This window comes from Enoplosus armatus, chromosome 22 (assembly GCF_043641665.1).
Source record: "Enoplosus armatus isolate fEnoArm2 chromosome 22, fEnoArm2.hap1, whole genome shotgun sequence".
NCBI lineage: Eukaryota > Metazoa > Chordata > Actinopteri > Centrarchiformes > Enoplosidae > Enoplosus > Enoplosus armatus.
The window spans coordinates 8,840,044-8,912,132 of record NC_092201.1 but is presented as its reverse complement, the minus strand read 5'-3'; the positions used below and the strand labels follow the sequence as shown (position 1 = coordinate 8,912,132).

The 72,089-nt window shown below is 41.7% G+C and overlaps 3 protein-coding genes across 4 annotated transcripts in view; 1 reads left to right on the top strand and 2 right to left on the bottom strand.

Annotated features, from left to right (window-relative positions):
* Positions 1-24,206, bottom strand: part of adipor2 (adiponectin receptor 2) — a 24,957-nt gene extending 751 nt beyond the window's left edge. Inside the window, exons 1-8 of the mRNA XM_070928838.1 lie at positions 24,111-24,206; positions 11,109-11,381; positions 2,745-2,918; positions 1,498-1,669; positions 920-1,106; positions 616-803; positions 186-379; positions 1-33 (exon numbers count right to left, since the gene is read on the bottom strand). The exon at positions 1-33 is cut by the window's left edge and continues 751 nt beyond it. Of these exons, the coding sequence (XP_070784939.1) occupies positions 1-33; positions 186-379; positions 616-803; positions 920-1,106; positions 1,498-1,669; positions 2,745-2,918; positions 11,109-11,192 (1,032 nt within the window). The 5' untranslated portion in view covers positions 11,193-11,381; positions 24,111-24,206. The remainder of the gene's footprint in view (positions 34-185; positions 380-615; positions 804-919; positions 1,107-1,497; positions 1,670-2,744; positions 2,919-11,108; positions 11,382-24,110) is intronic.
* Positions 24,207-33,652: 9,446 nt separating this feature from the next.
* On the bottom strand, positions 33,653-49,376 carry wnt5b (wingless-type MMTV integration site family, member 5b). Of its 2 annotated transcripts, XM_070928973.1 has the most exons (7): positions 49,348-49,376; positions 44,638-44,658; positions 43,320-43,407; positions 42,963-43,122; positions 39,030-39,322; positions 34,055-34,213; positions 33,653-33,952 (listed from the first exon to the last, which is right to left on the bottom strand). In XM_070928973.1, the coding sequence occupies exons 3-7, from the start codon at positions 43,371-43,373 to the stop codon at positions 33,653-33,655; spliced, it is 966 nt and encodes a 321-aa protein (XP_070785074.1). In that variant the 5' UTR covers positions 43,374-43,407; positions 44,638-44,658; positions 49,348-49,376. The 2 variants fall into 2 exon arrangements, with proteins under 2 accessions (XP_070785074.1, XP_070785072.1); XM_070928971.1 differs by lacking the exon at positions 49,348-49,376 and having other exon boundaries at positions 44,638-44,813.
* A 9,479-nt stretch (positions 49,377-58,855) lies between these two features.
* On the top strand, positions 58,856-62,212 carry fbxl14b (F-box and leucine-rich repeat protein 14b). The gene is made up of 2 exons (XM_070928962.1): positions 58,856-60,321; positions 60,896-62,212. Exons 1-2 carry the CDS (start codon positions 59,123-59,125, stop codon positions 60,948-60,950), a joined length of 1,254 nt encoding a protein of 417 aa, XP_070785063.1. The 5' UTR covers positions 58,856-59,122; the 3' UTR covers positions 60,951-62,212.
* Positions 62,213-72,089: the final 9,877 nt, after the last annotated feature.

The window sequence follows — 72,089 nt, the reverse complement described above, 5'->3', positions numbered from 1 at the left end:
CACCAAGATGTGGAACAACTGGTGGGAGTGGAACTACAGAAAGAGACCGAGAGAGAGAGAAAGAGTATTAAATTAAATGTGTGTGAGAGAGAAACAGGGTGACATAAAGTGGTTGTTTTAGATTTAACACATGAAACTAATAATGGCTTCTACTGTGCATGTGTGTGTGTTTGTAAGTCACTCACCCAGATGTCACACTTGCCAGGGAAGAACCTCTCTGGGATGCGAGCGGCGTACAGACAGGCTCCGGTGATGTAGAGTGTCGCCATGAGCAGCAGCCAGCCCATCTGACCCATGGTGGTGGCTTTGATCAGACCCTCGCTGATGACAAAGTGCAGGGTGGGAACCACGCCACTCAGACCCAGACCCACAAACACTCCTGAACACAGGCAGGGAGGGGGAGAGATTGTGAATATGTACACCTGCATTAACAGATTTGTTTTTGGCCACTTTGGGGGGAACATATTAGCAAACAATTGCCTATTTACACATCCAGCAGACAAGGAGCAACATTAGCATCTATTTGATCCATTGCCAAAATAAAATATTGATTAGAGCAGCTTCAAAGAACAAAATAAAAGATAGAAGATGTATCACGTCACTATCTCACTCTACCTGCTCTGACTCCTCTGTACTGCGGTGTGGCGAAGAAGTCACACTGGGACACAGTGATGGCAGCCAGTCCCAGTATGCACACCACTATCAGGTAGATGAAGCAGGGCTGAGGGGAGCAGTAGAAGGAGTAGTACAACCAAGGGACGAACGAGCCCATGATCAGGAAGGCGATCCCACTGTAGTCCAACCTGGGCACAGGGAAACAAGGAGGGGATGATTAAAAACACAGTACACGACACCATGAACATGAGGAATGAAACTTCATAACCATGATGTCCACTGGTTTACAGCATGTGCGTCTTACTTGGAGAAGACTCTGGAGACGCCCTCAGAGTGGCAGTACACTGTGTGGAAGAGCCAGGAGAAGGAGAGGCAGAGGATGGCTCCCAGGAAAAACATCCCGATCACCACCTTCTCCTGGACCGGAGCCACGAACGACATGTTGGGCCTGAACATGTACATCAGACCCAGACAGAGGAAAAACAAACAGCCTGCAGAGAGAAGAAGAAGGGGGATGGAAGAGTGAGAATTAGACATTAATCAAGATAAATAACTACAAGCAGGAGAATTAAGTACGTCAGCTGAAGCATCACCTTGGACTAATTAATTTTAAATGCTGAGCTACAGAAGTATAACACAATACTCTTCAAACCAAACAGACCAAACCACGATAAACAGCATCAATAGTATTCATTATATTCAATCACAAAGGCATTTAGGTGCAGCATCTCTATTTAACCACTAGGTGGGAGCAGAAACTCACAGTCAGAGGACACTTAACTGACTGTTAAACAATTACAGAAGAAAAAATGATTAGGTTTACTTGAATGGGTTAAGGTTAGGAGTGCATTGATGGGTGTTAAGAGCATCAGTGTGTACTACCTAGCAGATGTGTCCAGATGTTTCCCGTCTCTGTGTGGATTCTGAAGATGCTCTTGAAGCAGGCGCGAAATGAAGGCATGGGCGGCCTGTGGCCGTGGAGCAGGAAGTCGTTGTCCTTCAGCCAATCGGGGAGCACGTCGTGAGGTATGACACGCCACCGGCCCTCCCACACCTGATTGGTTAATAAAAAGGACACAAATAGAAAAATCCAATTTAAGTTTAGAAAAAGAACCTGGAGGCTGGTGTGAATGGACAATGTTAATTACATTTATGAGAAGCAGCTGGTTGTTTACCGTATGTCCTTGAAATAGGATGAGTGCATGTTTGTGTGTAAGAGGGGAGTACAGTATGTGATCACGCGTGTGTGTGTGTAGTGTAGGTGTCAGTGTCAAATGAACAGTATTGGGGTCAAGTGCTGTAAATAAATAAACTGAAGTTCGATCTTACAAACACCCCTGATAGAGAGAACGGAGAGAAAGAATCCTTTGACAGTTTCTGTCCAGTGATTAATTTCCCTAATTTACAACCTGCTGGTTGCAATTTCAGCAGACTCTTGGTGTGTGTGTGTGTGTGTGTGTGTGTGTGTGTGTGAATATTAGTCCAAGCTGGAGTACTGAGCTCATATGAGTCCACATTCCAGTAGTGTCATCTTACAAGTAGATGCTCTTAACTCTTGATGTCGGCCTACTTGTGCATTTTCATTTCAAAACAATAAAATAATGACGACACATAGTTGATAAGCCTTACAGCACATAACTTCTCAGAATCTGTTCTGAAGTCCATCAAACCATAACCATAATAAATGTTAGAAGAAGAAACCAATAATGTGCTGGGTTTTTTTCCACTCTCAAACTACACTGTAAAACACTTGAATCACTAGGAGATGGGTTGATATCTGCAAGCGACTGGCATGTATTTTGGACATGTTCCAGTTTGGCTTGTGCCCAGACTCAAACATATTCTGTATAAGAGATAAAGCCGAACATAAAAAAATAAAACCCAAGCATATGAAGTTTGAATAACCATGTTTTTATGGGTTTATTGGTTTCTTTTACTGTGTGTTGTTGTTAAACCGCCTCAGTAAAACAAACATGGGGAGATTAACAAATTTAGTGGGTGTTGGACTAAAAAGGTGTGGTGCTCCAAAACGTCTATTTAGATAAGTTAAGCAGCAGAATCATGAATATGTGTGTGTGTGTGTGCGTGTGCGTGTGTGTGTGTGTGTACATTATGTGTATGTTCATTACCTTGTGTACAAACTCCTCCATCCTTTCCATGGCATGGTGAGCCTGCAGCAGCGGTGTCATTCCCATGAAACCTTCATCACTGCTCTTCTCATCCTCTTCCTCCTTCTCCTCTCCTTCTCTTCCTCTGTCATCCTCTTCATTTATTCTTTTCTCCTCGTCGCACTCTGGGACACTCTGAAAAGAAAAGACACAGACACATCGTTAGCACCGAGGGATTTTAGAAGATTGCTTGTTTTATGACACCTTGGACATTTTCTCAAAAAGGTTTATTTCTTGGGGGATTTCAGCTTCATTAGATGAATGAAGTGAGGTGTGACTGAGGGGGGTGATCTTTAAATTGATGCTGCCGCAAGCACATGACACCCCCTTCAGAAACGTGTGTGACTTTATTGATCCCGGCTTTGTGTAGTCCTGCTCCTCACATGCAAATAAAATTAAACATGACAAGAGAACTTCCTTCCAGGTTCATAGCTGATCATTTTGCATCACCTGCTGCTGACCAAACACGGATTCAACTGTGGAATATGATCATAAGTCATGTTGTTGTCATGTCCGGCTGCAACGATGTTCTTCACTCCTCACCTCACCTTAATGCACCGTGTGATTGTAAAGAATGGATGTTTTTATGAGTAGTGAACAGGGGGATCGTTCAGCTCCAGGATTTGTTGTTTCTTTAAATTGCTTGTGGGCAATAAACTGGATCAGTTAATCATCATGTCACTTTTTGTTTTTTAATTACAGCAAAGACACATGACGGCGTGTATGCTGCAAGGACTATTGAACTAAGATGCCTACAAGGTGCTCACGTTTTCATCAACCAATCTTCTCACGCTTTAATTACAGACACCATATAAAAATGCCTTATAGCAGTGGTTCCCAACCTTTTTGACTTGTGACCCCTTAATCAATGTCTACGTCACAAGAAAACACCAAACATTATACAAAAGTGTGAAAAATAAACATATTTTTGTTTATTTCTGATCTCATGTCCAGTCATATTTCTCTTGTAAACCCTTGGGGTGGTTCGGACTGTCTGAGAGTCTATAGAAACATGAAAAGTAAAAAAGTGAAATGTTAAAAGTTTAAGAGGAGCAGAAGGGAGTGTGCATACATGCACAGACTGAGAAGTGAATCAATACTAATTACAACACTGATTAGAGTGAATTTGGGTTTCTTGTCTAACTGTGTTAAAATTATAACAAGCAAAAAATTAAAACACACGAGTATATTTTAAGAAAAAAGAGCAAATGTTTGATTGAACAGATGTCGGCACAGTCACATTTATAAACGGAAGATTAGACAGACAGTATGAATTCAATCTAACACAATAGCTGTCGCAGCTGGGGAGCCAGGGACAGCATTAATATGGCGAGTGCTTTGTGATAAATACACAGTCATTCATCATAACTGACACACAAACAAACAGGCACACACACAGACCCACACGCAGAGTCGACACACTAAAATCAGGACTCAGGTGGACTAAAGTGATAACGTGCTGGCACACAACAAAGAGGTGTTGCACACAGAAAAGATGTGCGTGTGTGTGTGAAGATGTGCTCTCTGTTCTTTTTATTTCTCCCGAGGAGGGGGGTGAGGAACAAAAGAGAGACAAGAGTGAGAAAATTAGAAAAAAGCAGCAAGACAGATATAGACAAGAGAACAAGAGAACTGCAGAATGAGAGAGAAAGAGAAGTCCTGTTGTATATATAATGCATGACTAACCCATTTTAAAGACCCACCAGCAAAATACACTCAAACTGCATGGTCCCTGGCTGCTCTGTGTGAGTGTGTGTGTTGACCGTGATGTCTCTTTGCATGTCTCATACAGTCAAAGTCTGTAGACCGTCAACAGCCTCAGGTTTGTGAAGTCTGACTTTGTTGGTCTTACATCTGCCCCGTGTGTCTGCGTATGATTGTGTAGACTGCGCTTAATCATGCATGAGGACGAATCTCAGTCTGCAGCTGTGTATAGTAAGAGAGGGACACACACACACACACACACACACACACACACACACACACACACACACACACACACACACACACACACACACACACACACACACACACACACACACACACACACACACACACACACCTGAAGGCAAGCAGCTGTAAAACCACATTTTCATAAATCCACAGTTTCAAAGCCTAGATAAAGGTGACACCTGACATCGACTGTGTGTGTGTGTGTGTGTGTGTGTGTGTGTGTGTGTGTGTGTGTGTGTGTGTGTGTGTGTGTGAGGGTAAGTGTCAGTGATTGAGTATATTATGTGAACAGAGGGTATTTGGGTGACTGCCAAGCAGTCACGTGTGCTCTGCGGCCTTTGTGTGGGTCTGTAATAGCCGCTCATGTGTGTCCATGCATGCATTTAATGTAGGTGTAAGCTTAAATCCAGATGCTGTCTCGCTGTGTATTGTGAGGGTGTGAATAACTCTGTGTGTGCGTGCAGGGGGACAACAGGGTGTCCTCTAAGTGTACTCAATATACCATGACTGAATCTGTGCTTTTTGAGAAGCCAGCACACGGGCACGCACACACACACACACACACACACACACACACACACACAAACATGCACAGATGATACTGGGCTGAATGAAGCACAGTGATCCACTCAGATACACACCATATACATAACATACTCACTATTATTTCACACAATACATACAGGACAATAGGACGGCAGAACGAGAGATATTGTGCTTTTTATTCCACACATTCTTCTTCCTTGTCAAAACATGGGGCCTACATTACCAACAATGCAACTCGACTGCTTACAGTTCTGTTGGAGATTCAGGTGTGCTATGCTAGTAGCGCATAATGTAGCCTCAAGCCTCAAGCAGAGATGAGGAGGAGCGGCTACAGAGGCCTGGTCAGCTCACTTCTTTCTTACTCCACACCCCAAGATTTCAAAGTCTTCAGCCCCAACCGTTTGAGGCAATTTATCAGATTTCGCGACACAAAATGTTTTATACAACTATAACAGGGTTCCTTTATAATTATACTACATAAGCAAAACAAAACTTTTAAAATGGGTTTGTTGAAAAAATTGTGTTTTGAAAATGAAAAGCTCAGTTGATGCTTCGGAGAACCATGGTTTTCACACGACAGCAAGAACATGTAGTTCTGCCTGATTTCCTGCCTTGATCTCAAGAATATCTGCACTTAATATAGGTGTTGTGTGTCTGTTACTTAGCATTTGACTGCCTTTGTACCACAAGAAACAGTGTTTCTTGTGGTACAAAGCTGTACAAAGCTGTGGGAGTTTGCAGATATTTGGAGGAAAAAAATATTGAAAATGACTGGCTGCCAGCTTGAGAGAAGAGGAGAAGAAACTGCTTTTCTCCCGTGAAACATCTGCTCGGCTGCACTTAACTCAATCCAGACTGTGAAAGCCGCAGTGTTGAGGTCTAGCAGCAGGTGATGGGGTAGGGTTTGGCTGTCAACTGCTCAGCTGAAGTTGCTATAATCTAATAACAACTCAGAGAGAAGATACAGACAGGACGACTGTGGGAGTGAAGTAGGTTAAGGTTCTTGGAAACGTGGGCTATCCCTAACACACTAATGTGCTTATATGCAGTATGTCTGCCACACGTGACTCAACCTCAGCTGCCCAGGCTCCAACAAGTCATTATGGCTAGGTTAAGGAGTCAAATTTCGCTGTGTGAAAGTGTGTGTGTGTGTGCGTGGTTAAGGATATTATCACACCCCTCTGGGAAGTGTCCATCCTCGGCTCTGAGATCTCACTATATAACAGCTCATCATGTATGACTTAAGCTAAGTCTGGAGGTCAGCGCAGCAGGGCTGGCTGCTCGTCTGACACAGAGCCACAGTCACATGCGTTGGGTAATCATTATCTCAGTTGTATTAAACACAACAGCAATACTACAGCTTGAAAAAAAACATGCTGGATGAAGTACCCAGGAAAATCCTACAGGAAGAGTGTTTGCAGGACAAAGCCAAGAATAACAACGACAACACAGAGACCTCCAACACTTTTCATACAAGCTAAGCAGCTAGTCTTGGATGATAAACAGACAGGAGAACAAGAGAGGAGCGAGGAAATCCCTCGAGACACCGGTCTGCTTGAGATCAACCGAGGCAGTTTTTCTTTAAAGCCCCTAAAGACTGATCTCTCCCTCCGTCTCACACACATACACATTAAAACATAGATCCAGCTCCCCTCAGACTCATTAACCATTCTGTTTGTAGACCTGACTGATGACTTTCACCTGAGTAATGACTGTTTACATGCACACACACCTGAAACGCTGTGTGTATGTGTGTGTGTGTGTGTGTGTGTGTGTGTGTGTGTGTGTGTTATGAGGAATTCTCTGCTCTAATTAGTTCTGATGAGCCCTAGTCAGCTAGTAGAAGATAAGTTTGAGAAGGAAATGAGGAGGGAGGGGAGACATTAGAGGGAAAATCTCCGTCTTCCAGCGAAACATGGAACTTTAGACTCAATGTAAACAAAGTCACATGCTGGCAGTTTGGTGGGATCCAGGAAACAGCTGCCAGCCAACAAGATTACAGCTGAAACTCAGCAGACCAATGGCAGCCAAGTCTGACCTTATAACGGACCAAAGAGGGAAGAGCTCACCCTTGTACACTGTAACCCCTGCACAGCACAGACGGAAAGATTCGACATGTGACTCGCATAACGTTCTCTCGGGGCCATAACAATTTGGAAAAGACGCCAAGACCCTCAAAAACAGACAGTGTGTTCCAAACACACACGCACATGGCACAGACAGTGTGCTCAGGCTGCTACAAGACAAACTGCTCTGTCTGTTCCTGCCCATGACCATGAGGAGGGCACGGAGAATCTGCATTAGCATGGCAACAAAGTAACACAGATGGATATTTTATCAAACAGTTCACAGTTGAAGGGCTTAAATCAAGGATCTTCATTATTTAAAGCCACTTCAAAGTTGTTCTTTGTTTTGTTTCTTGCGTCAGTGGATACGAGAATGGACATCAAACTGGGGCTAGGTATTATCTGCAGTGTTGGGAGATTTTAAAAGCCCAAGGTCATAATTCTGCTGGTTTGTCTATCGGCCTCAAACTGCCTATCGACAACTATCTAGTACTTAAATGTCAACTAAGCTATTCCTTATTGATTTCCTTTATTACATCTATACAAAGAACAAAGGAGGCTGATGCTGATAACAGGAAGCAGATGAGTAAAAGAAAATCTTATTTTTTTCATCTTTAAGATATTGAAAAGGAACAGGACAACATTTTGGGAAACTTGTTTATTTGCTTACTTGCCAAGAGTTAGATGAAAAGATTGACACCACTGTTCTGTCTGGATGGTAAGTATTAAGCTTAGCTTAGTATGTAGAGTGTAAACAGGAGGAAACAGCTAGCCAGGAAGCCCCTCTAAAGCTCAATAATTAACATATTATGTTTTTTTAATCTGAAAACATAATTAACTCAAGTACTCCTTTCCACTGTAGCCTTTAAGGCGCGACAACATGTTAGCATTACAAGCTCAGATTTTTCTCCCTACAATGTCCGAGGGTTTAATGCATTATGATAATAAGAATGCTAGAATAACTAACGCATTGTAATCGTAGATGACAGATACAATAAGAGGAAGCAAAACTGGATGTCAGATCCACCTGAGGCTGGGCGTCAATGCATGAAAGCAACAAAAACAAAGAGAGGATGTGCAGAGGACCCAAAGGTCCAAAATCTCAAAGATTGTTCACTGGTATTTGTTCACCGTTTATTGGTATTTCCCTTGTTTTGTTGTTGGTGGTTAAAAGAATTCCACAGCTTGCGTTGTTGGCTGACAATATCCTTGTCTCGTTTGTGTACAGCGTGACAGTATGTGTTGAGTTTGTTTCAGAGTTTGCTTGTTTACAGGAAGTATCTGTTGTCTATTCATTCTCTGGTTAAACTCCTTTAAAGGACGGGATAACATTATCTGACTTTATTGGCTGCTTCAGCTATCTTTAGTCCTCTGCAGGATCTTTTCTCCAGTCTACTGGAAATCTAATTTTCATTAGTTGCATCAGCACAAACTTTCAATTGAAACTGACTCCCCTTACAGCTAATGACATCTAAAATTCCTGCAAGTCTTAATTACCTAAATTGAATTAAACAATCTGTAAAAGACACTCAATTGAACTTTAATGACACTGAAAATGTATGGATACCAATGCAGATATAAACTGAAAACTACAGTGCTTTAAAGTGTTTTAAGTGTTTAGAGGCATCATCATGACACGTTTTAACTGTAACTGTCTGTTTTCCATATCAAATATTAGACTGAGATCGTTGGCAGGTGAACAGCTATTGTTTCAAAAAATATAATTTCTGCAACTGTGGAGTGTGATCAGGAAGACACAAATACCAGACTCTCATGGGGACAAGTTCAAAAAGGTCTGAAGTAGTTTTTGAAAAAAATAAATCATCCCTGTAACATTCATAAAAATGCATAGATAAAAAATACAGATTAAACTGCCAATATAAGAGACAGAGAGGCAGCCCATGGAATCTAATGGCAAACAGGATGTGTGATACCAACCCCAAAGCTACACCGCACACTCACAAACCCATTTCCAGACACATGCTAACACCTAACCAAAATGCTGCTGAAAAATTCAAAGGGCCTGTGGGGTGTTAGCCTGCCCTCGCTGCTTGGGGCAAGGGGCCCCTAGCATCCTCTCAGGTATCAAGTGTTGTGTTACAGCAGGTAAAAAGGGCACACACAAGCAGACACAATACACACACACGCACGCTATTGTGTTTCAGCTCAACGGCTCTATGCTGATCGCCTTTCACACTGAATAACAGACTGACAGCTTTGTCTGTATACACACACACACACACACACACACACACACACACACACACATACACATGCATACACACACACACAGTCAAAAGGGAACACAAGTGATGCCTCTGACAGAGAGTGTCTCGCACATTTGTTTGATCAGTTCAATAGGTTGCCTTCATGGGACGCTAATCACACAGATTTTTGGTAAATGTGTTTGCTTTCCTTCCAGGAAGGCGTCTGTATATAGACATAACAGGCCTATTTTTAAAAGGGGCTGTGAATCTCGCACACATTCAACATCCACATCACTTCAGACTGAGAGTGGAACTAAAACTGAACATCAGGCGAAGCTGAGTCAACCCGATCATAATGCACTGTTAATTACTATAGCACAGAATGACTCATCGTCAAATTTGAAAAAGCCTTGAAGGTGGTGAGGGTTTCGATAATAAGTGGAGGTGGCAGAGGTTGAGAAGCTTGGGAAACAGGCTCATGATCAAACCATGCAAAATCACTTTCCAAGAACCTGCTGCTAAAACCTGAGAAACCGATTACATCATTTCTCCTTCAGCAACTATTTCTGAGGTGCCCATGAGCAAGGCACTAACACACACACACAACTGCTCTGGTTATGGTGCCCGGTTATAGTACAGGAATGCATGTAAATGTTTCTTTTTAATTTTTATCTACACAGTGTTGGTAGACACGCCTGGCTTGTCCTTTCTTCCGTTAATGACACATTTTGAGCTCTTTTTACTGTATGTACTTGGACACTGATAATGTGTCACTTTATGATTCTTGCATTTTTTTACATACTTGTATGTATTTATGTTTCTATTTTTTATCCTCAATGCTCGAGAGACAATTCACTCATCAAGAAAAGTCTCACATGTTGTCCCAAAATCTTGTTAAACTTTAAATCTAAGTCTGCTCTTAAGTTTAAATAACTCCTTTCAAAGTGAGGTCCAATTATCTTCCAATGTTTAATTAACTCTAGTGTTTAATCTTTTTTTGATCTTTGGAAACATATTAGGGTCTTCAAAGGGAAATTGGTGCTAAAACATGTTACATACACACACAAAGGCAGCAGACTGTGGTCGAGTGATTAAACCACAATACTAATTACTGTTTCTAATGAACATGAGCGTATGCGGATGTGTGTGTGTGTGTGTGTGTGTGTGTGGTGTATAATCACTATATCTATAATGCTTTTAGATACATAAGAGCCCTAGTGTGTGCATACATGTGTATCACAGGCTGCTTTGCAAATATACTGATGTTAAAAAGATAAAAGCAAATCAATCCCCATTCACGTTGATTCAGATTACAATTTGGGACTATAAACTCCAGTATATATGCTTACAAGTTATTATACTTAAATTCTCTGCTGGTCAGCATCAGTTACAGAATCTTATACTTCCCGGCATCACCTCTTTAATTATTAATGTGAGGGTGTGTGTGCTTTGGTGGGATAGTTTCCTTGTGTGACCAGTCGACCCATACCACGCCACATGGCTCTGAACCAACCAGATGACAGCATGAGTGCGTGTGTGTGTTGGATACTAACCCCATTGTGTGAAGGGCACTCTGAGGTGCTGAGGTGACTAGTTGGACCTGAGGTGGGCGTGTCTCCTTTCTCCCGGGGACTCATGGGATCTGTAGGCGTGCTGTCTGTTGTGTGTTCAACGAGGTTTGAAGTTCTGTGTCGCAGCACGAAGGCAGGGCCCTCGGCCCCGCTCGTCTCTCCTCCGTCCAGCTTGAAATGCTGGACCGGCCTCCACAGACAGAAGACTCAATGGATGGAGTTGACTAAATCCGGATGAGAGTGAACCTGATTGGACTGAACAGAGAGATAGGTGGAAGATAAAGAAGACACAAAGGGGAGATAGGTAGAGAGAGAGGAAGAAAAAAAAGCAAGAAAGAGAACAAAAGATGGGGATAGGAAAAACAAATTAGTCTCCGTGATTTTGTTTATCCTCAAATTAAAAATATTAAAGTAATGAAATCCAATCAAAACAGAAGAAAACACCATATTTTTACAACATTAAAATAATAGGATAGTACTGTGTAGCAGTTTCCCAAACAATAAAAATTATAAGCCAATAAAATAACCAATAAATTGAACATTACTTTAAAACTGAGCAATTAAGCACAGTATGTATTGTATATCACAGCCAAAGCATTAGGAAGTCTTCTATGTGGGCCTGACTGCCTACTGTGCTCAGACAAGAAATATGATAGTGGAGGCATTATCTAGCAGTTAAAAAGTTTTCAAGTTCAATCACCTTAAAAGACAAACTATCCTGCAGATTGATCACTGTCCCCAATGCAGTCCATTCATTCAAAGCAGTTCTGTACTAGAGATAAAGATGATGTTGGTTGTTGCTTTATCGCTGTCACTTAAAAAAAAAAGTTACCCATGGCATCAAGGCCTTAAAATACTGGATCTACTAACACTGGCAGCCAATTAGGAGCTGCCAACCTGCTGTCATGGTGAGTTGCTTAGCGACAAGAGGTGTCAAGGACAGGAACAAGAAATTCACAAACAGGAAGTAGATGTGTTCCCTGATGAGAAACTTACAATCCCTTTTTTTTACCCATTTATCTCTCTCTAACCACTTCACTTCAATTCAAACTCAAACGGTGCTGAAGAGCAAAATCAAATCCATTCAAATTTGTCAAAAAAGTGTCACATTAATCTGGTATAACTAAAAATAAGTCTTGAGGACCTTAATCACAACCTAAACTTGGAGCAAACATGACCAGTAAAAAGAGGCCTGCTAAAAGAAAAGTCCTTGTTTTGGAAGATTTACTTTTCTATCCTTGTGCGGACATTTGGCCTTCATAAGGATAAATAGGCTCATGTTTGTATGACCTAGACCTATTCATATCTGCATGTTTTTACAGCAGCTTGTTTCCAAACACTCACACAACCAAAGCGTTAATGTTCTGTAAATGATGAGAACTGTAGCTGCCCATCATATCAGCATGTTGTACATTGCTGAGATCAGTTTTCTCTCCGTGTGTCTCAAACACACACACACAGCACTCTAGAGGGCCAAGCCAATGTGAACATGCCCCCGAGCACTGGACCACTTCATTTAAACCATCCTCCTGTGCTACTCCAACCATACATTAGGGGATTACACACTTGGGGGGGGGGGGTACGGAACAAAAGAGCTGCTATTGATCTTAAGTAAAGAACACACTCATACAATATGCTGAACTACACATAAATTACTAAACTTTCATATAACAAAAGCAAATAAATTCTTATTTTAACAGACATCAGTAGGATCAAAGGTGTTTTTTAAAAAAAAGCACCATTTCTGGATGTGAAAAATGCTATCAAGTGTGAGTGGAGGGCAAAAATGTGTGGATGGGGTAACATATAAAATGAACATACCCACAAATACTGTATAAGAGCCAAACTAAATATAAACTAATATAATCCCAGCAACTATTCTATAATGATAATTTAAACGGCCCTAACTAGATGTTACTAGGAAACACACTCCTCTTTGGAGAATTCGCATCATTAGTACAATAGTTTACTAACTCTTACTACTTACTTACTCACTTACTTAGTCAACTTATTAAAGAAAAATACTCAGAAGTAAAAGTGAAAACAATCATTCCTGTTAGATTTTCATGTGAAGTTGGCTTCTGTTCACCACACACACTACACCAATGGGTGCAGTGTTTTACTGAGAACTGGTGCTGTAAGTGCATTCACGTGGTTTTCCCACTAAATGATCATGATTACAGAGAAGAACCATCAAACCACACGCCGGTGGTGGTGAAAGAACATTGCCATGCTTAAAAAAAAGAGAGGAGAAGCGTAAGGAGACAAGATAGAAAAGGACAGAGAAAAATCATTAAAGGAGCCATTGGAAAAGTACAGTGTTTCATAACCCAATGACATCGACCAACACACAGTACCGCTGTTCTCTGCCGTGAAGATGAGAAAGAGGAGCTGAACTGAGATGACTGGCCTGTGGGCAGGTCCCTTAATCGAAATCAAACACTTCTACACTCAGAGATTGTCCAATCAATCTCCGCTTTTCCTCCCTCCTCTTTCTCCCCAATCGACTACTCTTGAAAATTACATTGATGAGTAACTTTTTTCTTTTTGAGTAACTGCACCCTCATTTTCTGTCATGATGAAAAGTGAGATTTCATGCTGGGTCCGTATTAGCTAGGGAATAAGAGGAATAAACTACTTTTGGTGGGGCTTTTTTTTTTGGAAACTGTAGTCAATCCCAAGATAACAGTATTGTGGCCTGATTGCCACACAAGAACAAACGGCTCTCGTGACGATTGAAATAGCTGAGAGGTTTTGTTCTGAGTGGGTCTGATAAGAGTCTGGAAGCAGCGGAAGATGAAACAAAAAAAAAAGAGACTTGGACTACCACACGTGATTATCTCACTGAACATTTCTGTGCACACGCACACATATAGAGAGTATGGTGTCTGTTTCTTTGCAATTTTTAGAAAACTTATAAACTTTTAGAAAATTTAACACTGTAAATATGGAAACCAGAAACAATCTCAGATGCCACCCTGGTGAAGGCAAGATCGCTATTTGGTGAGGTAATTGTGTACTGAAGATGAGTTGATTGTCAGTGCTCTTCTACAGTCACATTATCTACACACAAGCTCACACAAACACACACTCACACTCATTGGCACTGCCTTCAGGAACCAATTGGACGACCACAGTAGCAGAACAGACAGAACAGAACAGACTGACCCCATATTGAGATAAAAAGACTCACTATGATGGAGCATAAGATACTGAGGAAAAAGAACAGAAAAAAATGATTCACACGCAGAAACCAAATGGGGCTTCCCAGGGTCCATGCCAACTCCAAATGTTGAAGTTTCAGTTCTGAAAGAACAGCTGACACGTTATGTCTGTCAATAACAGGATGTAAAATGACTCATCCAGATGTTTTGTGCAGGGTAAAAGTATGATCACAATTTTCTTGGCTCATAAAGTCCTTGCGAATGTCGTATACACCCTTATTTTTTTCCCTATTAAAGTCCCTGTATGAGGTACAATCATCTCCACGCTCAGACTCCATGAAACAAATCAATCATGGAGACAGGTTTTACCATCTGCTCTGTTTTTCTGCAAGTTCGAACAATTCGGAAAATATCATCAAACTTCCCCGGAGTGACAGGGAACCAGACTCGTGACCTGCTGGGTAAACCTGGGTCAAGAGAGGGATTAACCAACACTCTCTCCTCACTCTGAATCTCCACTGGTGTGCCCTTGAGCAACACTTCCCTTTTTCAGCTAGTGAAACTGCTCAGTAGCCATTGTTTTTCAACCCTTTGCCCAAACAGATGAACAGACCAAGCAATCATGGTTGTGTGCTGTCAGCAATATAGAAATAGTCTTTCAGGAAACTCACCGACTTCTTCTTTTAATTTTTTATATTTTACTCTCATGACATTATGAATCAGCTCTGAGGCTACAATAGCTATGCCATCAATACGCATTATTGTCCTTTAACCATGGATGCTATTGAGCTTTTAATATTGAAGTTATTGATTTGACCTACAGGTCAATACCAGCAATACTGTGAGTGTGTGTATCCACTACAGCTGACAAAACAGTGTGTGTACATGTCTCGCAGGCTGTTGTGAGTTGGCAATTTTAAAACCTTTTGTCACGATGACACAAGGGCTAATATTGTACAATTTCCCCCCGGGGATCAATAAAGTATTTCTGATTCTGATTGATCTTTAAATATTGAAGTCAATAATGTGACCCTTGATGTCAGTGAGATAAAGTATTAAAGGTTGTAGGATGTAAATGGATTTGTAAGAGTTAAGAAGAAATTGGAAATGTCTGACACATGTATGTTTGTGTTAATGCTATGACTTTGAACTTTGCAGTGCGTTTTTTTATTTATTGTGATACCGCACATCTTATCTGCACTGCATGTCTCTGCACATCAGAAGAACTGAAACCAGAAACTGAAACACCATCTAAACTTTAAACAGTAGATGAAGGGTTGTATGGGTTACTACATTACAGTCTCTACTTACAGGCCTTTCGTACAGCAGCACTCTTATACTTGAACGGTAAATATGAAGCTACGGCCAGGATCTTAGCCAGTGCTAGGATTAGCATGCTAACAGTCCAGTCTACACACAAGGTTATTTATTCATGTACACACACAGGCCTGCGCATGTGCCCAGCATTCCCTCACACTCACTGTCATCTCTCTCTCTCTCTCTCTCTCTCTCTCTCTCTCTCTCTCTCTCTCTCTCTCTCTCTCTCTCTCTCTCTCTCTCTCTCTCTCTCTCTCTCTCTCTCTCTCTCTCTCTCTCTCTCTCTCTCTCTCTCTCTCTCTCTCTCTCTCTCTCTCTCTCTCTCTCTCTCTCTCTCTCTCTCTCTCTACAACACACACACACAAGCAGAAGACTTCACTCCAAAGTAATGGCTACTTTGTCACTGTAGAGCTGTGAAAAGGTGGCTCAAAAAATCAATCCTGGCCACCAACAGACAAAGCCAACAGGAACTCAGGTGAAAAAATGAATAAATAAACATGAGGAAATAAAACAACAATGACTGGAAACCGAAATGAAATGTCAATGGGAATTGATTAGTACTCTGTTTTTTCTCCTCAAGGGAAAGAGTGAGTGAACATGGGCAGCATTGGTAAACATTTGGAAATGGAATGAAAAAGAAGCAGAAGTACCCATTCCCGGCTCTTAAACTGGGGACCCACATTAGGTTAAGGGGCCCACCTTTCATGGCTGTAGCCGTTTGTACCATTAAATCCCACATATATCACCTTGTGTAAAAATGTATGTGTAATACAGGACCTAAATGCTGGTGAACACTGCCTGAATAGGAGGCAAATACATTCCGTTTAGGAGCCATGGGAGAGAAAATGTGTTTTATGAGGAAGTTCTCTGCAGACGTGCAGAAGCAGAAGTAGGTGAAAGCATTACTTCTTCTGACCAAAGGAGAAAGAGAAGGTGAGATGCAGGAAAAATATGTTATGGAAGTACAGAAGATATGACTCATGAAACCTGCTTTGCAGCATCGTCTGGTTGTGAGACATGCAACTACGTCTGGGACACATTAAGTTGTAGGTCATGGGTTATTTGAAGGACTGCAGTGTTAAACAGTATAGTACAAGTACTGTGTAACTGGTCCATGTACTGAAAGAGTTAAAAGCCATTTTCACAACATGCTGGACAATGTTTAAAAAAAAAAGAGAGAAATATGGAGAGAGAGATGAAGACAAGAGAGGGAGATTATGTGACTAGCTGAGGAAGGAATGAGAGGCATGTTTTACAAATATCTACTATTCACTGGAGGATTTCAACACCCATATTTCAGCATTTTTTATGTAATTTCAAGCAGACTCTTATTCAGCTGCTTCTTACTGTGTGGAGTAAAGAGCCTTCTCTTATGCAAGCTAGATACACTCATGAATTTGTTTGACAGACCCACAAACAAGATTTGTATTAATTTCTTTGCAAATATCTTTAAACAAGTTGCCTTTTCTCTGTTGTTAGCTGATACAAGTGTCCTGTGATGACTGCTAAGTGTTTCACCTGAATCTCTGTAGTTAAGTACATATTAACTAGCAGCTCTTGGATGCTAAGGGGACTCTTAATTAGAGCTTTATTCGAGACAGGTGTGCTGTAAAGGCCAACAAGTTAAAAAAGTAATTTTAGTCAAATAGACACTGTTGGCTGCAACAGGAATATCATTAGAGAGATTTACCATATAAAGTCAAACCTATTCCTCTTACATTTAGTATTTTAAGGCTATTTGCTGCACATTACAATGAGCATAGGAAGTTTATCCACTTCCACAGAAATGTTGCAGTACATGTTCAACAGCTTTTAGTATTTGCTCCTCGTTCTTGTGTTGTGAATGCTTGTGGCTGTCAAGCAAAATGCCTTTTTCCCTACAATGTGTGCTCAGTGTTTGAGTCACTTTGTCAGATATTGCCTGTGGCCTGTCACCTGCTATGTCGTTACTCTCTCTGACACACACACACACACACACACACACACACACACACACACACACAGGGAAGCAGTGCATACATTTCTCTCTCTCACACACACACACACACACCACATTTGTACTATATACAGTTACATTTCTCATAAGAATGATCGTAGCAATGACACAACCTAGGATGAACCATAACAGCAAGGACAATAATAATCCTCAGTTACCAACAGATATAAACAAAATGTTGTTGAATCTATACATTTCACCAAATATCTGCAATAAGTGATTTTTTGGTCCCTTGGGGACAGTGGAAAGTTGTGTGTTGATATCTCAACATTGAGATATCATCACCTTACACATCCTGCAGTTGTGGAGCAATATTAGCATTTATTTGGAGTCATGTTTCTGGCCCCCTGATGAATGTGAGTACAAAATTCACTCTCCTTTCAGCTCTGTTTTTGATCTCCACCAACTCCTGAGTCTGTAACTGCGTCTGTTGGCCATTTGGAGCCCAGCAAGATGTGCACAGTTTTTAGAGCTTTTTTTGCCAAAAATAAAGCAACAAAAGTGACGCTATGAGAACGGTGACAATGAACCAAAGCAGTGAAGTTGTGGACCGGACAGTTAAACAATGAGCTGAAACTTACTATAAAGCTCTGTAAAGTTGAGGTGAGCTGCAGATTCAGGTGATGATTCTCTGTACAGTAGGTTACAGGTAAGCTATTTGACTGATGGGTTATATATAAGCTCTGTGTGATAGTTTATCAAACTGAATGCATGTTTAATCAGTGTTGCTTTAACAATGAGACAACGCCATCTACAACTATGACTTCCATGACCTCACGCCTGGCTTTTCAGGTTAGACAGACGCTCGCAACAGTCAACAGGAGACAGAAGACAGAGTATGTTAAAACAGGTGACACCGGCCTGTCACTTTAAAATCAGTCAAAATAAGTTTACTGATCCAGTTTTTTGCTAGCACTTTTCACAACCTGATAGTCAGCCAAAAGACAACAGCTAGGCTCATTGAATACCTATCATGTTTATTTAAATGTTAACCAAACTTTAGATATGTTAAAAAAACAAGAATGTAAATTTGTCGCACATCCATCAGTTGGGTTCCTGATGGCTCAGTGGGGACTTCCTGCAGCAGCAGACCATAACTACATTAAACAACGCTTATGAGAGTAATGGCAAAAGCATTCACAAATGTGTCTCCATCATGACTTATTGTATGAGACCATTTTGATAAAATTTGCTGTTGACATTTAGCTCTTCTAATTCAATATATCAGCTTTTCTGAAAATGACACCACACTGCAGAGACACTTCAACCTTCGATCTTCAACAGGGAACAAAATCTTTTTTGTTCTTACCGTCAGTCCAAAAGCCACAAACACATTACATAAGATAACTTGTCAAATGTGACAACACATTTATCAACATTGCCCTTTAAACAACATGTTGAAGTTGACTGGCTCCCGACCTATAGTTATGTCCGTCTCTCATTTGCTAATGTCAGTAGTATTAGTCAAACATAAAGATCTATACCTTAAAAAGTCAGGGGGAGTGTGGGGTGGTAGTAGTGATGAGAGTCGGGTGTGTAGGAGTATTTTAATCAATGTAGGAATTTTTCAGTGTTGGTGAGGATTCTTTTCTTGTTAAATTGTCAATATGTTAAACCACTGATCTCGCTTACTCAGGGAGAAAGACAAGTATTATTGACGTCAAGAACGTACTTGTATTTTCTTTTCTTTGTGGTTTTGTCCCTACAAAGCCATTAAACCTGTACAGTATCATCCTCTGAACTGAACACCCTCAAACCTTTTTATCTTGTGGAAAGAGAAGAATTAAAAGTTTAGCTTACTACTGAATGCTCACTATCAAATCAAACCCTTATGTACATCAATCAATGACAATAACCTTCTAAGAGGTCAATTACTATTTTGTAAACTAAGGAGGCCTGCTACCCATTAACTATTTTGCAGAGTGGGACGTCACATTTTCTTTCCAAAAAACTGGATTACTCACTCTGGTGTCAAACTCTTCATTGGGTGGTGCAGTTCACTTTTGCCGTGCTTTATGCTGTGTGTGTTCCTCTGGCAGGGGGCTGATGTATAGGCCTCCCTTTGTATTTGGGACAGCTTTACAATGATCTAAACCTGCTGTTGGAGACCACATGACTGCTTTTACTGTTCAATGGGACTATGTGGTTGTTCTGAGACCTGCACTTAAACATAACCACACACGTACACACCCACCCTACCGTGATATTACTGAAAACACACCTTTGATTCTCTGTCTCCATGCCGCTACACCTAGCTTGTCAGTGCAAATAATTGTGTAATAAAAGCGTTTGCTGCCTAACACGGGTGGGGTTTGCTTCAAGCCAAAATGAATGACAGAGACTTCAGACTATTTGCAAGCCAGTTTGGCATGTTGTCCTACATCAAAACACTATCCAAGTTGTCTATATGACCCACATCAACAAACTGATAGCAATACTAAATAAAAGAATCTTATCATCTCAAATTTTAATGTAAGGATTTTATTACTTTATTACACTTACACATCATATTTAGGTTGTCTGTGTAAGTGTGTGTGTCTCCTGGTGACCGCTCAGTCCTGGTACAACAGTGAGTTACTGACGCGGCTGCCAGCAGTCTTATGATGGAGAGATAAACAAAGAGAACCAGTGTGAAGTGAACCCCCCCCCCCCCACACACACACACACACACACACGTTCTCTCATTCACAGTATACACAAACAGCCAGCCACGTAGCACAGTTACAATTACACACACACACTTGACAAGACACAGTGGACGGTGGAAATATTTTATGCAACAGGCTAAAACTACATGTTCCCACAACACCCTCTTCCTAAAACATTCCTACTTCCATCAGAAGACAAGATACCATGACAGATTTTATACACACACACACACACACACACACACACACACACAAACACAGGCATAGGTCATATGTTAGGTGACATTCAGGCGTCCTTCGCCAGAGGAGATGGGCTAATTCGTCATAGTCAACGGTTTGGTTTGATGTGAAACAAACTCAGGCCAACACACAAACTGTGTAACACTCTGTCACACATATTTTAAACAGCACTGGTCCCTCTGTCAAACACTCTCCCTAACTCTAACTAAACATCCACACAAACAACAGGCCATCTGTACCTCACAACTTGTTTTTTGTTGTTTACAGCAGTGGCTCACCCAAAATAGCAGGCATTATCTAAAAAAGTATTCTTGAACAAGTAAATGGCATTCATTGAGAATAGCAGGAGCCGAAACCTGTCCGCCAACAACTTTAAAAAATGACCTGGTTTTGTTTCCAGAAGAGAGAAGTGCTCCCATAATCACAGCTTTCCATACAGACACAATGCCACAAATCCATGTGCAATCCACATAAAACATAGTTTTACCAAGTTATCAACTCTCAAATGTGTAAATATTCCTGGATCCCCACTATACAAGGCCTCGGCTAAGACTAAAACTGGTTAAATCCTGTCCAAATTACAACCCAAAGATATTCAAAGACACTGCTCTTTGTCTCTAAATTGTACTGAACCACCAACTATCCGAACATAGAGCAGACACAGACCACAACAAGGTCAGTGCGCTGTTGGCTCTGCTGGTGAACAGTGCAACAAAATGCAGTGGTTTTCAAGCACTGGGTGGTAGTGCAAAGGTGGGTTGCATGAGATTGCATAAAAATAGGTCCCCTGTCCCCTAAATGTTTTGATGAAAAGGGAACCTAAAGCCGCCAACCATAGTCCCTTCTGTCTCTGCAACATGAGACGGGCTGAATAAAACACAGAAGGGTCAAAACCACAAAATATTTGGTGAGCTAACTCTGTGATTCAGCTTTAGGGTGAGGTCACCGAACTAATTTTATTCAAATTATTATCAAATTGCCTAAATGTTTTCTATGTGCTTTTTACCAATGTGGGAAATTGGGTTGGTGCCTTTAGTAAAGACAGATTGACTCAGGTTGTCTCTTGTATTTATAAAATTTTTGAGTGCCATCAAATTGTTATAGCTGTGGGTAAAGGCAGGACATCCCATATGAACCTATGCCTTGGACGAACTTCATAATAGAAATGATTCCACATATACACACCCATGTCTGCCTATCAACTCACAAATGTACAAACACTTCTATATGACAACCACCATATATACAAACCAGCATGCATGTAGAAAAGGTGCTGGAGCAATGTTTGTCAGTGTTTGGGGCGTAAGAAGCTTCCTGTGTCTATGGACAAAGTAATTAACTAATGACAGGCTAATTTAGCTGGGTGTATTGCAAATGTTGGTATGTGTGTACATGTTCACTTAGGCAACAACATAACAAGATAAACAATTAAAGAGAAAGGCGTGTTTAGTTCTTTGTTTTGTACAACACACACACAGCCCTGCTTTGAGAGTTGTGAGGGAAGGCGAGAAAGCACAGAGAGAGACAAGAAAACGAATAGAAAAGAAAGAGAGAAAGGCAGCTACTCTGTCTTATGATCAATCAATTTTTCACTGACAGTTCTCTACTATTCTTAGAAGCTATGTTTAGCTGCTCTCCTGCCTGGCACACTGTCAAAGACTGACTTCATTATACATTAAATTCTCTAGAGAGTTGTACTTCCAGTAAAAAATATGACGTATTGCTCAATAGCCACGTCTAGCAGGGTGAGACGTGGTGCACACATCAGCTCCTGCAATGGAAGTTCTGAATTCATTCTTTGTATAATTGCAAATCAATATCTTCCAACAGGAAGTTACTGCAAATTTCCTGGTTAGATTAATCAGACAAATTAACTCCATGTGGTTAACTGACTATGGGTACATAAAAATGACGCATGGATCTGCTTTGCATCCCTATGTGCGCTTAGACACGTGCAAGTTGCACGTGCAACTTTAGAATAAAAGCAAGGATGGGTGTGTTTGTAATTACATTTACCATAGATCACAGTTTTAAGTTTCTTTCTGTCACTGATAAGTTGCGCAGGAGCAAACTTACACTTGGAAATAATGATACTGAGAAACCCCAAAGGGTCAAACTGTGTGAGAAGGCTCTGATTAAAAATGCAAAATGGGTTTCAACACAAATACCAGCTAAGACGCTGCTCCATGAAATATCCATGGGCTTATCTCAAGATAGGGGACAGCTGGGAGTGTTTTGTACATATAAGTTTGGGTTCAAGACAAATAGGCTATCAGCTACCCTGCAAATAAAATATTTATGAGATGACCTCATGCTTTGTGGCAAACCAAACAGAAAATGGGATGGGCATAAATGCAGTAGTGTACATGCATTCAGTACTAAAAATACATTTTAAGAACAAAAAAAAACTTTGAATCTAATACACTTTGACGGTAGCTGCTGAGTTTGCCAATATTCCCAGCTGCTAATATGTGATGTGTAACAAACCACTATCAGCAACCCTATTTGCAGAAAGCCTTGTATTCATTTGGTAAAAGAGTAAAAAAACTAGATTGTGAAATATATGTCCCCACGGACTTAAATAAAGCAGACAGTCTTCAAATTTTTGAGGTTCAACAACAGGAAAGCCTGTCTCTCTTCCAGAAGAACATATTTTTATGAAATAATTACTGCATTAGCCAAAGGGTAGCTCATACAGAAAGCAGTATTGTCCTGATCTGTAAACTCATTGACTCATCAACATTGCGAGATACCAAAGCATGTGGTTAGAAACAAAATGAACCAAGCTGAGCCAAAACAAGACTGACAAGTATTTCAATATATTAGCCTTTACAGCAGCTGCTTACATCTTGTTGTTAGTACGATAATATAGGCTCCCTCAACCGTTCACATACAAAAACAAACACATTTAAGTGCGCAAACATAGCAGCGATTTAAGCCATACTGAACAATGCTCTAAACTCACACAGAGCACAGAGTCAACACAACACTGGCGAGCAAGCAAGACAAAGAAACCCAAAACTCCAGCTAGACTACCTTCTTGTTGACAGCGACAATTCGTGTACTTCCAACACACACAAGCCACACACAAAGGAGCGTTTTTATTTGTTTGACCTTAAGCGGTTGCAAAAATGTTTCACCTTGCATTTGACCCAAGCTGTGTTGTCAAAAGGTAAAATAAGAAGCAGACTGCAGCCCATCGACAGACTATGATGATGGTTTGTTTACACCGAGCTAGCGAGCTGGCTAGTCAGCTAACAACAGTTGCTACATCCGAAAGAAGCCAGATAACTCTTTTAACAAAGCTTGTGTTTATTTTGACAGCTTACCACGTCGACCAATCTGCCTTTAAACATACCAAATAATGCCTCCTTATGAGTGATAATGCCTCGTAAAGAGAGAGCAAAGCTGTGCTTTCTTGCTGGCTAGCAGATTATGCCTCTCTCTGTTGTTTTGACAGCCAGAATTAGCTGGATAGCAAAGCTGCTAGCTGGCAGGTTACATTCAGAGAGGCGCTAACGTTACGCTAGGAAAGTCCTGGGTGAATTTAACAGTCTGAAACAAGATAGAACAACAATAATAACAACCAATAGTGGCCAATGTCAGTTGTATTACTCACCTGGTCCTGATGTCTGAAGAGGAATCCGTCCTCTGGGTCGTGTAACACAGTTAACAGAGACTTGTGTTCGCTGCTCTGCTCCTCTGTACTCTGAACGGTTACTGACTGTCGCTAGACCAGACTGGACTCAGCGGACGTCTGAGGGAGGCAATCACTGCGTGACGCCGCTCGCATGACAGCAGATAGCCAATCAGATCGCTCAACGAAGAAAAAAACGACCCATTACTGACAATCAGGAACAGGAAGACACACTAGAAATTGAGTAACGTTGTTGTAGTTTTTTGACTGCTTTGGAAAATTCCGTGATAGAAAAGTGTGTAAAATTAGTGGATATAGTGACATTTGTGAGCGGAAACAAATACATGTGATAGGTTATGAAATATGATCTGAGCTGTGTCACTATGTGTTTAATATCAACGGCGTCTTAGTTGGGTTGCCAGCAGTCTTTCAGTTAGAAACTTGTTTGGCATGCAGCTGCCATGTGGAAATTTTTACAAGCAACTTTCAACAATGGCTGTACCAGTCTAGATTAAGTATATAGATTAATCTTTAAGTTGTTTACTCTTTAAAATGTCAGAAAAAGAAAAGAAAAATTACCACCCCAAAACACAAGGTGATGTCTTCAAATTGCTTATTTCATATGATAGTCCAGAAATATATGATTTATAATGATTAAAAACAGAGAAAAACAGCAAATCCTGACATTTAAGTTGCTGAAATGAGCAAATATTAGGTATTTCTACTTAATAGATGACTTAAACGATTAGATTACAAAATTGTTGATAGGCTAATTTTCTGTCCATTGATTTAATTGTTCCAGCATTAGTTGCCAATACATTTTACCAATGCAATGTCTTCTAAAACAAGAAGTTATTCTGTAGCTGTAATAATAATATTATTGGTAATGTTAATTAGTAACTCTTGCAGGCAGTCCATAAATCCTCACTACATGTGATGAGCAACTAAACAGTATATTTCAAACAGGTGCAGATGGTGTGACACCTCAGCCCCACCCCCATATCTGAGATAGGAGTATGTGAATCACACCATTGGATCACCTGCTCTCTTCACTCTCTGCTCCGGTGACCTGGGGTGCACATATCCATGGGTGTACCATGCCAGAACACACACACACTCAAACACACACACCCTGCTGCACTACAATTATGGTTAACTCTGATTGCATGATTGTGCAAATGGATTTATTGTGATGCAAGGCTCTGGCAGCTGGGTGTGTTGTCACACTCAACACAGTTCAGTGCAGTTCCATTGGTCTGGTTGATCAGGTTTACAATCTCACCATCAAACGAGTTCAGCAACTTTTAACAATAGGTATCTGTTAGTTTTCAGGGGAGGAGAGGCCTCGCAAATACCATTTGGAAGAAGTGACTCTAAAACTATTGAAAACCAGTCATTTCTGTGCTAATGCAGACAGTCGTACCTCTGCTGAGACAGTATATTACCTCAGTACTTTGACCTGATTATTGTTGTGAGCTCCTGGGGCAATGACTTCATCTTATCACAGTTTACCTGATTGATAAGAATTGTTAATGATGAGTGGGACGTCTGAAAACAAGTTTACAATATAGTATAAAAAATATGTAAGTTATGTAAGTACAATTATGTAGATAAGCTTAGAAGGAAACTGGGTGTGACTGCCCCACTCACCCCCCACATTTACAAAATAAGTAGGTTTACAGTACTTTTTGGATTCCTGACAAAATCTCACATAACTTATAATGACATGAAAATTATTTTAACATATTTTTTTATTAACTCAACACGTGGTTTTATTGACTTTTAATCACTTTTTAACAATATAACTGATGTGTTTTTACTTCTGTGCCAAGGACTCAGTGTATGCAGGCACATAGTGGGATGTGATTTTAACCTTGTCTGGTACTGGTAGTGTGGTTCACAGAATGTTTCTCTGAAGTCACAGGATGAAGTGCTTCAAATGACTTGAAGTGGAATGGATGGTTCCTTAAAAGTTGTCTGTTCCAGGAGTTTGTCGAAATTCCCCTTCTTGCTCCTCAGAAAAGCAGATGATACAGAATGACAAGTTGGCCAGATATCGTAAAAGGAAACAAGATATCTCAGCATCATGGTCGCTGTCATTTGTTATGTCTCATCGGTTTGCATCATCCGTTCATAAAATGTAATTTATGAAATATGTTTTATCTTATGCTTTAGATATGAAAGTGCTGAGTTTGAGACATGTGTTTCTTCTGTGTTAAGGTGATTCCAAACTCTCAATCATACATTGTTTTACAGCCTTATTTAGCAGATGATCTGATATGCTTTGAATTGAGAATTGCAGGTTACTAAAGGGAGACCTTCAGCTCCACAGCCCTCCAGTGAACTCACAGTGGTGGCCACACCCACTGCTGGTGGCAGGGTCTCGCAGTTTGTTTGCGTAACCTTGATTTCTGATTGCGCCACGGTCACATTGCTAATCCAGCATTTAAATGTTCCCATGTTGCTCTCTCAGTGCGTATGTGGAAACATGTGTGCCAGCCCCTCCTTGGGTAATGTGGCCCTTTAGATAATCTGCTGCTGCTGTACCAACCGGAGCAACAAAGCAGATTTATGACTGTGGAGATTATTTAAGACTTGGCTGGACTTAGTTAAGGAACTGTTAAAGATTCAATCAGCATTGTTCAATGTGTTTATAAACACTTATTTCTCTGCACTTTCTAAGAAACAAACCGAATGAATAAATGCTGGAATATCTCTGTTGCCACCTAGTTGTACAGTACACATGACATCTGATGCCTAGTTCAAACACATAGAGGACTGAAATCAACATTAGCGAGTATTCAAAATCACCTGAGAGTCCATATATGTTGTAAATTACATGTATACACACTACAGTAAAACATTTTAACATTTAAAAATACAAAATTGAGATTAATGCTGTTTATAGGTCACATAATTTGTCTCTAGCTCATTATTCATTTACATCATTTCTTTCAAATTACAAGCATCTTTCCATTATCTGGCAGTGATGTGTGTGTATCTGGTGTGTGATTAAGTGCATCCACTCAGCTTCAACATGTCACAACAGATCACAGGCCACACCTGATCAGGAGTATATTTCTTTTTAAAATATGTAAATATGTAAATTAAGTGTTTATTCATTCGATTGCTGTCACGTTTGGGTAACAGTGTCACTTAAAGGTCTAAACTAGTTAATAAAACCACAGTATTACAAATTGTGTAATTGTGATCTAAATGTAAATGCAACTAGGAACTGTAACATGCCTTCACATACACTAAACAATGGAAGAAATAAAGCTTAACACCTTCATCAGTTTAAGTTTCACCATGGAGTGATGACAGCCAAGGTAAAACAAGCCTGAATGTAGTACACGTGATCCCACATGTGGTCACTAACACCTTGATCTAATACACACATACACACACACACATATTCACAAGCAGGGTGTGACAGAAGAGAAGAGCGCATGATGTGAACGGGTTCAAACACACCACACCTCATTCTCTCATTCCCATGGAAAGTTTTATCATCACTGTAGCGTTCAGTTCAGCAGAGTTGTCAAACAGAGAAGATGAACACCTTGTAAATTGTTAATCATCTTGTCAGTTATGTGTAAGTTGCATAATTTAACAATGCAATGAATGCATATTGCACCCATTACACGGTATGTTGCTTAAAAACCGATGAAGAACGTACTGTTTTCATTTATTGGTATTCAGCGACAACTCCATATCAAACCTGCTGCGTGTGATGGTTCAGAAATGATGCTAAACTTTTCATGAGGCCTGGAGTCACTCTTTGCTTACCTTCTGGTGTCACTGTTGATTTTAATAAACTTTTCATGTTCGCTGCCCTGAATTCCTCAGTGAGTTTGATGTTAGCGCCATTAATGGATTTCATTTGCAGGTGACGATGCTTAAAATTTTCATTTTGCAGCTAGCATGAGCTCCTTTTCAACTGTTTTTGCAATGAAAAGCACCCAGATTTACATTTTGTTTGGTATGCAGCCACAGACTGCATAATTTTTGAGGGAAATAACTGAACAGACTTTGAGTATTGGCACCTAAAATTTAACTGTTTTGAAAACAGGATGGTCCCATTTGATCCTGCAGCAACAGTCGGTGTTGCATCATTGGTCAGTGATTAGCATGCTCGTTGGTTTCAGGTGTGTCCATGTTACACCAACTACAACTGAAACCAAAGATGCAGATAAACGCTAAAATACAACATGGACATTCAGTGAGCTATTGTCTTCAGCTTTATTTGTAGCCTGTTGGATCTCTCCATGTGCAAGCGAGAGGGTTAATTAGGATGAATTAAGTGGCACTGGTGTGAGAAATAAACTTTCACCTCACAGTGCATTTACTGAATTTACAGTAGCATCCCAAGAAGATTAGATATTCTGGTTTAGCGGGACTGAGCGGTCCATTCTGCTCCAGCCAAAGCTTGTAGAAAGCATATGGATGAATGAGCTTAAAGATAAGTGGCTGAGCATTTGTGTTTTGACTTGGTCTTTGAGCTCTGTGCGCGTTTGAAGAAGACAGAGGAAGAGAAAATTGAAAAAGTCAGAGATAGAGAAAATGAGCAGTAGACACAGCAACAGAAAATGAATGTATATATACTGTATGAGGTTGTGTGTGTGAGAGAGAAAATGAGGTTGTGTCTTCTTCACTTCAGCTAATCCAGATCAGAGGGTTCGCCTACGGATGTCTTAACTACAACAGCTGCTGGCTAATCTACACACACACACACACACACACACACACACACACACACACACCACATGCAAGATCCCATTGTACAGTTTGCTTCTGGCGTCATTCATGTGCAGCTCCAGTGAGTAGAATGATCAAAAGTAGCTTTGTCTCAGTGAGACAGCACTGTGACATACAGTAAGAAGCATCTGCTGTATCCCACTGACATCCTTCCAGATTTCTACACTAAGAATGACTTCTTATGGGGAACAACTTGCTCTGTATGACTGAAGATCTTGGCTTCATTTTATTTGCAGACATTTGTATTTTAAGGTTGTTTTGATCCAGAATGCCCTAAAGCCTTGGCGGTTTCCCCCCGCTGGTCCAAGGAGGAGCAGCAACCACAGCATCCAACTGCTCCTCTCCTGCTCTAGCATATGGAGAGAACAGGCTGTAGAGGAATTACATCATTTCTCAATGCCAACAAAAAAATGGCACAGAAATGAGAAAAGATAAATTGCATGAGCAATTCTTACAGTCAGAGCAGTTCATGCCACTATGCAGGTTTGGCTTCATCATCAGACAGCTGGCAGTCAAACACTAAAAAGAGTCCTGCAGGTAAGAATCAGAGGTTCAGATCAGGACTCAGCTGGGTCTCATTGAGACCATCCTCATACACTGTACTGATATTCCAGGCCAGTTTGCATGCAGATGTGCAGAGACACCTTTTGGCCTTTTAAAGAGCCCAGCGGCTACATGTTTCCCCCCACTCTGCTGCTTAACTGTGTCTCCAGGAAGAGCAAAGAGTCAAAGCTGCAGAGAGGAAGATAAGCGAAATGTTTATAATGAAGTCGACGCTGCAGGACAGCTCCAGATCACCAAACACCTGAGGAGACAGCACAGTGATAGTGGTGGCTGAAACAAAATGAGAAGCTCCCAATTTTTCTTACTAATAAGGGCCACCTTAGGGACTCTGGTTTAAACCAGGAGATTTAAGCATTTACAGAGGGATTTTATCCCCCATATACACATTTCTAAAGTTATGATGTTGCTTTAACTGTATTTTGTATGATGCACAATGTACAAGATTGACTTAAGACACAAAAGCTGCAGACAGACTGATGGTAAAGTCTTTACAAGTGCATAAAAACAGACTTAACATTCTCACAAGAGCAAGAAAGGGCCTTATAAAAGAAACGTAACTTGACTTTTTGTTTGTTTGTTTCAGAGATGAGAACAATCAAATTAGCAGCATCACGCCAGCAGATGGCTGTCAGGTGAAAAGGATTAGAGAAACCACCCAGTTACACTTTCACTGAGCTAATCTTCAGCACATGTACACACACATGTCACAACACTATCAGACACACACATAAACCATCAATGTAGAATTAATATGTAGGAATAATTACCACCAGCAGCAGTTTTGTGTTTTTTGAGGAAAACATTAATTCCTCTATCAGGTGAGGAGTATTACAAACAGACAGTCCTGTAGGCCGGTCATGCTGCTCTGGTCAGTGGTCTAATCCAATTAGCTGTGAGCAGCTAAAAGTAATGGGATTGTTGCTTAGGTCACTGTACAGACCTGGTTAGCCATGACTGTGCACTTGACATTTAAGTGCTAAAAGTTGATTGAGGTTGTTTAGCAAAGCTGCTGGAGCATTTTATAGAGTTATAGAGAGAAGAACTGAAGTCACTCTGCTGGTACCATAAAGAAACCACCATGTCCAGTTTGAACGATGTAGTCTGAGACACAAACACATTGAGAGTTAGAGGCAGCAGATGAGGAGTCAAGCTGTTTGTCCATCTGATGGGATCATCGAGGTCATCAAGGATGCATGAGAAAATAAAGATGAAATCAGACAGAAGGACAAGAATAAGCAGAAATGATCATAATAAATGGATGCAATTTGAAAAATCACATTTAAGTGTAAGAAGACGGCGAACAACTTCACGAACATACATAATATTTTACTTTTTTATGTGAGGAAACAATACATACACATAAACACAATTTGGCATAGTATTAAACATGAAAACTTTGTCAGTACTAATGTAATACTGATATGATCAAGACTGATCCACATGGATACACAGGTCATCTTTTACTAAGTGTCATTTGAGTTAATCATTGACACTGGATTATCGGCCAAAGAATTTTAATGTAAAGGTTAAGATAGACGCTAAATTCAGTGTTTGATTATATAATGTATCAGGGAAGTGCTCACACTATTCTCACTGTCTCAAAATGGAAAAATGCTAATTGTGAGCAGGTATAAGGAACTTCATTTGAAATTCCATCAAGTTAATCTCGAACTAAGAATCTGTGAAAAGGTTGAACAAATTTCCATTTTTGGTTATTTGATCGTTCCACTTACATACCAGTGAGTCTTAATCAATATGGAGACATTCTGTTTATGTGAAGACATTCAGAAGATTGGACAAATATTCCTCCAGAATAAGTGAATTTTAGCCACCTAAGATATATCATTATAAATATCTACAATTGTTTATTGTAGTTGTGATGGTGTTAGTGTCAGGCGATATGTTTATTCAGAGGCCTTGTTACACTAACAAAATACACACAAAATTTCTGCTGACTTAAGTTTTAGCTTCACAGTTTTCACGGCTAAAACAAGAATTTTATTACTACCAGTTTGTTGGAGAGTGTTGGTGTGGCTTGCAAAATTTTGTAATTTTATGAGACTGTGAATTTATGAAGCCATTTACCAAACCCAGTTGATTGTAAAAGCCAATTCTGCATCGCTGTCACTTCATCTACAGATGATTAGTACAACAGATTTATTTCCTTGAAAAGTTTACTTCATACAAAAATACTGTACATTACATCACAAATGACCATTTCTTTAGTTTGTGTCATTTAAGTGACTTTCACCTACTTTTATATTCATTGTGGATGTTTTCTTCCTTTCATAATTTTGACATTGTTGTTGTGAATGGCACGTCCTGTGCTGCAATATTTCCCAATTTAGCAACTGCAGCATCATTTTCCAAAACACCCTCTAAATGACAAAGACTTTTCTGTAGAAGTTTGTGGGGAACAAGAGTGAAAAGTGTTGGCCGAGATCAGACTTCTCAGCAGACTCAAAAACAGAACAAAGCCTCATTGTCGAAGACTAGTTTATCAAAAGAATACACAATAATACTCATGTATAAAACATAGAAAACAGGAAATGAAAAACAATAATAAAATATACCTTCTTTTTTTATCTACTTTTTTAAAAGTAGCACATAATAAATTGCAGTCCTCTCTGTTTGTCCACGCTCACACATTCATTTCTCCACAGCATGTTCAGTCCTCTTCTGTCCACTCTGTCCTCTTCATGTTTGTGTCTGTCGATTGGATTACATTATACACAACCCAACCCATACCACTGGCAAAAATCATGGTTTAACAGTATTATAAAATGTTTAAGTGGTGGCAAAAACTGTCAAATCGACACGACAGGGCTTTTTTGTGTTGACTTAACAAGTTGCATAACAACATGAGATGAAGAGGTCCACTCACAGTGAATGTGTCTCTTAGTGCGGGTTCATTAAGGCAGATACAGCACATTAATCTCACTAATGGAGGTTTTGCTCGTTTTACTGTCAGATGAAGGTCATGGAGCCAGAGCTGCTTGTTTAAACAGCCACGGTTGTCAAGATGGCCGCGACCGGCGAGCCTCATTAACCTGCACAGACACACTTGTCAGCTCACAGGTGCTGGAAATCTGCTCTAACAGCAGTAGTTACACTGAGACAAATGGATAGAGTGTCCTGTAAGTCATTAGTCTGTTTTGACTTGAAGATGACACGTTTTTTTTATCAGAAATCTACAGCTGGAAGTTCCTTTGTTTGAGTTTCCCAATCAGCTGTGTGGCTTGTTGAACTGTCTCCTAAATTTTGTTGCAAAAAAATCACCCAAAGTCCTCAGTTCATATAACTTTCTTCCTTTTTCTCTATTCCCTCCACTCACCCTCCTTCCATTTCGCACCCCCAAATAAGTGATTCATTTTCTTGCTTCTGTCTGGACGTCTCTGCTTTTCTGGTGATCTCTGTACATACTGCAAGTGTGTTTGAGCAACGTCAGCACAACCCATGTATGCGAGCATTACTCCTGCAGGGCCAAAGGTCAAAAGCTCTTTGAAAGAGACACAGTGACACATTCAGCACTCTCATGGCTTCAAACTCCGAAAGGACTGTAATGATCTGGGGACTCCTGAACACATGAACAGTGTGTTTAATGGGTCCAAACTGTGCTTTAGGTTTACTCAAGTCTCTTTAAATAACAATCAAGAGTTGTGTGTTTATTTAATATTTAATTATATATTTATTTCTCATATCTTTGTTATCACACTAGTCATATGTGTCCCTGTTTTTAGGGTCCAGTTGTTCCACTTTCTAGGTCCGTTTATCCTTGATGTCCTTCTTTGTTCGTCCATTTTGTTTGTCCTTCCTTCTCCCCATCCCTCCTTCCTTCAGGGTTGTGATCAGGATCATTACACAGAACAGCAGAAAGTGATGGTGGAGTGGTGAGAAAAATGAAAATCAGAGAGTTGTCCGAAAAGCATGGAAGAAATCACATTCCTCCTTGCTTCCTATCTTCCCATCCATCTGTTCCTCTTCTCTATACATCTATCCATCATTGTGCTATTAGGTGTTATGCAGCTTTTGCTCTTAATGTGAAAAGACAGGAGGTTTATAAATGAAGGAGAGAAAGAAACTGGTCAGAAAATCTTGTGTGTCTTAACTCATCCTGAACAAAACCCTGAAAATTCATTCTATCATTCACCCTCCATCACCCCGTCACCTCCTCCCTCTTTATCCTCTCTCCCTCTCCTCTGCTATTTGCACACAAACTGGTCCACGAGCGTCGTGCAGCGTTTGCACTTGACGTAGCAGCACCAGTGGAACTTGCAGTGGCAGCGCTCGTGCTTGTAGGTCTTGAACTGGTCGTATCCTCTGCCGCAGCACATGAGCTCGCAGCCGTCCATGCCCTCTGAGGTTTTGTTGCAGAGGCGGCCCTGCGTGCCTAGCGAGCCCGTGGTCTCGTTGCGGAGGCAGTAGTCCGGGCTGGGGTCGATGTAGACCAGGTCCTCCGGGGTCGGGGTGTTGAAGCGCTTGTCTACCAACTCCAGCTTGCCCTGGAAGTGGAGAGAGAGTCAGCTGGTGTAAGATTTAGGCTTATTTTTCACGGTAAATTGTTCCGTGTTTTGTTCATGACGCATCTACTGTGAGTTCAATACCTTGCGTCCGATGCGCATGGCAGCCGCACTGTCGTATTTCTCCTTCAGGAACTCTCCAACACGTCTGAAGTCAGCCAGCTGGAGCCAACAGGTCTTCAGACTGCAGGAACCCGAGACGCCGTGACACTTACAGGCCACATTTGCGAGGTTGTAGACCGCCTGGTAGAGAGAGAGAAAAAGACAGAGAGATGTGGTTGGTTTCCTTAGACCTGGTCTCATTGCTATCTTATCTATACAGGGAAAACAGACATAAAACAAACATGTAGTTCTACAATAAATGGTCATTAAAATCACATTAAACTCTACATTAAAATAATAAACTGTCAAACTTTCTTGAAACAGTTGCTGAATATTAAACGATGAATTGATTATCGTAGAAAAATAAAAATAGAAAAAAATGAAAATGAAAAATGTATTTGTGGGCTGGACATTAAAATATATTCTGAAGAAATTGTCTCGCAGACAGCATCTGACCTCTGGGCCAATAGTTGAAGACCCCTGCCTGGTTTACACTGTGTGAAACTTGTATGTTGTGCTGTACTATCTTTTCTGCTACGCTGCTACCATCTAGTGGTGAACATGTGTAACCACTCTCTCCCTGTGTAAATGAAGGTAAATCCAGACGATAGATGTTCAAACACTTAACGTTTATATAGTTATGTAGTTAAGAGCTAATGCACTGTGGAGCTTTGGGTCGCACTCAGCTCAATCCTTTAAGGCTACTGCTGCCAAATTAAATGGAAGGAAAAATGTTTGATTAATGGCTGAAAGGAGAGACACCACATGTAGATCCATATGTGCCAGCTGTGCACGTATGCATGCACTGCAACACCTCCTGACCTCCTGAGGGACTTTAGCTTTATACAGCAACAAATCCAATATTCCTGTCTCCGGCTTTCTGTGTTGCTGGTGCAACCCCCCCCCCCCCCCCCGTAAATTGTGCAGTAAAATAGATAATCTGATAACCAAAAGGGGAAAATGCAAAGCAAAGAAAAACAAAGAAAGATTTTTGTTCTCCAACATTGCTGTCAGTACTACTCCACCAAACTAAAACAAACAGCTGACCGACAATAGAAGCGCTACAACTAACCAGAGGAAATGTGGCTCTATTGTAAATCCAGTTTCCCACACAGTTTCTAGATAGACAGCAGTCATTTTAAAGAATATGTGTGAGAAAACTATACAACGACATATTATTAGTTTAGCTGTGAACTGTCAGTGTGAGAGATCACAGGGTCGATCCACTCATCTGCCATTTACTACTTTTTTTCACTGAGCAACAAGCTTCTCTCATTCAAATCATTTTAGACAGGCGCACTGTTTAAATGTCTAAAAACATAAATATCAACATAATTCCCTGTTCTAGATCCTGCAAAATCCAGCAATAACATCCGAACTAAATGCCATATTTTAACCAAAAACACTGACCCCTCATCTGAGACACTGTATCTCCAAATATAATACAGATCTTAGCCAAATTGCCCCATTATCTTCACACATCTTTGCTGTTTCTTTTCAATGGGAGTTTGCAAATTGTTTGGTTATAGGTCTCAACATCATGAAGCATTTTTAACATATGTTAAAAAGAACACAACAAGAACGACAAGATTTATGGCCCTAGCAGCAGTGAACTTTAGGGGAAGCCATTCACTCATGCAGCTTCACCACCTCAGCGAGGCAACATTCAATAGACAAGTCACATAACACACACACACACGAATCATACCATGTACTATGCCACTAATCATGCATTGTGTTTGCACCGATGCATGATTACCAATGTATTTGCTGAATCACTCATTACTGATTCCTAATTTTCCCTCATGCAAATGAAACCCTCCACTCTGTCTCCTCACGTTGCCTGATCTCAATTACCTTCTCACCTCTGTTAACCCCTGCATCCCCGAACACCCCCGACCCCCACCTCCAACCCCTGCTCTCCTACTCCTCTACTTTACTACCCAGCAGGCATAGCACTCGGCACCCTCCAATCCTGTGACTTGACCCCCGTGACCCCGTCAGACAGACACTGAGAGCCGAGGACAATGACATTTTGTGGAGGAGGAAGCCTTGTTTCAGGGATCTCTGCTCCTGTTTTTTTTCTCACATTTTACAACATTTTGAAATAAAAAAGGGCGACTTTCTGAAACAAACATATTTAATATTTCTCTTTATACCCCTCTGTTGTTCACAGTGAGAGAGGCGTTAATGTGAGGTTAGTTTCATACGTACATCACCAGGAGGAAATCCTTATATTTTACGACTCCTTGTTGTTTTATGAGCCTTCATGTTTCCTCAGATCCCCCACTGTGGGGTTTATTAGATGTTCAGAACCACAAGAATATTAGGGATGCAACTCTTTTTTTTATCTGTGGCCCCAAACTGTGGATAATATTGTCAAGGATATTAGGGAGGAAAAACCAGTGGGAGATTTTGTGCAACAGCCAAAAAACAGATCTATTTCAGTTCACGTTTAACAAGTCCTTTCATTTACAAGCTTATCCTTTCTCTCTATGCATTTTATTTTATCACTTCCTTATGTTTCCAGTATGTTTCTATTTTTATTTTACTGCTATTACTGTTGTTATTTTGTCCACTTGTTTTTTCATTTATTTCAGCTACATCCTTTGAATGGTGCTTTAGAAACAGCTCATTATTATTGTTATGTTTATTATTATTATTATCATTATTACAAGCTGCCAATAACTTCATGCTGTCAAATCAAACCATGCAAATACTGTATGTGTCTGTGTGTGTCCAGCGTCATACTGAGCTATTTGGTGGGTTGTGCCTGCTGGGCGCAGTGACACTGGACCTGATGATGAAAACACACACACACACACACACACACACGGTCAGTCATCCGTGATGGAGACACGGTCTCTGTGTCAGGCACAATAGCTTCTGCTCAGACAGGGTTAGGGGTTAGGAGCCGTGTGTTTGTGTGTGTGTGCGTGTGTGTGTGTGTGTGTGCGTGTGTGTGTGTGTGTGTGTTAGTACTATAATGGGGCAGAAATAGAGAAAATAGCCCACCCTTTGTGACAGGATAAGCAATGAATGAGGAGCAAAGAAAGCCAAGGATCGTGACACTTTTGGTATCTTTGGAAACCCTGTGTTCTTGATCAGAATTTAAAATACGTGTGTGTGTGTGTGTTTGCACAACATGCAAAGGTTTAAGACAGCAATGATATTTGACCTACAACTGAAGCGGAGATACGTACTTGTGCTTTACTTTGGATCCAAAACATACATAACATGTTTCTCTTTGTTATGACTTATTTTATTTCCCAAATCAAAACAACTAAGACTGACCAGGAGACAAAAAGTGATCCACAGGTTGAAAGTTTACGTCTTGTGTTCAGAACAGAGGTGGCACAAAAGTGGCCTGTTGTCTTTAGACTGGGAATGCACGTCTAGTTGTTTTGGCCTCTGTGTGTCGAGCCCTGCCTCATTTGATTTGTGTGAAACGGAGACAGTGGACCTAGGTGGCTGTGTGCGCGTGTATGTTTATGTGTGTGTGTAGGTCTTTGAGAGTCAGGGGAGTGTGACGGAGGTCCATCCCTCACCCTGCGTCTCTGTCTCCAGACGTTTGTATACACAGCCACACACAGACGACCACGTTGTCCGCCTTCCACACAAATCAAATGAAGCTGAGCGTACACACACACACACACACACACATACACTGAAACACACACGCACAGCAAGTGGCACGCCCCTGTCACCTCCACAAAAGCCCTGCGGTTTGCCTTGTTCAACCAAGCAAGACAAATCCCGCTTAGGACAAACCGGCGTGTCCGCGAAAGAAAGAGAGAGAAGAAGAGATGAAGAGAAAGAGAGAAACTGTCTTCCTCTCACTCGCTCTCCTCCTTTTCATCTCTCTCTTCTCCTCTCTTCCGTTTCGATGGACAGACAACAATGAAAACCAGGGATCAAACAGGAGAGAGGAGGGAAAATCATTCAAAAGAGTGTGTGTGTGTTACAGAAAGGCAGAGGAACTGTGTGTGTGTGTGTGTTAATACAAGGCTGTAGCAGTAGATCTGTCTCTCATACACTCTCCTATAGCCCCAATGGGACCCTCAGCAGAAACACAACCTCTCCAGACCCTCACCTTTGACCCCTGATACACTCAAAACCAGGCTGCACAAAACCAGGCTCACTGTCTCTCACACAAATCAAATGAAGCAGAGACGACACACACACACACACACACACACACACACACACACACACAGACACAGTGTCTTTGTCTTGCAAACAGCTTAAACAAAGCTCCTAAACTAAAGATAAACACATTCTCCTGATCCAATGTGTACCAGAAAGGGCAAATGGACCTTTTACGAGGAAGGTGTGTATGTGTGTGTCAGTGTGTATAGCCTAGTTGAAAAGATTTCCTTTAGTGTATTTCTTGTATTTCTCTCCCAAACCTGAAGGTATTTCCAAAGAACTTCAGCTCCAATATCAAGTTTGGAATCGCCGTACGGCAACCAGAGTGGGCCAAAAACCTCAGAAACCTGAGCATGCAAGTTTGACAAAACATACCAGATCCATTCATCCATCATTTATCTGTCCGTCCATCAGTCTCTTTCTTGTTTTCACTTGTTTCTCAGTTTCACTCCTGAAATCTCATCACACCATTAAGCATGTTATTGTCCATTGTGTTGCTGCATTTATATGTGTGTGTGTGTGTGTTTGTGTGTGTGCTACTTCACTGGAATGTGCATTGACCTAGCGACCTAGCCAGACTCCAAGGGCGTTAGCAGTTATACCATTTGGACCCTCCCAATAAATAACTTGAACACACACACTCACAAATACTGCCAGGTCAGTCAATCAGGGGCCACCTCAACTCACACACACATTCCTTACACACATGTAGATATAGTATGGGGTTACACACACGCACTTCCTTTGCTAAAGTTTCACGTCCAGAATAAAAAGTATCACTTCTATTTTTTTAAGACAATAAAAGTACCTGTCTCCCTGCTTCATTATTCTGCAGGTTCATCAGTGTCCGGGCGTGCTCAGTAGAGCCTCGTGGATAGTTCTTCTCTCTCTCCCTGGCGTCCACAAACTCCCGGGCAAACCGGTAGCCATAATGCACGTTGTCGCCGCAACCGCCCCACAGCCAATCGCGGGGCAGGTCACGGGGTCGAGCGGAACGGCTGCAGCCGCAGGTGGAGAGCTCGCCCTCGCGGCACGCCCGGCTGATGGCGTTGACCACGCCGGCCGCGCTGATGGAGTACGTGAAGGCTGTTTCCCTGGAGCCTGATAGAGAGAAAAAATACAAAATGAACTGAAGAATGGATTTAAAGGAAGCATTTAAAATGTCAAAACACTTAACATACACACATAGTAAGCTTTGTTTAAGAGTACGATTGTGTTTTTTTTATTTAGGGCTGTGGTGAATGTGTGTGTTCACGGACAGGAAACATGGGTAACTGCTCAGGTTAACCCCCTCCAACAAACACACACACACACACACACACACACATAGAGAAAACAGCCCCACACCCACTTGACCTAACAATAGACAATAGATTTTATGCTCCGCCTCTGTACCTGGTTAAACTCAACAACTTTAAATACCAGCTCAATGATCCATAATACATGTGCTGCCTTTCATGAAGTCAACACATAAGTTAGTGCTAGTTCTGGATAGTCAACCCTAATGTTAAAGTGTGACTTCACCCAGATTACAAAACACATTTCCCCATTCACCTCTAGTGTCACGTAGCATTCAGAGAGTTTAATGCGTCCTGGTTTGGGGATACATGTCTTTTTACATTTCTTTCCATAAACAATGTTCCTGTGACTCTGTTACTTTTCATTGGAACTACTTTCTGTGGATTATTCAGAGTAAAAAGCACACATTATCAGGAAAGATATGTTGTTGCTAAATGTCAATTTTTGCCAATAAAAATCCTCTCCACTGTGTCTGGGTTCAGAGATGGACATCTCAAATCTTGAAATGAATTAACCAAAACTATCTGCATGGGTAGATACAGCTTGAGGTAAGGGGTTGTACATTTGGGTGAACTGGCCCTTTAAACAGACCACATGGGGCTGGGCTGACATCAGTGGACAAACTTCATCTTACAGGCCGGAAGATCAAATGCAGAGTCTGACTAAATCTAATCAGTTTGAAATAAACAATCGGAAAACTCAATTTCTTGACCAGACTGCTGCTGCTACTCTTTGTAGTCCCCTTGATGCATCGCCTTCAACAGACTTGTCCATATTAATGATTCTGCTCACTCTCTGACCATCTCACACCACTTTACACCCTGGAATACACGACTCAGCCTGCATGTCTATTGTCTGCATTAATACACAAACCCTGTAGGAGAAAAAAGGGCAAAGACAACGGCCTGACAGGTAGGAGGTTAAGTGCTCTGAAACTGAGCGTTTACATGTCAACAGCAACGAGCCTCCTGGTATTTCTGGTGGAGACTGCCTTTACAAAGACCACAGTGAGGTTTTATTAGTTTCAAATTCAAATTTGTCCCTCAAATATCCTTATTCTGTATGGACATTTACCCTACTCGGTGATGAGTTTAGTGGTACGTCTTTTGTAATGTTGCTACAGAAAACTGCTGATTCTAAATACTGACTTTATAGCGACCGTATCCTCATATTTTTGGCCTCTAGTGCTTTAATAGCACCTTGTATCCAGTGTGTAGTGGGCCTCTACTCATTAGTGATATTTTGATCATACTTATTTTGTTTCATATATTAGACTATTAAGTGGTTTTATGTATTTGTAGGGAGCTGACAACAGATGAAAAAGAGCCTTTTAGGCTATTTCTGTTTTCTTTTCTTCTGTTCATCAATGTTCAAATAAACTAAATTCTGTCATTCTTATTTATTTATCCCACTTATTACTACTGATTCATTGGTTCCTTAAAGCATATTATACTATGCTATTGTAATGTTATTATATTAGGGCTATACTGGCATACCTCTTCTATAGTAGGACTATAATACACAATAATATTCCAACTGAAACATTATAGGGTTGGGGGAGTGTGTTTGTATTTCACCACATACACGCTGTCTTTTGAAATCGACTTCTGACGTTACAGTAAATAGTTAAAATGCGTTGTTGTGTTATTTGCAGCCTATAGTATCGCTCTATAATATATTATAGGATGCCTATAGTCTGGAATCAACACCGGCCAGCCAGACAGGCAGGTATGCATGCAGAGCTGAGGCGGGTGAGCTCTTCATTCAGGTTTTAGGATCTGAGTCCCAGTCAGGATGCTCGTACATATTATGCAGCAGAATAAAGAGACAGAGAGGCCGAGTGGTTTATGAGACTGGCGGAGCCCAGACTTCAAATAGCAGGTCCGGATCTGCCGGCTCGGTGTCAGCTCATCAGCGCATTTCAAAAGAGGGGCCGCGGGACAATGGACCGACTAACACCTCCATATAAACCTGGAGATAGACTGACTGTCAATAGAGAGACAGGCCGAGAGGGACGGAGACAGATAAAGAGCAGCAAACACCTCGTCTGACTGCCCGCAGCGGATTTGACACTTACTTGTTGATGAGAGGTTTCCCACATCGCCTGCTGGGAATTAGACGCACATGATACTGATCCAGGGTCTGAGCCACTGGTGGATATTTACTAAAATGACTGCATACAGATATAGATGACAAGTTTATGCTCTTAATAGTTGCGTCTTGATAACTGGCTCGATTCACTCCTCCTGTCCGAGTTATCCGTCTCATTGCGCATGCGTAAAGTGGGGACGACTAGTGAGAGTTTAATCTTCCGTGTGCGATTTCCACCTCCAGTCACAGGCTGTGGGTCTCCGCGCAGAGCAAACCGACTTTTCTCGGTAATGTTTAGGATAAAATCAACATCAACTTAAATCATATGAATATTACAATTAATAGGCTGAATAAAAGGTGTTTTAGCCATTTTGGGGTATTTGTTTCCTTTACAGACTAATAGATGTCATGAAGAACTGCACCTACTTCAACAACAAAAAACCTACAGTAAAGAATATACAAATACCAACTGTACCCTTCAATGAGAATACTTTAAACTGCGCTGACTATACTTCAAACACTGTGCAAAAAAAGACCTCATAGTTCTCACAAGGTGTGTTACAGGAATATTATGACAACTGGCCTGATAAATACGAAAATACTATATACTGTAAGTTTCTCTAGCAGTATTATAGGGAATATCATAATGCGTTTGAATTTGGTTTGGTATTTACCCTATATGTTTGAGCTTTGTGTTTTTTAAATTCCATATCTTTTTAGGACCTTGTCCAAAACAAAGTCTGTCCACCTACCATACCCACTATACTCTGCTATAGACTCAGTTTTAGGCTCCTCATATTCCTGTGTAAACAATGATATGCGGTACAGTGACTGACCTCACATCGCCCCCTCTGTTCTGTCAAACATTCAACACCCAGATCTGCACGTACCTGTCCAAACACTTATTGTGATAAACGTGACAGAACACTCTGCTTGGTTTTCAGAGCAAACCTACAACTTTGTCTGTCATTGCTTATTTTATATTTCAAAATAGCCAATCACACATTACAGCTGTCGCCACGGACATTGCTTGCTGTTTTGACATGTCTTTCAGCTTTGATCAAGGGGTGTAAAAGCTACCTGCCAAACAAAGTTGACAGTAACTTCTGGGCTTTTGCATGCCTGATGAAATCACAATCTTCTGCTTACATGCCATTGTATGTCATTGTTGTCACAACAGAAGAATTGGCTATATAAAGTATATATAAAGTCACACATAGAATTGGAGGCAAATGAAGAGCCTCTTAAAGGCACAACAACAATTCAAAACACAGGACAACTTGCCATCACTGTCATTAGACAATAACAACACCCTGTCCTCCCCCAAGTTCTCATTAAAAAGTCAACTCACCAATTTGCATGACCCGTCCAAACACTGATGTGTTGTCCACAGTGCTGCAGTTCCACCTCCTCTGCCTGAACTGGTACTGGCACTCCTTGATGCCCGTCTTGGCTCCATCCCCGATGTAGATCATGTGGTCCTGGTACAGCTGGCACAGCTTCCTCTGGCCCTGCAGACCGCATAGCAGCACAGGAGGGATTAGCAGTGATTAGCACATTAATGGTTTGATACCTTAGCGGTCCCTGTGGGGAAATTCTCCTTTATTTGAACATTTCCTCAGAGTCAGGGGTAGAGAAGACAAGCCAGTAGGCAGATCACGCATTGTTTATTAGAAAATAAGTCTAAAGCAGGTAGACGGGAACTTACCTGGGAGAGACCAGACAGCTGACTGCAGAGAGGCTGAGCTCCAATGATGTACATCTCTGGCCGCTGGATCGGGGTCAGAGCTAGTGACCTGAGAAACAGAGGCCATATTAAGTCTAAATTTAAACCAATAAACTATATCTGTGAAGCTCAAAGAGAAGTGGCACAGACAGGGTTTCTGTGATCTACGACTTCCTCACTGAGAGGAGGTCGGCGCTGTGGAGAACAAAGTTCAGACACAAGTTTATTAGTACAACTGGCCTATAAAGTGTAGATAAATAGACTCTTCTGGTGTTCATCATTGCGACCACTCTCCTCGTGTTTCCTTTCCTGTCCTTCATCCAGAAAAAATGCACTGTAATCAAACATTGTGAATCACTTTTGCTTTAAGAAATGACACACACACACACACACAGACAACATGACAGTTCACCATTTGTGACAGAGGTTCATGGCCATCTCAAGGCTCTCCTAACAAATGGAAATCAAACTGTGTGGAGACGGTTCCTATCTAAAGAGCTACAGGGAGATCAGTTGTGTGTTACCAACTTACCACATGTATTATAATAAATGCATTTATGAAATTCTGGCATTCTGGCATTTTGGGCAACACATATGTTTTGTATTAGGATGGTTGACTATACCACTAAAGGGAAATGGCAAATGATTAACTACCCCATATATTTAATTACCCTACAAACTCAAATCCTCCTCTGATTCTACATAAACTGACGGAGAGAGGTGAACTCCATAAGCATCCACTAACCTGCACACGCCCTTCACTACATCACCACTGAGCCACATGAATAGCATTGTTGCATAGTTGTTTTGTAAGTCAAGAACAAGTGTGGCTAATTGACGGTTCCTATAGGCACAGCAGCAGGCCGCCATGCAGTGCCATTTGGGGCTAAGCCAGGGTAAATATTGTGACAGAGCCCTCACATTTGTTCCATTCACTGTTAGTGCTTTATACAACATCACCCCCAAAACACACACTCTCACACACACGCATAAGAGGCAACCCGAAGTTTATAGTTCACATTTATCCATTTGTCATCTTATCAGCAGTATACAAGCAAAAAGATGCAATTGAAACAATGTGATAAGAAAGTAAACATTTGTTAAAGGCTAGTCTCAATCCTTCAGATACAAATAAAAGTCTATAACATATAAAACTTATTCTGAAAATCTGTCACCAGCTGCTCTCCCAGTGTTATCACTAACTGGAGGTCATAGTTCACCACTTTTTATTCTCCACCACACTACTGAACATATCCTCCATAAAACCCCATGCACCATCAGTGGTCATTCAGTTACTCACCACCATGAGTTGGCATCCACCACCAGCAGTTGGGAGCTGCAGGCGAGGAAGGCGGCTGCCAGCAGCAGATGTCGCACGGCACCGGTTCGCCTCCTCCGGACAGGCCTGTTGTCCATGGTCCGCCGCGTCACCGCCACACAGCCGGTGCTGGGGAAAGTGCTCTGCTGTTGAGACATGGGCAGAAAGTAAGGAGGCGTCCTGTTCAGTCCTGCCGGGTCTTCGGGTCTGGACACAAACCCTGCAGCGCGGGCGATACTGTGGGTTCGAGTCCAATTCACGCGTGTCCTGTGTTTTTGCCCCAATTTTCCCAGTCTATGTTCTTATAGTCCACTTGTCTTTCACCTCTCCTTTCCCTCCACCAAAACTATAAAAACAAAACTGCCATTAAAAACCAGTTGAAAGTCAGCAGGGAAAAAGGGGACAGAGTTTGTAATCCCCAGGTAGTTTCACTGTGGATGAGAGTCGATAGTTGATTCTTCTCCCTGCCTGTTAAAACTGTGAATCCAGTTTACTGGTTAAAAACTCCCAATTCAAAGCCGTGCGTAAAATGGTTTGGTATCAGTTGGGTTTTTACGCAAAGTGCGAGGAGTTTTCTCCCTCTCCCTTTTGTCTCTAAAAAGACATAAATAAAGCAAAGCCACAATGTGAAAAGTGTGATCCCGTTGTTGTCTTGAGGAAAGATTAACAAGGAGATTAAAACGCTAATTGACCAGCAACGCGACTGTTCCTCTCCCTTCCTGTCCCCTCACGGCCACTCCACATCTCCCTCTCTCTCTCTCTGGTCTACACTCCTCCTCTTCTCACCCCCACTTCACCTCAAAAACCCTCCTGCCCTCTCCCTCCCTGGCCATACATTGCGCGCGCATGTGCGCACACCAAATGGGTGTTGGACACAGTCAACAGTCAAGGCTGAGCCAAGAGGACTGGAAGAAGCACCTGCGATGTTGCGTTCAAGGGCTTTGGATGTGAACAAAGTGGGCAAAATAAATTGTGACCTGGTGGATCATGAGAAAGTATTCAATCACTGACTGATTACTACAGTGAACACGTTTCTAAATAAGGCCTTCCTCATCATGTTTATCTGACCAGTGATCAGTAAAGGATCCTCCGTTTCGGCCGTTTATGTTTACGCACACAGTCACTAAAGAGGGAAATGTGTACAGGGCCGTGCTTTAAACTAGAAAGAAGACATAGAGAAGGAAAGAAAGAGCGATGGGGGTTGAACGTTTGCAAAACCTGAATCCCCCCCCCCCCCACACACACACACACCCCAAAAAAAATAGTTCACGTGCGTCAAATTCCTTTTATCAGCTGAAGTGAATAATTTGTTTGAATAAAAGGTGAGTGCTTCGAAATCGCCTAATCCTCCCTTCTTTGGTCCACGAAAATAAAAGGCAACACACCACAACCCCCGCCGCCCACACACACACACACACACACACACACACACACACACACACACACACGGTCAGGAGTCCTGGAGTAAAGAAAAGGCGTGTTGAAGCGAGCTGTCCTCAATTCAAATCCCGGTCAAAGACAAACTGCGGCTGGGTCTGTGGGCGGTGAACCTACAGAGGAGCAGACCCTTTGATCTGACTCAGTGCTTCTCAAAAGAGTGGGTCCACAACCAAAGGTGGACGCAGGGGAGGTTCTGGGGCCTCCAAAAACCTCCAAATCTAAGGTTAGGCTATTAGTTTTAGTATAACCTCTAAGACCAACAAGAAAACAAAAAAAGAGTCGTAATAACCGCATAAAATACTGTAAATTGCTTTTAGGAATATGATGACAAATGACACATTATAAAGGAGATATAAATACCTCAAGTAACATCCAATTTCATCCATATTTTGCGTGCGTAAAAACTTGTATGATGTCTGTTTTAACAACCTGTTTCTTAACATTTTAATGAGCAATAGAGCCCTTTATTCCAACGAGAACACGACTAAATTGGTTTGTTATAAAGGTGTGTTTAGTTAATATTCCGTTCAAACTCGTCTTTAGAGGATTTCTGTGGGTGTCTCTCATAGTGGAGAGTCGGATGTCACTCGTCTCTGCATGATAATAGACCCGCAGCAATGTTAAGCAGAGACCGCACACCTTTCATCTCCAGGGGCCCCTAAACTTCCCCACCACCCACACCCACACCCACACACACACACACACACACACACACACACACACAGCTCGGTGAAGTGATCTAACTGGCTGCCTTCAATATACATCTGATTGATATTCTGCTGTGGGCGGGTTTTGGGTCAAAGTCAGGTAGAGCGAGGGAATAAACAATGACACACACTGAGAAACAGAAAGGTAATTAAAATATGTAACAACACTAAAACTGGTCCAACCGATCACTCACTCAGTAACCCTGGGGCTGAATTAAAACATCAAATGATTTTATTTCCGCTTGAGATGGTGTCTTCTTCTTCTTCTTCTTCTTCTTCTTCTTCTTCTTCCACTTGTCATCTCCGTCCAGAGGAGGTCATGCACCTTGTTTGGCCTGTGCCACTCTATTAAAAGCTGCGGAGGTTACTATGGCAACAGCGCCCTCATCTGCTAAAACACAGACATTGATTTCAGTTGCAACATTAAACTGATGTGCACATTAATGCATCAGTAATTACAATCCAGTTATATACTGAAATGGGCTGTTCTGATGAGTACTTTTACTTTTGGTACTTTGAGTACATTTTGCTTCTATACATTTGAATGAAGGACTTATTTACTTACTTATAACAGAGTAGTTTTAGTTCTTTTACTTAAGTAAGGGATCTGAGTACTTCCTCCACCACTGTCTTTAAACATCAATTTAGTATCAGCATCTGCCATGCGTCCACAAGGAGTACCTTTGTGGATCACATGAAGACCAAGCAGATTCCTGTCCTGAAACCACAGTTTCAGAAAGCAGAATCCATGTCATAGTCTTGAAATTCAACATTGGATGGTGATTGAATACACCCAGCTTTCACTTCAGCTCAGCATACAGGATGTCTTTGTCTTCTTGCGTCTTCACAGTGGTGTACCCAAGTATGTTTAACGTCCCTGGTCAATGTCCTCCTGTGCTGCAGCAGCTGAAACATTCAGCATAATGACACAGCAGTGACTCAGGATAATGATAGAACGATCAGCAGCAGCCCTGTTGTTAAATGTTCAGTCTGTAACACTATAGTGCCCCCTAGTGTTACCATAACACACAATCTTTGCTATACATTGTAGGCGTTGATAAGAATTGTAGAAGTTCTTGTATTGTGCTGACAAATGTTGCCACTGACTCTCCCTTTCGTGTGTTCCTTAAGCGTATAAATGATAAAGGTTATAGAGAGGTTTTCTTGTTTTCTAACATATTAACATTCTTGTTTATACCGTTTTTACATTTCCAGATGATCTGTATTTTGGTAGAGACATCTGAGAGCCAAATTGAAATAAATAGGTTCCTCCTCTTGAGAATTCGGCTAATTAAAACATGCTGATTGTCTCGTCATTTGGGAACCAAGGAGAAACAGGCCAGCAGCTTATTCTGGGACACGACCCAGCGATCCAGAAATACTGGACTGGAGCACTGCACCCTGTGGTAGCTGTTGGCTTTACTGGTAACCTGTAATGTGCCCGTTGAAACACAAGGAGGAGCAGTTCAGCCATCTGAAGCCAAAGAAAAGGGGGTAAACTGAGGCAGGGAGGGGTGAGGGCACGGAGACAAAACTTGGACCAAGTGAGATGAAGAAAAAAAAGAGGTAGGAGGGAAAACAGAGAGGGTGAAAGAGAGAGGGAGTGTCCAAGTAATGGATACACAGAGACACAGAGAGAGAGGGAGCGAGAGAGGACTTGTCCCTAGAGGATATGAGCAACAGCCATGCAACAAGGAGCAACGCCTGAGAAAGTCGGCAGCTCCTCTCTGGATTAACGGCAGCCTCACTTTTTTATTGCCTCCAGTGCCAGACTAGAGCTAGCGAAGCAGCCAGCTCTCTCCTGCAGGGACGCCAGCTGATGAAGTCTGAGCTGATCCCCTGGAAGCTGCTCAGGCCAAAATGCAAAATATCAATTTTTAGAAATGACTGTCACTTGAAAACTGATCACCCTCTGGTTAACCCGAAAATAAAGTGGATAGAGAAGTCAGGAGAGGATGCGTACGGTAGCCTAGATACCGGAAAGGAAATCCAGTCTCAAGGAAACATCCAAACTCGGTTACATTCCACCACTGCCAACAAATAAATATGAGGGGTAAATATGTATTAATGTCACAATAATCATTCAGTGTGAGCTGTGATGTTCCAATCACACATGAGGAACTTTGCAAAACAATGACCCTGGAGCCTGCAGGGAATCAAGGTTTTGCTCAAGGACACTTCAGCAGTCTGTAGAATTTCCAGAGCTGAGGGATGATCTTTGTATTCTCCAAGCAACTGATACCGCCAATAACAAAAAAATTCCATACATACTGTATAATCCTTAATCGTTCCCATACTGCAAACACACCCAAAACACATTCTACCTACCCAATAAAGGGTTTACAGTGGTTTTTATTCTTAAAGTTGTTCATTAAATGTGTTGTTTGGTTTACAGACTCTTTCTGTGGCGTCGTATAGCAATCAGTACATTTTCGTATCAGCCCCTCTCCTCTTATCTTACCAACTACTTTTCCTTGGAAAATGTAAAGAAAAACAAGGCAGAACAGATATGGGCATATACGCCAACTTTGCACAGACACATGGACATATTTGTAAAAATCAAAAAACTAAAAATGCAACCACAGAAAACCCATGGGATGATGAAACTACCTGCTCCACTTACTATAGATATGCCTCTCTCTCTCTCTCTCTCTCTCTCTCTCTCTCTCTCTCTGTCTCTCTCTCTCTCTCTCTCTCTGTCTCTCTCTCTCTGTCTCTCTCTCTGTCTCTCTGTCTGTCTGTCTGTCTGTCTGTCTGTCTGTCTCTCTCTCTGTCTCTCTCTCTCTCTCTGTCTCTGTCTGTCTCTCTCTGTCTGTCTCTCTGTCTGTCTCTCTCTGTCTGTCTCTCTGTCTTTCTTCCTTCATCTCTCTTTCTTCATGTCTGTTCATTTTCTAAAAACAAACACACATGTGCAACCAAAATACAGCTGGCTGCGGGGAAATTTACGGCTTATATCGTCCTCAAACACACACACACACACACACACACACACACACACACACACACACACACACACACACATACACACACACGCACACACACAGCCCTGGGGGGAATGCAGTGGGACTTGGAAGCAGCTGAGAGGGGCTTTGGAGAGGCCTTGGGCTTCATATCTGTCTCTTTGTTTTTTTCAGTTTACATGTGTGGTTGCATGTACGATGGCTTGTGGAAACCCATCCTCTTTCTGTTTTTCACCCTTCATCCCTCCTTCCCTCCCTCCTTATCTCCTCCCACATTCTCCCACCCCCCCTTTCTCCTCTTGTGTCTCCTTTCTTCGTCACGCCTGCTCTCCCCTCTCTCCTCTTTCACCCTGACTCTGTCCATCTCCTCTCTTCTTCCCTCCATCCATCCTTCTGTCAGCTGGCAGAAGATGAGTCATGCCTCTAGCTGGGAGGCTAAAACTCTCTCTCTCTGTCTCCCTCTCTCTCTAAATATATCTTCTCTATACTTCTCCTCCCCAGTCTTTCTATGTTTCTTTCTCCCTCCTTCTCTCAGCCTCTCTCGCACTTCTCTCTACTATGTATCACCATCTGTTTCTCTACATCCCTCTGCTTTGTTCTGCCGCTCTACTACCAAGCTTTTTTCCTCCTTCCTCGCAAAGCTAACTTGTTACAGAGGCATGGCCACTATGTTAAAGTTACACTATAGCAAAAGTGCTTGGATCCATACTTTCTGTTGAAGAACATAGTGGGAGTCTGACCTAATATTACACTAGCCATGTTTGGCACCTCAGTGGAAATGAAGCAGCCGAGAGAGCTCTGGCTGGCCTCGTTCGGCACTGGACTGGAACCCTGAGAGAGGCTGAATCCCTGATCAGGAAGCCCAGGGAGAAGCCACTGAGGCTGGGCTAGATCCCCTGATTTCCCCCTGGTGCCCTGGAGCTCCGCTGGTCAAACTACACTGGTCTCCTGATCCCCTCCCTGGAGAAATTAGGAATCTGCACATAGATACTTATACTACAAGAGGGACACACATATGACACACACACACACACACCTACAATGTGAATCAGAGCAACTTTCAACAGGGGATGAAGCGGTGCGGGTCTGGCCTGATTTACTGCTTGTCACACACACAGACTGGTGCATACAAATGTGTAAAAGAATGAAGATCCTTCCTCCTGTCTTTCCAGTGCTCTCACTATTTCTCAACTTTTTCCAAGCAATTTTGCTCAATTTGGAGTTTTACCATTGTTTGTGTGTTAACTTTTCACTACAGAATACATATTTCCCAGTCTTCCCATCATCCTAAATCTCTCCTTTTTTAGATGATTTGTTTGCTGAACAATGTTTGTGTGTTCAAAGTTTTTAAGGGATTTGATTCAAAACTGCTCCTTGCACTTTAATGGCCCTGAGTGGCAGTGGGAAATACCTGAAAACTGAAATGCACAGGACCGAAATTTGGACTTAAATGTCTTAGATTATTTAAAATGTGTCTGATGTGGAAGTGCAGTTGCTAAGTAAAACATTTTATTTTTCACATTCAGTCACTGATGAGTCATCTTTCTCTTGATGGTTGGCTCACTCGCTGTGTTTATACAATTCTTTCAATACTGTCGATATTTCTGAGAAACTCAGTCTAAAAGGTATGACTCAGACTTGTCTTGGTCATGGCCACTGGTCTCGCACAGTTTCACCTTTTAGGTTTTCACCCGAGTCCAATTAGGTCTTTTAGCCCTGAAGGGAACAGAAATGTGTAAGTATACGAAACAGTAGAAGATAAAGACGGTTCCCCAGGGAAGACACAGAACTTTCTAATAAACCATCTCTGTTTGATATTGGCAAAAGTCTGGATTAGTTTCAACAGCTAATATGAGAGACTTCTGAAAGAAGCTTTGAGATGAGGAAAGGCTATTTAAAATGCTAATATGTCTCCCAAGACAAATCATAACTATAGTAAATGGGCGAGAAAGAATTGGGGAGTTGCGTTCCAGTTAAGGAGGAAATTAACCCCTTAAATGCATTTCCTCTTACGTATCTTGAAGGTTGGATGAATCACCATTCCATCAAACAGAGATATTCAAGATGTCTTGTTGAATATTTTTCCACATTCCAAATCTCACACCGACACATTTGGTATCTTTGGAAACTCTGGGGTCTCCACTAGAATTTAAAGTGAAGTGTCATGTTTTGGCTGCAACGCTTGACTTTGTCTTGACTTACACACCAATTAAGATGTTTTCACGTGGATTTGAAGGGAAGTTTTTATGTTTAAATTTATAGTATTTCGAATGTCCTGAGTGAACATGAGGGTATATGACAGAGGTGACACCCAAATAACAGAGTGAAGACTTCAAATAGATGCTGGTTAAATCCTTGGATTATGCTTTGTCTTGGGAGAAGACTCAATCCTCATCTCCTCCAGACTGTGCTTGGTCTCACACTTGCCTTAAACTTGATTTAAGGCATCTAGCCTGCTACTCTAGTAACGGCACGTGTATGTCCACATCCAAACCTGCCTAGTCCCATTTCTAAGATTGAAATAGTTCCCCACACAAAACAGACAAAGAGAGAGTAAAAAGCAACCACATAAACACACACCATCACACGCAAACAATATGCAGCCTATTCATGCCAACAGATGACAGAGCGCATTGAGAAAATGCCAAAATGCTGACTACTGAGGGAGAGAGAGCACAAGGCTGAAAAATCTCCTATGTCAGACTGCAGAGCTGGCAGAAAAGAAAAGCATTGTTGAGGACACACACACATACACCTAGGCAGCCTGTGCGGTGCAAAAAAACTGGAGCAGTGCATAACACACACACTCACACACACACACAGCCTGTGGGGTGTTTTGGCGAGACGGGAGCACAGACGAGCTGTCAGAGAGAGGAAGAGAAAGTGAACGAAGAAAAGGAAGAAAGAGAAAGAAGAAAAAGAGGTAGAAATAGATGGAGAGGGATAAAAGAGAGAGCGATGCACAGAGAAAAGGAGGCTTGCATCTCCTGGCAGTGACCTCCTGTTGTCTCCCTCTGTGCACATCTGCTCTCCTCCTTCTCTTTTTCACCTCCATCATCTATATTCTTCTTTTCAGCCAACTATATTTTTCTCTTGTGTGTCTCACCACCTCACCATTCATCCTCAGTGTCTCCTGATCAACACCTCAATGTCTTGTGGTTGGTGTACATTTCACAAGTCATAAGGGGATGAAGTAAGGGGGATAATGGGAAGAGAGTGTGACACTGAGAGGTTAAAGCTGTGTACCGACACAAAAATGGATGTGCATCACAAACACCTTGTTTGCTAATTTATGATGCACAGATTTGAACAGAAAACCTCGGATGAGGAGGAGGATGGAGAAACATGGGCAACAACGTCTGTAAACTCTGAAAAGAGCAAAATACATCGTTCGTCCATGCCCAGTGAAGCGTTTTCTGATCCGACACAAAACTGGCGAAACAGGCGGCTCTGGATACCCCCTTCAGCAGAGCAGGGTTGTATAAAATGTATTATAGGTAATATGAACATTTCTTCTAGTTTGGACTCTCCAGCTCTCTGTTCCCTTCAAAGGTCAGCACTGTCAAAACTGTTTGCAATTTGTCAAAGGCATAAATTCACGCATCATAGTTCACCAAAGCTGAACACAAAAAGCAAAAGCTTATTTATATTGCCTCGGTGAGTGAATCCACTGATCATGCCGATTCCAGGGAAGTGATGTGGTTTCAGTCCGGAATTAAATTCTGGCGTGACCAGACCCTAAAGGGGCCAGTATCCTTCGTCAGAACTGTGTAAACACTTTCTGATTTACGTCGTGGTTGTGCAACACAAACTAGTTCTGAACGAGCCTAACCCGACCCTAAGACAGAGGATGGGAGGCACGAAAGCGTTGAAAAACAATGAGAAAGCACGCAGAGAGAGAGAGAGAGAGAGCAGAGACAGAGGACCTTTGAAGGCAGGTACACACACACACACACACACACACACACACAGGCCATGTTTCAGGGCTGTACAGGTGAAGCCCCGGTGAAGCAAGGAAACTCCTGAAGGAACATAAAAGATTCATCACTTACAGTGAACAGTGAGAGGGAATGAGCATGAGCACACACAAACGCACACACACACACACACACACACACACACAAACAAACAAAGGCTTAGTGTATCTCTGGGCATTGTTATTGTCTGCTTTCCCTTTCATATGTAGGTGTGTGCATGGAGACTTTATGTTTGTGTGTGTGTGTGTGTGTCTGTGTGTGTGTGTGCATGAGAGAGAGACAATCTACAGAGTCATGGTAATATCCATTCAGAAAGGTGTCTTCTTTCAGGGGGGACGTGTTGACACACGCCCACGTAACCCTGGCAACAAGCAATCGCTGCGGGTGCAGATGAAGCACGTTGTCGAGGCGAGCAATTATCCAGTTAGAGCCCTCCCCTGAATCATCAAATAAAGACACATAAAGTCGCACCAACACACACTTGCACAAAAAGAGACACACACACACAAACACACACACACACATCAGCACATGGCGGGTCACATGACGAGCAGGATCTTAGGAGAGATGGGGAGAAAACACACACACACACACACACACACACACCTGCGGGCCAAATCTCACTCCTGACATCATGCTCTCTCCATTTCTTCTCTTCTTTTTAGCCTTCTAGCCCATTTTTCCAACCTCCATTTTAATATTCAGAAATCAGCTCCCCTGTTTCTCTCTCTCCATCTCTACGGAGACGCTCTCTAAAAATACTCTTCCTCCCTTTTCTCTGACCCATTCCTTATTTAACCCCTCTCACTTTTCCTCTCCCTTCCTTCCTTCATCTGTTCATGCACCCCTCTCTTTCTCCTCTCTCGCTCAGTGTGAGTGCTAGCTCGGGCCCAGCGGGTTTTTCTAAGAGAGGTATGACACACCACAGCAGTGAGCGCACACACACACACACATACACACACACACACACACACACACACATCCACACAGAGAGGTAGACACACACAGCTGTGATATGAGGCAGACAGAGGGAGACAGAAAAACAGAAAAAAATGCATGCTGAGCAAGTACACACACACACACACAGGCAGGTCATGCAGAGAGAGACTCAGCTACTGCTGCTGAAGAGAAAGCCTGTGGCAAATAGACCCGCCTCTCTCTGTTATTACATCCTCCCATCTCTTTTCTATTCATTTCTGTTCTCCCATCTCTATCATTTCTTTCTCTTTCACCTTGTCATTCTTTCTCTTACTTTTCTTGTCTGATTTTTTTCTTAGCAAATAGCAAATGGTAGAGTCAGCTGACAAAGACAATAAAGATGCCCTTTTGGCTTTAAAAAAGTTTGCTAATAAACTCACAGTCTGGCTGGCAGTTTTAAAGCCACATTGGTTTTATTTTCCGTTTTGAACCCAACAAACATATGTGTGAAGGCGACTGTTAAAAGCACCAAGAATCAGTGTACAGTTTATTTTAACAGAAAATTTGGGTGAGGCAAATCACATCATGGTTTATGGGAAAGCAAGTTTTTTTTCCTGCACCCCTGTTAAATCTCAGGAGGTTTGTACAGCAAATTGACCAGCCACAGTCACCATTTAGCCACGTTTAGCTGGGAGCTGCTGTTAATCTCCCACTCTGTTTATAACTCAAGGTGTTTGCAGTATCGTTATAAAGCTTAGTATTCATGTCAGGATCTCCGTTTTGAAAATGCACGACACACTCTGCGCCCGAGTACCAAGGACGTAGGTGCTGGCAGCCACAGGGGACAGTGCAGTTAACTGCTTTGTTTTTGCCCTTGATGAAGTTACAGAATATAAGTTAAAAGCACAGTGGGACATTAAAAATAGTCACAAGACAATTTTGGTCAATTTTGGTTGCTTTGCATTAGTGAATCCAAGATTTGTGTGCTTTTTACAACAATAGCTTTCCCTAATCTGACCCGTGTGGGGAAATGTGCTTTTATGATGACTTGAATTAGAAATTATTCTATATCAAGAGTCTATAAATAGGTCTTGATACGTACTAATTAAATTAAAAATAGCTTGTAAGAGCTTTCTAAGAGCTTTTGAGACCTCCACTAAATGCCTTCAATGAAAAGGGCTTATTTGAAATTGTATGACATATCACAGATGTTAAATTAACTGTCATACATTTGTTTTGTCCTCAATGTAAAACAGAGCAGTGGTGCTCGAAGTTGCTGGTTCGAGCAAAAATAAAGACATAAAGGCCCAAACCATGATAATGGCACATTGTTCTACTTACAAATTGTTCTGTAAAGCAAAAACACATTGATTTTGCATCTAAATCAGGAATCCATGCATTACTCCTGTGGTCATGGAAAGGTTTAGAGAGTTGTGATCATGACCAAGTCCCCTCCAGCTGGAGAGAGATATGATGTATATTTATATGACACATAGGCCACCTGCAGGACCATTTCTGATTACATAAGAGGGCCTACTTGTGATCTGTAAGTGCATGCATATTTCTAAGGGTTTATACTATTAGTCCAGAATATTTGTTTTCTTCTGATTATCATTATTGATATATGTTTTTGTGAGAATGTACATGTTCATTGTATTTGACTTTGGCAATATTTGGACCTCTTCATTCATGCCAATAATGTGTATTTGAGAGGGAGGGAGAAGACTAGTGTGACCCATCCACCAGTCAGATAAAAAGAGACAGAGAGATGGAAGTGGGGATGATGTCTGGTGATATCAGGTAGAGGATGGGATGAAGATTGTAAAAAAGATTGTAACTTTGGAGGATCCTCACTTGATTTGTCTCACTCAGACTGCTGACGACTCCTGATAACTTCAGAAAAACTTTGGGACATGCCGAGAATTTTGTCCCCCATCACTTCCATTGAAAACACGTTTAGGAAGGGATCGTTTAATGGCCGGTATGAAGAGAGTAAAAAAAAATGTCTTAAGAAGAAGGAGGAGAGAGGATGAGAGGGAGAAGTGGAAGAGAGGAGAGTTGCTGTCAGTTGTGCTTGGCTGCCTCTTTCCATGTAAAAAAGCCTGTTTCTGCAGCTCCTCTCCCTCTCTGTTATCCTCACCTGATCACTGTTGCCTCTCTCCTCCTATTGCTCGCTCGCTCTCTCTCTGCCTCTATGTTTCTCATCAGCTCTCTCTCTCTCTCTCTTTCTCCTTTACTCTTTCTCAACCACTCTGCCACACTCCACTGGCTTCAGCAAACGGCTCCCCTGTCATATTATCTCACACACACACACACACACACACACACACACACACACACACACACGCCTACAAACAGTGAGAGGGAGAGATGCAAGCATATAAAATATATAAAATATATACAGTTTACACGCAAAGACCATATATGCACAGACATATGTTCTCCTGTCTGTGCACACACACACATATATAGATAAACACTGAGACACACACATGCACACACACACACACTAAGACCAAGGCTAAGGTTGAGAGAGGCCAACTGCAGGGGAGGAAAGTTACAGCTTGGTCCAGAGTAAAAAAACATATACTGTTTTTCAACCTTTTCTTGCTGCATTTGATCGTTTTCATGCTTTGATACATTAAATAAGTAATTTAGAAAATATCCGCTATATATAGCTAGCTATTATTGATATACTCTGAAATACTCTCAGTGCCATCAGCTGAGTCTTCAAAGTAACAAAACATAAGCAATGCCAGATGTGTGACAACAGCTTCAAATGGATTATTTTGGTGCTTTATGAGAGGCACATGAGAGAAAGAGTCTTTTACAGACTTTACAGATTATTTTATCACCACAGTCATTTAAGGACACCCCATCCCTTGTGTACACAATGTGTTCATTGGCAGATGCAGTGTAACAACACAGATGTAACACTGGTACATGTTTTTTACATCTCTAGTTTTATTACTACAGAGTGTGTGTGTGTGTGTGGAGAGACACATTCATATTACACACACATTAACACAAAGTGCGATCTCTATCTTGAGGCTTTGGCAACACTATGCCAAATACCAAGCCAATAAAGCATGTTGAAACTAATTAAAAGAGACTTTTTCTTATTTGTTGAACATCGTTTCCAGCATTATCGAGAGCATTATATGAGCTGTGTTTTGTTTTATTGCAGGTTTTCAACCAGACAGTCAATATTTGACTGGTGAAATGTTGATTGATGGTCTCTGGAAATGTAAATTTATTTTTTTTGGTTTTGCAATGAAGTTTAGTGAAAGAGGAGAGTGGATAGAGAGAGGGTGTTTACAAGAGACAAAGAAGGCTGTATTCTTTTCTGTGGCCGTTTTGGAAACGCTCTTGATAGTATTTCCACAATAACAACAACAAAATCTCAATAAAAAAGACTAAATGTTCATGCCAAGTAAGTGGCCCTAAGAGGGCTTCTCCAGTTGGCTTTCCTGTGTTTCCTGTGTGGTCCGCTCAAAGGGTTAAAGCCCAAAGTGAACTGAATTGTAAGAAGTTGGTTTCCAAGGGAAACTGTTCGCACCGTTCCAGCTGAGGCGGGACAAACCAACTGCCTGACACGGAGGGGATAGGGGTGATTCGATAAAAGCTCGAATACATTTCGCGCCACGTCGCTTATTAAATATTTGCATACATATTTCCGTGTGTAAGAATGAACATAAAACGCTAATAGTGGCGTAGTTTGTTATTAAATCGGTCTCTTAACACATAAGTTTAATATTATTACTTACTGCCACCCCTCCCGTACAGCTAGAGTGCTGGGGTCCCTGCCAAGTCGGTTTGAAAAGAACAGACAAAGGCTTTGAGCTCAGGACGCCCCTCTCTCTCTCTCACTCTGCCTACAAAGCCAACCTGGCTCTATCTTTTCTGCTTTTCTATCATGGAAATGTTTTTTAATAGGAGGCGTTAAGAGTGTTGGTTTTATTTTTTACTTTCTTATTCTGAAATGTACGACCGTCTGGATCCCCGCTCGGCCGAGAGAGGACGGCTTTTTGTAGGTATAATACAAGGAAGCGTCGTCTGAGAGAGGGAGAGAGAGGGGGGACGATTGACGCTTTTTCCTCCTCTCCTCCTCCTTCTTCCTTTCGCCCCCCTCTCCTCCTCTTTTTGGCGGAGAGAGGGGTTGAGGCAGGAATAAACGCTTTTTTTTGTTTTTTGTTTTTCATTTTTTTTTAAATGCATTTGAATCCTACTGCGCAACCAGACCGGATCACGTGGGGCTGGAGAGAGTTGGATCGATTTTGCACAGTTCAATGTGAGAAAAAGAGAGAGAAACAAACAACTCCTATTTCTGTTTTACTTCTGTGGATAACTGGGACTGTTGATACTTTTGCATAATTGCAAGAGAAGAGGGGTGTTTGAGTGGGTTCTTTTTTCAGCCTTGGAGGTGTGGAGTATTAATTCTTATATGCCTGGGGTTTGAAAAACAATGGAGACGCACATTTCGTGCCTCTTCCCGGAAATTTTGGCCATGATTTTCAGCTATCTGGACGTGAGGGACAAAGGCAGGGTAGCCCAAGTGTGTATCGCTTGGAGGGACGCATCCTACCACAAGTCAGTGTGGAGGGGGGTGGAGGCCAAGCTGCACCTCCGCCGGGCCAATCCCTCCCTGTTCCCCAGCCTCCAGGCCAGGGGCATCCGGAGGGTCCAGATCCTGTCCCTGCGCCGCAGCTTGAGCTATGTGATCCAGGGAATGCCTAACATCGAGTCCCTCAATCTGTCCGGCTGCTACAACCTCACGGATAACGGGCTGGGTCATGCATTTGTGCAGGAGATCCCATCACTGAGGGTGTTGAACCTGAGTCTGTGCAAGCAGATCACAGACTCCAGTCTAGGCAGGATAGCTCAGTATCTGAAGAACCTGGAGGTGCTGGAGCTTGGTGGCTGCAGCAACATCACCAACACTGGGCTTCTTTTGATAGCCTGGGGCCTCCACCGGCTCAAGAGCCTCAATCTGAGGTCCTGCAGGCATGTCTCAGATGTGGGGATTGGACATTTGGCGGGCATGACTCGCAGCGCAGCAGAGGGCTGCTTGAACCTGGAGTACCTGACTCTCCAGGACTGTCAGAAACTGACAGACCTGTCACTCAAACACATTTCCAAGGGGCTGACCAAGCTCCGGGTACTGAACCTGAGCTTCTGTGGGGGGATCTCAGACGCAGGGATGATCCACCTCTCCCACATGGCCTCCCTGTGGAGCCTCAACCTACGCTCCTGTGACAACATCAGCGACACGGGGACCATGCACCTCGCCATGGGCACCCTAAGGCTCTCCGGGCTTGACGTTTCCTTCTGCGACAAGATAGGAGACCAGACCCTGGCATACATTGCCCAGGGGCTGTACCAGCTCAAGTCCCTGTCCCTGTGCTCGTGTCACATCTCTGATGATGGGATAAACCGGATGGTGAGGCAGATGCATGAGCTGAGGACCCTGAACATTGGACAGTGTGTGCGCATAACGGACAAAGGGCTGGAGCTCATAGCTGACCACCTGACCCAGCTGGCGGGCATCGACCTGTATGGATGTACCAAGATCACCAAGAGGGGACTGGAGAGGATCACACAGCTCCCCTGCCTTAAAGTGTTGAACCTGGGACTCTGGCAGATGACAGAGAGTGAGAAAGTGAGGTGATTGGAAATGTGTGGTTGTTTTTTTTTTTTTAGTTCTTTTTGTTTTTGGATGGGGACAGAGGGGGGCATGAAGAGCAGGAGGAGGGGGAATAGATGGGCGGGGAAATTTCTTTTCTTATTTAAAAAGAGAGAAAATCTCCCTTTTCTCCTCCTGTGTGGTTGTGTAAGGTGTGCTTCTCCCATGTGACCAGAATTTTATGTTCAAATGTTTTCATTTCTCTTTCTGTTGGCCTTGCAGGATTTCAATTAGTGTTTGATATGACTTAATATTCTGCCTGGTAGGAAGCAATTAAAACTTACTTTTGTTATGAGCTCATGAAAATCCCTGTTAACAATTGTTTTGATCTCATATTGAGTTTTAATATCTCATAAATTCTGACATTGGACTGGAATAACTTCAATGCAAATGAGCTTGTTTCAAACATTTCCTTTTAAATCAAGTGTCATTTGAATAATCTTCATCACTTGCTTCCGGATAAATTCTTAAAGTGAAACTTGCATCCTTTTCATTTAAAGCAGAGTGAGGTTTTAAAACTTGAGTATGATACTTTTTTTTTTTTTTTTTCTTCAGTGAGTGTGGATTTGAGACATTCACGACTAATCTCCGCTACAGCCATCACGCCTAAAAACATTTGGCTACCTCGTATGTGGTTGTTTTCAAAGGGTATATAGGCCTACTGTTAAAAAAACAGACGGAAAGCGAGAATGAGAGACTGGGAGAAAATGTGCCTAAAGGGACTGTGTCTGCCCCCTCCCCCATCCCCTCCCTCCATGAGCAGAGCTGGAGAAAGGAGACCAGGACACAATCTAACTACCTTTGTTAATTTACCCCCATAAACAGCAACAATTTCCCAGAGAGAGAGAGAGAGAAAGAGAAAGCTGTAAAATCTATTCAGATTTCAAGAGGACGACGCGTTATGCAAAAAAACAAACAAAAACATAAACCGGCTCAAGAGCTTTTTTATGGTTTGTTTTCTTCATTTGTTTTAAGGATAAAGTCCAACTTTAACGCCCTTTAGAGACGTGTTGTGCTCAAGCTTTGACGAATATAAAGGAGACAAGATTATCAGCGCACCCTTAGAAGAAATGCCCCCAGTCTTCCTATAAGAACACTATATATGTGGGATTATTATAGCGCCACAGTGCGGGATAACACGTAAGGAAGGCATGATCAGGACATTATTAAACACAATGTACGTCCGAGTGAGTGTTATAGGAGGAATCGGTATTTTTTGTAAGGGATGCTGGTGGAAATAAATGTCAGTGGATGTTGTTCAGAGCGTCGTACTTCAAATTGAAGTGATTTCTATATCTTATACCCTTTATTGATCGAAACGAATCAGGGTTTGTCTCATGGCTTTATTTTCCCACGTTAATGCCAACACAGGTCGCATTCATATTCATGTTGCTCTCACCGGCAAGAGATAGAGAGATAGAGAGGAGGGTAGGAATATCTTTTTTTTTCCCCCTCCTCCTTTTCTCTCTTCTACCTGAATAAAAACACCCCGAATCCATTTTGAGACATGCTTAGAATAAGGAGCGATCGATTATTTTTTCTTTCTCTCTCTCCATCTCGGGTTACAAGCGGAATGCGTCTCTTTCCCTCTCCCTCTCCCCATCTCTCTCTCCGTGTCTTTCACACACACACACACACACACACACACACGCATTAACACACGTTAACACCCATGCACACGCGCGCGCGCGCACACGGAGGCCTGTGTGTGCGCGTTTTAATGTAATGCAATGACCTGCTAGAAAATTAATATACGGATGTGCGTCCTGCTGAAAAAGCTGTGTGTGTTTGAAAATAAAAAAGATGTACTGTATATTATGTGTTTGTAAAGAAGAAAAAAATGCAGAATCCCAAAATTAAATTGTTTTATATTCTTACGGTTAAAACAATTAAAGATATTTATATAATGAACGAACAGAGCCCGTGTGGACTACTTTTGTGTAGGTGGAACTTCATTATTGTCACCGTGATGTTTGTTTTCTTTCCAGCAAGAATGTGAAAAATATCCACAAGGTAATCTGACATTGTTTGTTCCCATGAGACAGTCAGTGCTGCTATGGTCTTGTCCTACAATGATATTGTCCATATCTAATACAATAAGGGCTTTTATTTTCCTGCACTGCTCCTAATAGCCACCCACGCATTTCTGAGTATTGTCCCTGATCAGTCCAGTCTTGCCTCTCAAAAGGGCTGAAAAATCTGTTGTGTTGTTTTATTATTTACGAGGAGATTCAAAATGGATGCTTGCCGTCTTGATTTGGCTGCAGTGCCTGTGTAATTAATTATCACCAGGGCGTTTATTATAGGAAGCTGTTCTACCCTGCTGCTTTTTCTAATCATCAACGTCTGTTTTTTTTATCCTCAAATGCAGCAAAGAAAGGTGTTCAGCTCAACTGGTAGGGGCAGTTTGAGTTTCACATTCAAGTCTCAGGGTTTCAAAGCGCGAGGGGGTTCGGGTTGTGTGTTTGGTGGATTTCATGGTTTTTAAATGGAAGGTTTTGGTTATTCGTTTGGTTATTTTTGCAGTGTTTTGTTTCACATGTGGCAGAGCTGCGTCTGTGCGGCTGCATGTGCGGAGTAATGAGATCTAAAGTTGGTTAGAGCAGATTTCCCTCTTTCTGCTTTCCATCAGGACGTGTCCTGTGTGTGAAGTGACACCACACACACACACACACACACACACACACACACACACACATATACACAGAGGGTTGCCAGACCAGTCAGTAGCCATTGTCTGTCTTTAGAAGTTAGGAAGGCAGGTTTTGTTGGGGGATTTTTTTTCTTCTTTTCCTCTCTTTCTCCTCCTCTTGTTCAGTCACGCATACCAGATCCTAGACCAGGCAGGAGACCCCCCCCCCTTCACTCCTCCTTGCTCCCCCCTACAACCACACACACACACACACACACACACACACACACACACACACTTTTTAGCATTCCACACCATCATTCAAAGCATTTAAGCATTCTCTCTCTCCTGACTCTCTGTCCATGGGGATTTGGGGATAAAGGCCAGCAGAGGGATTGTTGACCACAGGGACAGAGAGAGACCGAAAGAAAGAGGACAGAGAGAGAGAGAGAGAGAGGGAATGTCAGTGTTTGCTGTTTCTTAAGTTTGTTTTAGCTGGCCTTTGGTCTTGCACAATAACACTGCAATGAGTGCACACTGAGATGTGAAAGATTTGTCTGTGACATTTTGTGCTGCTTTATCCCAGAAATGTCTGAAAATCTGCTTGAAAGCCACAGAAATAAATAATATGTAGACTTAACAGCTGAGCTATGAACTAGTGTTGCTTATGTATTTTGCCTATACAGTACAATCATTATACATTTTGTACCTTATAATGACTAAACATGGTTAATCTATAGCTATGTGAGTTGGTTTGGTTGAACCCTGAATGCTGCAGCAAGGCAACAAAAGAAATGGAGGTAAACTCAAAGGGAAAGAGGTGTGACATTGTAATAAATTGGAGCTTGAATGGGGATAAATGAATAGAGAGGTGGGAGGCATACAACATAGCCGATTGTTTCTTTATCATTTGACATTTGGGTCTGCAGACCTTTCTCAACAGATAGCCTACAGGAGACTTACCATGACAAGGTCATATCACGCATTTAAACACAAAGGTCTGCCGGCTGAAACGAAGACTGACAAAGATACAATCAGCTGCATTCAAATGATAATGTGATACTTTATTAATCCCCACAGGGAAAATCTCTTTTTGTCTTCCACCCTCCACAGGGAGGTCAGAGGTCAGGCTCAGCTCCAGAACCCCACTGCTGGAGCCACTGGGGATTCGGTGTCTTGCTCAAGGACACATCAGCAGGGTGGAGGGTGGTCATGTTTTTAAATTGGGTCCAACCTGATCTCACAGAAATACGGGAAATGACCACGACACTGCATTACGTGGTGTTGGCATGCAATGTATTAAATTACGTGCCCGTACCATGTAAACAATGCCAATGGAAAGCCAACTAGGATCCTTTGTTGTGGTGGACACCATGCATGTATAAAGAGAACTGGATACAGTGTTGGAGGCTCCCAAAAAAGTTTGACTTGTGGGTATAAAATATACCCAGATCTTCTGCATAGCTTCCGCCATCTGTGCATCCCACAGAGCAACTAGAGCAATAGAGCAACTTTAACCCCACCTCCCACCCACTCGGTGTTGGCGGCATAGTCCCACAGCCACGATGTGAAATTGGCTTCAATGTCCGGCGCACTTCCTGGGTGGCATGGAAGTATTATAAGGAGCAGAGAGTGATTAATAGACCAACACGGGTTACATTCCAGTGCTTTTGGTTGATCATACAATTTCCCACACATTCGACCCACGTGACCATGAGGTGGTGAACAGAGCGACCGACCGAATGATCCAGAGCCCCTGCTGTCATGGGGTTGAAAACACCTGCCCTAAACTAATAAAAGTTGTAAACATGATTATTTGTGTTCTGATACCCAACGTGGAGGAGGTCATGATGCTTTATGGCAATCAGATACAAATTAGAAACCATATTTACGACAGCATCCATTTTTAAGGTTTTACCGTAACACAAAATAGGTTATACATCAATGGTTTCAACTGACCTGGTAAATGCTGTGGCTCCAGGGGGGACACTTGTTCCTTGACTGTAGTTGTGGAGTATCAACAACTTTCAGCTCTTAATAACAGCTCATCAGTAGACTGTTTGTGAAAGTATAAGTGATTGCCCATAGTTAAGGTTGTCTGAGTCAAAATATGATTAATTGAAAGTTTTCCACGGGCTGCTACAGTGTAGTTTACATCAATATGCAATTCAGCTGTGAAATTAATTGCCGGTGGCCACAAAACAAGGCATACGGGGGCTCTTCAAGTTAAAGAAATGTTAAGTCTGTTGAAGTTGTGATTCTGTTGCACTTCATTAAATCCATACAGATAAGAGCAGCTGCAACATGCTTAAAGAAAAACTGCAAAACAGACTTATAATATTGTTCAAGTTATGTTGCAGCAAATTGTTAAGCTATTTCTGTTAATGGACCAATACTGAATGTTATGGAGCAATAAAAGTAAACATCAGAAAGTTTGAATTTTTAACTGAAGAAAAAAAACCAAAACATGTTTGCAATGTATGTTGCATGTTTGCAAACACAATGACAAAAAAACGACTGCTTGACTTGAATATTGAGATTGAAAGAAAAACTAAATAAAACATGTTAATCAGTGAGCATTAGAGCTAGCTGTTTCTTTATGCTAAGCTAAGCTAACCAGTTGCTGGCTGTAGCTTCATGTTAACCGTACAACCGACAAAAAGCTCATTTCACAAGATGTTGAAGTATTGTTGGGGGGTCAAGTCTTACAACTATAGTGTGCTGACCGTCTGTGCGATCAAACCTGTAAAAGTCGACACACTTGACTGACACAATCGCTGACCAACAAATTTAACAAAATGTTCTGACAGGATTCGTCCACATGGCTCACGAAGAGAAATCATCTTTCCTGTTTGGATGAATTCCCCAACTGATGAGCAAGGCACTAACTCTGCCAGGTTTGGGCGTATATTTTTCCTGCATAACTAAGGTTTCCTTGTGGCAGCCATGCAAAAATGTGTGCACTCGTTGCACTGTAAGGCAGCTGGGATCAAAGCACTCACCAAATGGCTTTATGTTAAGAATATATCTTGCTCTCAGTGTGATTCTCTCTTCAAACCCACATATCCTGCCTGTCTGCATGATTGACAGCTTCTAAACAAGCTAATTCAAAAGCTTACAGGCACCCAAATTAGACAAAGGCCCACATTTCTGCCCCATGTAGGTCACTGACAAACCTTTTCATGCTATAAATGCTGCTTTTGCATTTGAACTTTGGTGTGTGAGTGAGCGTTTGGCCCGTAAGTTGTAAAAGTTGAACTGTGACTCGTCACGTTGTGCTCTGAACCACATTTCCTGTCAGGCTGAGAGGAACAGCAGTGTGTGTGTGAGTGTGTTTTACTGCTATCATTAAAGGAATAGTTCACCATTAAAAGGGGAACTGGGGTTCTTCACAACAAAGCAGCAAGGGTATTAGCAGCAGAGTGTTACTGCCCTCCCCCACATCTCTCTGTCTCTGGCTGCAACTCCTTGTCTGCTGCGTTGTCTGTCTGTCTGACTGACTGACTGTCTGTCTGTCTTTCTGGCCTGTTGTAGGTCTCTGTTGGTCGGCTTTCATCCCCTCTTTCTCAACTTATTTCTTCTTAATTTTGAAGCTTTTTGTTCTCTTTTCCTTCCTGTGTCTTCATCTCCACCTGTCTACTTCCCAGTCTTGTCAGCCCTCTTTCTCTCTGATTCAGTACTCGACTCGGTCTTCTTCACCCCTTCCTTCCACCTCCAGCTTATTTCTTTCTCCCTTTCATGCCCATGCCCCCCCCCCCCCCATCCTCACCATTTCCATTTCTACCCTCCACCACCTCTCCTTACTCCTCTCAGCGGCACCTGGTGTTGAGGTGTCGCTGAGGTACAGTAGACGGCTCTTTGAAGTCCCAGGGGCCCTCGGGGGCTGTGTGTGTGTGTGTGTGTGTCAGGAAACTTTTTTTATCAGCAGCTCCAGTCAAGAACATTTGGCGTTGCTTTTGATTTGGGCGTCTCCAATGTTGAAACGACCTTCCTTGTGTAAGTGTTCGTACATGTGTGTCTACTGTATTTCCTGATTATGTATAGCAGGGGAATTTAAATCCCTATTACCATTCCATACCATTTTTGCTTTTCTCAACCAATCAAAGACAGCTAAAGGGATGGTTCAGGGTTTTTTTTAACTTAAGGAATACAACTGGGACTAAACTATACATTGTTGTCTGTATAAAATGAGTTTATTAGCCCTTTGGGATATGAAACCACATGAAAACATTGACTTTCACTTGGAATAAGACAATAAAAACAGTATTATAATCATGCCAGGAGTTATATACTGTTTTAAAGGAAGAGTAAGAACATGGTATGGTCATATTGTAACTTACTAAGTTTAGGGCTGGCACAGTCAGGGAAAAGAGGCGGGAGGAGCAGAGGAAAAGGCACCTCTGTCCTAAAGTCTGCTATAGTCAGCACCCAACCTGCAGAGAGAGAGAGAGAGAGAGAGAGAGAGAGAGGGGGTGGTAAGGCAGAGAAAGAAAGACAGAAAATCAGGGAAAGTGTTAACAAAAAGAAGAGAAAGGAAAAAGAATCAAGGGAGAAACAGATGAGAAAAAAGTTAGGTTGGTGAGAAAGAGAGAGAGAGAGAGAGAGAGAGAGGGAGAGAGAGAGAGGAATCTGTGAGTCACTGTTTAACTGTGGGCTGCTAGAAGTCGGCTAGCCATGTTAAAATACCGTCTGGGCACACACACATACACACACACACACACACACACACACACACACACACACACACACACACACACACCCAAAACTCTTCCAAAATACAGAAATCTGCCTAAAATTCAACAATGGTTGGCTCAACACACACATATTAAAAGTTTATGCAGAAAGCCTGCTCCTGCCGCTCTCAGACTTTGCTGCCCAACAGACCAGCTAATTATTTTCAGTTGGACACCAGGCACGCACACACCTCTGCTGCACATTCCTCAGAAAGTAATGAGCTGCTTTTCTACAAAGGTAAGAATTTAGGCGAAGGTCAAAAGTAATTCTTTCCATTTCAGAAAGTCTAACTTTGCAGCAAAGGAGGAACAATAACATCATCCACCCCTAAGTGATTAATTATTGATGATTTTTCTCTGAAAAAGAAGTGGGTGGATTACAATTAGGTCTTGTTCTCTACTAGAACAATACTGGCCAGAGAAGAGCTTTTCGTTTTAAAATGTTTTAAAATTCAGCACATGATTCTCCTTCTTCAGCAGACTCTTAGCTATTAATCTGATGATTACTGTTTTGATTACTTGATTAATAATACGGTCCTTTAAATGTCACAAAATAGTGTGACAAGAGTAAGAGTCTACAGGAACAATGGTGCTTTGAGCTAAAGGCTAACGTCTTGCTAACAATGACAATACTAACACGCTGATGTTAAGCTAATAGGCGTAATGTTGATCATGATAACCATCATAAGTTAGCGTAGTAGCATGCTAGCTGGGGCTGTTGGTAATGTCTTTAGTTTTGCAGGAATTTCGTCATAAACCAAATTAAAATTGTTATGTGATGATGGAGCTATGAAAAGTCAAATGGTCACCAAATTATTACAATTCATCCTGTCCAACCAGGTTTCATGGCAATTCATCTGATAGTTGTTATTAATTAAAACATTTATTGAGATACTTCAGTCTGGACCAAATTGTTGGACCGACCAACTGAACGTCAGACACTGCCATCCCTAAAACCACACCGCTAGTGTGGCTAGAAACACCATCACAAGCTCAAAATGACGCTTGTTTTTGTGTGACAGTCAAAGAGTCAAAATCAATGACATTCAATTTCACAATGACATAAAACAGAGGAAAACAGCAAATTCACACATTTGAGAAGCTGGAACCAATGAATGACTGAAACTATGTAATTGTTTCAGCACTACCTTGGTGTGCTTTTCAGCATTTAGACGAAAGAACCCTTCACTCATTAGCTCCTCTGGGTGCTCAACTGTTTATTATTTTATCACATGCTGTTATCAGATCATTTACAGCTGAAGGCCTTTTGCTCATTAGGCAACAAAATGCATATATTAATCCATTTTCGATGTCTTATGCTGGCATCATAGCTATATTAGTCCCAGAGATTGTCTCCTGTATTAACATTAGCCATGAAAGAGATCCTTACACTTTTTCTTCAATATTTGTGCTAATATAAGCTATGTTACTCAAATCATGATTGTTGTCACATTTTATACACCTAGCATTAGCCATTCTTGGCAGTTTTGCTCAATCAATGTTAGGTCCAGCAGATTGGATAAGAAAACAGCACACTAAATCTTTAATTTGAAACCATAAGACCCCGCTTCATTCACAATCAAACCATGGACGTTGTGGCTGAATCATTTATAAAAGCCTCAGCAATTACAATGGAAGACTGAGAATTATGCAGCATGTGATGTTGACTTCTGCTCCATATTCCTGCTTCATCCGGCAATACCCAGCGGAGAAAGACAGAGGAGAGGACGGACAGGAGGGGGGGGGGGTATGACATGTGGGTTCATTTTGGGTTTCTTTGTCTCGATGTGAAGCTCTGACAGAAATGTGACAGATACCTGCAATGTCAAAAACCGGCAGGCTCGCACACATTCTAATTTGTCAGGTGAGATAGTGTTTTGGTAGCGTGGGAGGTGTGGTGCGCTTGTGTGTGCTTCCTGTCTGTGCACATGTGATTGAAAGTGTATGCATGTACATAGACACTCACTTGTGTTTGTGCCTCTCTGCCGGCTCTCTGTACCTTCCTGTCAGTTCAGCTTGTCATTCAAGCATCAATGAGGAGAAACTTTTTCTTTACTCTGTTTAAAAATTTGTCATGCTTTTCTCAAACAGGGGGAAATGGGCAGAAAGGGAGACAGAAAACTGCAGCAACAGCCGAGTTTTATCACATGTCTGAAATGCTGTGCACTGGAACAGAGAGATTTCACCACGTTAACACGGATGAGTTTTCAGAGCTTCTTTTGGGGAGATGTTAGGTGTGTTTGGAGGACAACAGTGAGGAAGAGAGAAAAAGAGCAGGTGGAAGGAACGTGTGACAGAGGTGGAAGTTGGATTCCTGACTAGACCTTCAGAGTTGGACTAGCTTCACCCAAAAACCAAATCCCACATTTTATTGTGTTGTTTTATTGTTTTAAGCAGAGGAGACAAACAAATGATGTTCACATCATCTTTCATTTTGATGAATGATTTGATGATGATACAGCATCAATCATAACGTGAGATAAGTTGTGGGCCGCTGGCAGCACAGAGCTGTTAAAAGACTGGCTTGACATTTAGAGAAATATACGCTGATTTGTTTTCATGACGAGAGCAAGATGAGAAAAGACGCTAAATATGAAGCCACAGCCAGGAGACAGTTAGCTTAGCATAAAGACTGGAAGCAGGGTATAACAGCTAGCCTGGTTCTGTTCATGTTGGTTACTCACGTTGGTTTGTCATGATGCAAATCAGAGTTTTAACAGTCTGGTCATTTGCCATCACCACAAGTGGACCCATGGAAGAGAGACAGTTAATGCTAGCTAGTTAGCCTAGCTTGTTGGCACAATGGGTCTTCCTAAATGTTTAATGTTGCAAAAGGAAAGAGGTCTAGCCTACATAACCAACCCTATGTGGGATTGTTGAAAAAGAGAGGCAAAATGTCATAGCTCGTAGGCTTTACAGGGCTATGACGTGCTCCAGTCACCACGAAAGTTGACAGCGCGTCTCCCAATGCCAGCTCTCAAATGTCAGTCAACTGCTGCCATGGAAACAGCCCACCCAGAGGCTTGAAGCTTAGACACAGTGGCCATAACATGTCCACAACACAGTAGATGAAGTATCATCATCACAGTTTCTATTTCCTGACACACAAAATGTGGAAATTTCACATTTCAGTTCAACTTTAAAATATCATTGGAAGGCCAAATCAGATTCAAAAAGTGACATAGATTATGTTGCACCTGTCCAAGCTCGTACACCAGCAACATTTCTTGAGCCTGAACCCTTTTAAAACACATTTTTAACAGCCCTGATCATGATAAGCAAATTATGATACAAGGGGAGGATGAAGCATGAAGTAATTTGAAAACTGCATTGTTTCACATGTTCTTATTTATAAATATATAAATAAACTGATATATACTGATGAATAAAAGGAAGCATGAAGTGATTCAAGCACAAGGGGAGTTATAGAAACTTCTCCGCACTGAATTTGAGAGCCTGGAGTCGGCCACTTCCCGTTCAATCCAATTAACCCAGGAAGTGGACATTCAAACCACAAGAAAATCCCCATCAAAATGTTATTTAATATTCAATCTATGAAGGCATTATTGAGACAGAGTAGCGTTCTTATCGCTCAGTAAATGAATCACAGTTTCAATTTGCATGTTGAGTGAATTGAACTGAAAGTGCCGTCCACCAGAGCTGTGGTGTGCCTGCTGATAACCAGGCTGCCAATTCAGGATTTGGCAAGAGCATGATTTACACTTACATATGGTCAATTTTTTGATTGTCTTATAGGTGTGTGGAATTCATGTAGTTTGAAGATAGAAATCTAGTTTTCAAAAAATATATATTCAAGCTACTCAAATAAATGTTTTTTCAGATTATTCAGAAATGCCATATGCAGTCACTTTTGGATCCAAACGTTCAAGTCAAAAATAGATTGGTGACATTTAGACACCAAAATTCAAGATAAAGAAAACCTATCAAGTGACGCCCTGTCAGTCACATGATCCAAGAAAGAGAAGATACTTGAATTTTCTGAATCTGAATTATTTTATGAAGAAAAGAAGAAAGAGCAACCTCTAAAAATATTTAGAAAGTTCCAAAACTTGATTTGACCTCCTGGAAATTTCAGAGGGAAACTCGAACCATGTAGACTCAGACAGATGGTTTTCAAAATAAAATTCAAATCATTACGGCCTTTCTTTGCTTCCCTACATGTGTTTTAATTTCCTCTGATTGTGGAGAATAGATTAAATGCAGCACATGTGCTGATGTGTGCCAGCAGCTGAACACTCCTCACCGTGGAGTGGAGCAGACCTCATCTTTCCAATGCTGCTTCGACAGATGTGATCGGACTTTGAAAAACCCGCAGTACTGGGTTTGTTTGCTACTTGAACGCAGTGTGTCTCTAATATTGAGC

What these genes read in the sequence shown, in the direction of transcription:
- fbxl14b (XM_070928962.1), top strand. Translation starts at nt 59,123, where the DNA reads ATGGAGACGCACATTTCGTGCCTCTTCCCGGAAATTTTGGCCATGATT. An exon ending in ACAGAGAGTGAGAAAGTGAG is followed by an intron (nt 60,322 to 60,895) that starts GTGATTGGAAAT and finishes TTTTTTCTTCAG; the next exon opens with TGAGTGTGGATTTGAGACAT.
- wnt5b (XM_070928971.1), bottom strand. Translation starts at nt 44,813, where the DNA reads ATGTCTCAACAGCAGAGCACTTTCCCCAGCACCGGCTGTGTGGCGGTG. An exon ending in GTGGATGCCAACTCATGGTG is followed by an intron (nt 43,408 to 44,637) that starts GTGAGTAACTGA and finishes TCTGTTTCTCAG; the next exon opens with GTCACTAGCTCTGACCCCGA. An exon ending in AGCTGTCTGGTCTCTCCCAG is followed by an intron (nt 43,123 to 43,319) that starts GTAAGTTCCCGT and finishes TGCGGTCTGCAG; the next exon opens with GGCCAGAGGAAGCTGTGCCA.